Consider the following 72089-nt stretch of genomic DNA (forward strand, 5'->3'; position numbering starts at 1 on the left):
TCTGAGTCAATAGGTGTGATTAACTGTCAGCTTTCTCTTCTTTTATTTCTTTCATTTTTTGTTTTAAATATTTTTATTGCTTTTTTTAACTTGATGTTTCTTTATTTACATTTAATTTTATTTCATTTGCCATTTTCCTGCCCATAAGATACCGACCTGTATTCTTCTCCTTCTTCTCTTACACCCTGACTTCGCCTTCACATTCTCTTGTACCGGGAGACAAACCTAGAGAGGACCAATAGCTTCTGCTTCAATTCGTAATGAAAGAGGCCATCCTCTGCCACATGCAATTTGAGCCATAGCTCTGTCCGTGTACATTCATTGAATATTGGCCTAGTACCAGAAAGCTCTGGTTCATTGACATTGTTGTTCTTATGGGATTGAAAGCTCCTTCAGCTCTTGTAATCCTTTCTCAAAATCTGCCAACAAGAGGTCTGTTTCAGTTCACTGGTTTGCCACTAGTATTCACTTCTGTAGTTGACATGATCTACCTGTGTCTCTCAGGAAATATCTATATCCGGTTGCTGGGAGAATGCACTTTTTAGATACATCAATCTTATCTAGTTTTGGTGGCTGATATATATATATATATATATATATATATATATATATATATATATATATATATATATATACTTTTGGTGGCTCATACAGCTATCTGGTTAGGTGGAATGATAAGATGGATTCTGAGCAACTAGGTCAAGAATGTAGAGTTCAATAATGACAATGCCATATAGATTCCCTTCTGTTTTTATGAACCTATTAGAGTTGAGCTTTCACTTGTCTTCTTTCTGCCAATCCTCAGGAATTTTATGTTTGGCTTTCAGAGAGAATAATGGTAAAACATCCGACCCTGAAATCTAGCAATGCGAATAGAGGAAGGTAGATAGTGTAGTACTGATATCAAATAGGACTAGAGAACTGAATTCTATAGTCATTGTCATGTGCTTTGCTTAAAATGGAATTGGATACAGAATTTTTGAGAACACATACAGGATATTAATAAAGTCTCTTATCACATAATACACAATGAGAAAGTGAAGTACAATATTCATTCAATTAAGGTTTGTAGGCAAAATATTGGCCTTTGCAAATAGTGAAAACCTGGGATATTGAACTGTATGTCACAGGAATGAAACTGAGAATAAAATATAATTGAGAAGAATCTCCTCCACTCTGTTGCTAAATCTTTGCTAGCCTTGCTAAGCCCCTGACTAACTTTGTCCGTTCACAGCAAGTAACCCCTAAAGAAACAAAGAGAAGTCTCTACCTTTAGAGAGATGTACTATTTAAAGATTTCACTCTTAAACAGGAGACTCTCCTGAAAATGTCACCCTCAAATCTGGTCAATGTAAGGAAAGCAGTTTAGAGGTAGAACATGGCGGTTCTCAGTGACATCATCATTAGGCCTTCCTGAAATATCTCTCGTATCCTGGAGAGCCATAGCTTCTTCTGAGATGTCACAAGTGTTGTCCTGACTGCAACTGCCTCTCAGATATACTTTCAGAATGTCTAGGGTTTACTGATTGGCCTTTAATGCATTGTATACAGCCATTTGGGAGGGAGAATGCAGAGGATGAAGTGATCAGACATGGGGAATATAAAGCTGGCCTTCTGTCTTGGTATAAAAAAGGAAGAAATACATGGTCAATGGGAAAGCTCCGTGTGTCTTGGGTAGGGTTTGAGTGGGTTCACTGAAGAGATAGCCTTGATCTGAGATTTCCACATATGGAATTAGGAGCTCGGAGCCTCTCAGAAACATCTGGACTTCCCTTCTAGTTATTTTTCTTGTAAGTCAGATAGTTTATATAATACATTTCTTTATCCCAAAAGCCAGGTGTTGGGAAGGGCACTATAATTTTTCCTGAAAGCTCATAGGTTTTACCGTTTTACCAAGAAGGAAAAGTTCCTATGGAAGAAATGTAAGGCAAGTATTGTATTTGACATGCTCTAGCTCTGCCTCTCAGGAAATACCTATATCTCTTTCTTCTAATCATGCAATTCTAAGATTCATCAATCTTTTCTAGTGTGGTGACTGATATATCTATCTATATCTATATGTATATATCATATATATATATCTATATGTATATATCATATATATATATATATCTATATGTATATATATATTATAGCTATGAGCTTAGATGGAATTTTAACAAGGGTTCTGGGAAACAAGGTCAAGGAAGTAGATTCCAAAATTGACAGGGCCAAATAGACCCTCGGCAGTTCTTATGAACCTAATGAAGCTGAGGTTTCACTGAACCACACTCTATTCCTCATCCTGCACATCTTCCTGAATCTTATATTTGACCTGAGGAAAGAATCATGGTAAAACAGCCAAATCCGTCAGTCTCTTCCTTGGAACACAATAAGGTAGATAATGGAGAACTGATATCAAGTGGGACTAGAGAACCAGTGAATTCCATAGTCCATGTTGTCCTTCCTTTGCTGGTGTCTGGTAATTTTTGGTTGAAATCAGGATTGGGGAGTTTATCGTTTCAAGTAGGTACACCATATTTACATTGCTATACATTCTATAGCTGGGCCACATTTGTTGCCAAAATCATTGCAGAAAAAGGAATTGGAAAACAGAATTTTTGAGGACATATTCAGCAATATTTATAAAGTCCCATATCGTGGAATGCACAATAAGAAAATGAAATACAATATTCATTCAATTGAAGGTCTGTACAGAAAATACTGGCCTTTGGGAAAGAGAGAACACCTTCAAAATTGAACTGTATTTCATGAACTGTACCTGGGAATAAAAATATTATCCAGAAGAATTTCCTCCACTCCATGTTACAAGATCTTTTGTACCCATTCCAAGCCCTTCACTAATTTATTCAATTCAGAGCATGTAACCACTAATAAATCAAAGAGAAATCTCTAGTTTTAGAGTCATGGAGGATATAAAGGTTTCCACTGAATCACAGGAGACTTACCTGGAAAGGGCACCCTCAAATCTGGTCAATGTAAGGAAAGCTGCTCAGCAAGTAGGCCATGGCATTTCTCACTGACATAATCATTAGGCCCTGCCTGTAAAATCTCTTTTAACCTCGAGAGCATTATCTTCTTCTGTGATGTCACAAGTGTTGTCATGTCTGCATCTGCCTCTCAGGTATTCCTTCAATAGATCTAGGGTTCAGTAAATGGCATCTAATTCAGAGTAAACAGCCACTTGGGAGTGAGAACAAAGAGGATGAAGAGATCAGGTATGGGGAGAAGGAAGCTGCCTTTCTGTCATGGTCTAAAAAAAGGAAGAAATATGTGTGCTTGGGAAAGCTCAGTGACACCTGGTAGGGGTTGAGTGATATTGCTGAACAGATAGCATTGACCTTAACCTTCCACATATGGGAATCAGGAGCTGGGGTCCTCTCAGAATCATCTGGACATCTCTGTTCTTATGGTTCCTGGAGGTCAGAGAGTTTATATCATGCATTTCTTTATTCCAAAAGCCAAGTGATGGGAGGACACAGTTGTTTTCCTGAAAGCGCATGGCCTTTATTATTTTTGAACAGAGGAAAAGGGACCTCAGGAAGAAAGGGAGGACACATATTGTGTCCCTAGTAAACTTCTCCTTGCTTTAGAAAGCTATTGTGCAGTGTGTGTTTCACACTGATATCTGGGAGAGAAAAGTGCTCCGATTTGAGACTTCACCATCTCAGTCTTTCGATTATTATATCTCTGTTTACCATACCCTGACAGTGACCAATTAGATTTCTGAGTCAACAGTACTTTTTAGGTGGCAGTTTTCTTTTCATTTATTTCTTACATTTTTTTATATTTACATTTCTTTGTTTTTTTAAACCAATAAATTTCTATATTTACATTTAAAATATTATTTCCTTTAAGATTTTGGTCCAATAAAATCCTTAACTGTTCCATCTAAACTTCTTCTATAAATCACCTTACTGTCCCTTCATATTTCCTTTAATTGCGAATCACACCAAGGGAGGACCAAGGTCTTTTACTTCCATTGGTGCCCAAAAAGGTCATCCTCTGCTACTTATGCAGTTGTCTGCATAGGTCTGTCCAAGTACAGTCTTTGAATATTGGTTTAGTACCAGAAAGCTCTGGTTCAATGGCATTGTTGTTCTTAAGGGTTTGAAACCTCCTACAGCTCTTGTTATCCTTTCTCAGAATCTACCACCAAGAGGTCCATTTCAGGTCACAAGTTTGCACTAGCATTCACTTCTTTATTTGACATGCTCTAGCCGTGTTTCTCAGGAAAAAAAAACTATATCTGTTTCTTGGCAGATTCAACAATCATATCTAGCTTTGGTGCCTGATATATCTATATCTCTATCATCTATATCTATATCTATATCTATATCTATATCTATATCTATATCTATATCTATATCTATTACTATATCTATATCTATATATCTATATCTATATCTATATCTGTATCATCTATATCTATATCTATATCTATCTAATCTATATCTATATCTATATCTATATCTATATCTATATCTATATCTATATCTATATCTATATCTATATCTATATCTATATCTATGTCATCTATATCTATACGTATATAGATAGATAGATATAGATATAGATAGATATAGTTTTATATATATATATATATATATATATATATATATATAAATAAATAAATATATACTTTGGTGGCTCCTACAACAATGAATTTTGTTGGAATATTTACATGGATTCTGTGTACCTATGTGAAGAATATAGGATCCACAAATGAAAATGCCAAATAGACTCCCTCCTTTTATTATAACCTATTGAAGTTGAGGTTTCACTGGACCGCAAGCCATTCCTCTCACTGTCCATCACCCAGCAGCTGATGTTTGGCTGAAGAACGAATCATGGTAAAACATCCAAAATCCTCAAGTCTTTCCTTGGGAAAACAGGAAGGTAGATATTAGAGAACTGTTATCTAATAGAACTACAGAACCCCATTCTATAGTCCATGTTGTCCTTTGCATTACTGACGTCTGGTAATTTATGGATAAAATAAGGATTTGGAGTTGACCATTTTAAGTAGGTACACAATATTTCCACTCTTATATTCACTCTATACCTGGGACAAGTTTGTTGCCAAATTCATTGCATAAAATGGAATTAGAAAAATGAACTTTTTGAATACACATGCAGGAACATATATAATGTCGCCTGTCCATGAATTTACAAGCAGAAAATTTAGCATAATATTCACTCAATTAAAGGTCTATAGGCAAAATAATGTCACCTGGGAAACAGAGAAAGTCTAGGGAATTGAACTTTATATCACAGGATTGGACCTGGGAATAAAATTAATCGCCAGAAGAATCTCTTTCTCTCCGTGTCCTAGATCCTTTCGACCCATGATGAGCCCCTGACTAACTTTCTTCATTCAGAGCATGTAATCACTAATGAGGCAGAGAGAAGTCTCTTGCTTTAGAGAGATGTAGCATGTAAATGTTTCTAGTGTGTCACAGGAGACACTACTGGAAAGGGCACCTCCAAATCTCTTCAATGTAAGGAAAGCTGTTTATCAGGTAGGCTATGGCAATTCTCAGTGACATCATCATTAGGGCCTCCATGAAAAATCTTTTGTATCCTGGAGAGCCCTAGCTTCTTCTGTGAAGTAACAAGAGTTTTCTTCTCAGCAATTGCCCCTCAGATATTCCTTCCATATATCTATGATTTACTAATTGGCCTCTAATTCAGATTAAAATGCCATTTGGGAGGGAGAACAAATAGGATGAAGACATGAGAGATATGGAGAAGGAAGCTGGCTTTCTGTCTTGGTATAAAAGAACAGAAGAAATATGTGCTTTTTGGGAAAATACCCTGGTTAGATGGCTTTAGTTCTTTTGTTCTATGATTTAACCGAGCTCTTGGGGCAGTTACTGAAAATCCTAAAGTCCTTTGGGCAGATGGTAAAATTTCTAGAATCCCCTTTTTAGATATCAATGGTCCTGTGGATTGTATTGCTGATGGGAAATGTTTCCTAGGAAGAGTGCTATAGCCAGATTGATTTTTAGATGCTTTAGAAGACATTGAATTTTCTGATATACTTGGGTTAATGGCACAAGGTCTAAATGATTTTTTTTTCGATGTGGACGTTCCATCAGATCTTTGGAAATATAACAAAAAGTTTTGTATTTTTGAAGTCTAATTTTCATAGTGACAAATCACTTTGAGAATGGGCAACACTTTCTGGAGCACTAGAGAGGGATAAAGAAATTCCCTGAAACCATAGGGCAGATGGTGAACATGCCTTTTTGGTAGAAGGAGGAGTTACTTAAGCATCTTGGGACAATATGGAATGTCCAGCATGCCTTTGTAAGGATAGGCAACTTTACACAATTCCTTCATCAGTTATGGAAAATTCGAAGGCCCTTTGGACAGATGGAGAAGGTGTGGGATTCACCTGAGGAATAGCTGTAGCTTGTGGTGTCTCTTTGGCAGGGGAAGAAGTCACAAGACCTCTTTTCGCAGAAGGGGGAATGTTGAAACTGTCCTTAGAGGAGACATTTCTCAGGACTCCATCAGAAGGATCAAATATTGACACTGTGTTTCTAGAAACTGGATGCCTTTGGCCGACTTTGGTAGAGGGAGAATGTGGACCATTTCTTCGCAGAGTGGACATGTGAAATAAATCTACTTGGGGAGATGGGGATAGTTGTAAAGCATGCTGTTCAGAAGCAGTAGATCCTAAGGCATCCTTCTCAGATGAGGAAGGTCTAAATGTACTCTGTATATGTGTAGAAATCATGACAGTGATGTCAGAGTGGGGAGAAGATATTAGAGCTACCTCTGAAAATATGACCTCTCCTAGAGCATCCTGGACATATGTGAGAGGTCTGAGAGACTCGTGAGCAGATAAGGATGTTTCTCGATATCGTTGTGTAATTGTGGAAGTTCCAAGAAAAATTTCTTCTCTGGAGAAGTGGAAACAGATTTTTGTACAGAAGTTTCAGGTTCCCTTGCCTCCTTGATAGGCAAAAGATGTTCCAAGCCCCCTTCAGAAGATAAGGTAAAATCCAGATCCATTGAGGTAATTGGCAGATGTTCTGGGCTGCTTGTGAGTATAAAGAACAACGGCAACCCTTTGTGCATATTTGGAAGAGTGTGTAGCATCTTCTGTCGTTGGGGAAGATGGCTGATCTTGAGGAGATAAGGAAGTTCCTATAGCCCCCTGTGAAGTTAGCGGAGGTCATATGCATTCTTTTGCACAAATGGAATCCAAGGAATCCCTTTCCTCAGAGGTCGAGGATGCTACAGACACTGCTGTTTGCATATCATGTTCCACCACTCCAGGTTCACATATGGTTGGATCCATAACCTTCTCTACAGATGGAATAAGTCCAAGAACATCTTTTGTACATTTTTCACATCCACAAGCCATTTCTAAAGTTGTGGGTGTGGGTAGAACTCCTTTTGTAGATGTTTCTTTTCCCACAGTCTCTTTATGAGATAGAGTACTACTCAGAGAATCCTGCTCAATTTTGGGAAATTCTAGCATCTCTGATGTGTATGTGGAAAATGTTGGAGCACCTCTTTTCAGGACAGAATGATATAGAGTCCCCTGAGGAGTTAGGGGATGTTTTAACTTCTTTGCACATTGTATAAATATGGAATCTGCATAGCTCATTGACTGTGTGTTGTGATAAACTTGGCTCTTTTGGGCCTGATGACATGTCAGTAGTACTCCTTTTGGGTGGTAGAGGATACTTGAATAATTCTCTGTTGTATATGGACATTGGAAGTACTAGGGGAGATGTTGAGGGTGCTAGATCATATTTTTTATGTGCAGAAGGCACAAGAGATCCTTGGGTGGACTCAGAATATTCTACCACATCTTGCATGGGTGTTGATCTCTCAGGAGCCCCTTCTGAAACTGGCAATGGTCCTTGATCTAATGGTGTACATGCAGAATGTTTTGTCTCTGCTAGGGCTGGTATGTGTGTTATGAGGTTCACTTGGGGATTTGTGACTGTATTTTTTTCCTTCTTGGAACTTAAGTGATGATCTAAGCCCATTTTTAATAGTGGAAGACTTTTAAAGACCTCGAGGGTTTAAAAATGAATTTCTGCAATCCACTTTGTCTGCAGAATCATTTTTCAAACTCATTTTACCTGAACCAGATTGCATAAGGCACATTGGTGAAGATGGGGGACATCTTTGACTGTCTTTGTGAGTGGTCCCAGGTATCTGCCCTACTTTAGCATTTGGAGAAGGTATTAAAGTCTCATGTGGAGAGGGGGCATTACTTAATCCCTTTGTGGAATATGAGAAATCACTGAGATTACCTATAGAGAAGAAGTTTTGCAGCCCTCTTTGTCTGATGGGGCCTATTGTACCTCCCCTTTACCAGAGTAGTCTTCTGCAACATACTTTGGAGGAGAATTGGAAAGACTGGAGACCTGTAGGATAGGGTATGAACATTTGAAACTCCTTTGGAAACTCTGTGGGACAGAGAGCTGATCACCCAGAAGAGTGGGCAATGCTGAGTTCTCAGGGAAGGAGAGAATGACACTTCTGCCGACATGTGACCAGATCCCTAGCCCAAGAGGAAACTTCATAGTGCCTCTGGACATATGAATATAGCAGCAGTCAAGCTGCAGGAGCCCTGCAGTCCAAACTGCACCTGGATCTGTTCTGTTCCCAACAGCATCCTACACCCTAACCTCGTGTGGGTGGGGAAGACTTAGAACATCAGAGGGGCAGAAACCCCTGAGAACTCTGCTCACATTCCTGGCTCAAGAAAAAAAAAACCTACCTCTATATGGGACTCCTATTCATAGGGACCTAGGAGCAGTAGGGGCAGGACATTTCTGGTTGCGGCTCTTATAGAGAGCTGAAAGTCAGACTGAGGAGCATTTTCAGGCCTGACCAGAGGTGAATCCAACTTTTCTAAGTGACCTGACTGGTGGACTCAGAACAGGCAAATGCAGAACTCCTCTGGGACCATTCACTTCCAGTTTCTAGCTGGCTCCTGCACCTCATGATCCTGGCCCAGAGCTCCCTGCTCCTAGATGCTGTAGGAGAATGGGCAATACTGAGGCTACAAGGCACAGAGATTGCCATTTCTGGCCACTATTACCCACATCTCTGGCCCAAGAGAAAACAGCATAGTGCCTCTGGACCCAGGAATATAGAAGGAGTAAAACTGCAGGAGCACCATGTTCCAGACTGTGCATGGATATGAACAGAACTGGTCAAACAGCTCCCTGTACACAAGTCCTGAGTGTTGGTGAACTAGACCTTCAGAGGAGTAGACACTTCTGAGAAACCAGAGGAGACTACTCTCTGCCCAGAGAAAAACATCTTGTGCCATCTGTGACCCCTCCCCACACCGAGGGACCTAGTAGAATTATGGGAAGTTCCTTCTGGTTCCTGCCCAGGGGGACAGCTGAAAGCCAGTGGACAGGAGCAACTGCAAGCATGAGAGCAGAATACTCTCTTCCCTTAACTGAGGGAAAAAAAAAAAACAGGAAAGCAGGTCTTCAGCAGGCCAGACACATGAGCCTACAGGACGGTCAAGCCACTGTCAGAAAGAGGCAAACAAGTTAACTCCAGAGAAAACCTGATGGCTAGAGGCAAGCACAGGATCGTAAACAACAAAAGTGAAGACTACTTGGGCTCATCAGAGCCCAAAGCAAACACTGGATATCCAAACACACCAGAAAAGCAAGATCTAGATTTAAGTTCACATTTTATCATGACAATGGAGGATGTAGGAAGTTCATAAATAACTCCGTTAAGAAAATACAGGACAACAGAAAATACAGAAGTAAACAAGTAGAATCCCAGAAAGAGGGAACACAAAACTACCTTAAAGAACTACTGGAAAAAACAACAAAACAGGAGAAGGAAATGAACAAAACCATCCCGGAATTACAAATGGAAATAGAAACAATACAGCACAAAGGAAGACAACCATGGAGTTGGGAAACATTTGAAAAGAGACCAGGAGTCATAGATATGACAATCACCAACTGGATAAAATAGATAGAAAATATAATCTAATGAGCAGAAGATTCCATAGAAAACATTGACACAACTGTAAAAGATAATGTAAAACAGAAAAGCAGATAGCCCAAAACATAAGGGATATCCAGGACACAATGAGAAGATCAAACCTAAGCTTAACAGGTATAGAAGAGAGAGAAGACTGCCAACATCAAGGGACACTAATATCTTCAACAAAATTATAGAATAAAACTTCCCTAATCTAAAGAAAGAGATGCCCATAAACATACACAAATCCTATAGAACTCCAAATAGATTGGAACAGAAAAGGAAATCCACCCATCACATAATAGTCAAAACACCAATTGCACAAAACAATTAAAAATGTTAAAAGCAGTAAGGGAAAATGTTAAATAACATATAATGGCAAACCTATAATAATTATACCATAATTTTCACAAGAGACTATGAAAGCCAGAAGATCCTGTACAGATGTCATACAGACACTAAGAGAACACAAACGCCAGGCCAAGCTACTGTATCCAGGAAAACTCTCAATTAACATAGATGGAGAAACCAAGATATTCCATGAAAAAAACAAATTTACACAGTATCTTTCTACATATCCAGTCCTACATAGGACAATAATTGGCAAGCCGCAACACAAGGAGGCAAGTAAAACCATAGATAAAGCAAGAACAAAGAGAAGAGAAGCACACAAACATAAACTAACCTCCAATAATGTATATAAGAGAAAGTGACCATCAATATTCCTTAATATCTCTGAACTTCAATGGACTCAATTCCCCACTAAAAAGAGCCAGATTGACAAACTGGATATGTAATGAGGACCCAGCGTTTTGCACTACAGGAAACACACTTCAGAGACAAAGATAGACACTACCTCAGAGTAAAAGGGTGGAAAAATACATTCCTAGCAAATTTTCTGAAGAAGCAAGCTGGAGTAGCCATTCTAATGTCATATAAAATCTACTTTCAACCAAAAGTCATCAAAAAAACATAAGGAAGGACACTTCATATTCATCAAAGGAAAAATTCACCTAGATGAACTCTAAATCATAAATATTTATGCTCCAAATACAAGGGCACCTACATACATGAAAGAAACCTAAAGTTCAAAGAACATATGGCACCGCAAATAATAAGAGAACGAGATTTCAACACCCCATTCTCACACTGGACAGATCACGGAAAGAGAAATTAAACAGAGACATAGACAGACTAAGAAAAGGTATAAAGCAAACAGACTTAAAGATATTTAGAGAACATTCTATCATAAAACAAAAGGATATAACTTCTTCTCACCACCTCATGGCACTTTCCCCCACATTGATCAAATAATCAGTAAAAAATCAGGCCTGAAAGGATACAGAAAGATAGAAATAATCCACCGCATCCTATCAGACCTCCATGGGCTAAGGTTGTTCTTCAATAACAATTAGGAAAGAACACCCAAATATACACTTAAGTTGAACAATGCTCTACTCAATTATAACTTGGTCAAGGAAGAAATGAACAAAGAAATTGAAGACTTCTTAGAATGTAATGAAAATTAAGGTACAATACACAAAAAGTTTTGAATCACAATGAAAGCTGTGCTAAAAGGAAAACTCATAGCTCTGAGTGCCTGCATAAAGAAACAGGAGAGAGCATACCTCAGCAGCTTGACAGCACACCTAAAAACTCTAGAACAAAAAGAAGCAAATATGCACAGGAGTAGTAGAAGTCAGGGAATAATCAAACTCAGGGCTGAAATCAACAAGAATAAAAAAGGGTACCATACAAAGAATGAACAGAACCAAAAGCTGGTTCTTTGAGAAAATCAACAGGATACATTAACCCATAGACAGACTATCCAGAGGGCACACAGAGTGTGTCCAAATTTATAAAATAAGAAATGAAAAGGGAGATATAACAGCAGAATCAGAGCAAATTAAAAAAGTCATCAGATCATCCTACAAAAGCCTATATTCAACAAAACTTATAATTTGGAGAATTAGGAGAATTTCCTAGACATATGCCAAGTACCAAAGCTAAATCAGGACACAAAAACCATTTAAACAACCAATAACTAATAAAGGAACACAAAAATCATTAAAAACCACCCAACCAAAAAGTGACCAGGATCAGATGGGTTTAGTGCAGAAATGTATCCAAAATTCATAGAAAATTTCATACCAATACTCTCCATACTATTCCACAAAATTGAAACAGATGGATCACTACTGAATTCCTTTTATGAAGCCACAGTTTCTCTTATACCTAAACCACACAAAGACCCAACAAAAACAGAACTTCAGACCAATTTCCCTTATGAATATCCATGCAAAATTAATCGGTAAAAGCCTTGCAAACCGAGTCCAAGAACACATCACAGCAATCATCCGTCATGATCAAGTAGGTTTTATCCCAGGCATGCAGGGATGGTTTTGTGTATGGAAACCGTCAACATAATCCATTATATAATCACACTCAAAGTAAAAAAACCAATGATCCTTTCATTAGATGCTGAGAGAGCTTTTGACAAAATTCAACATCACTTCATGATAAAAGTCCTGAATAGTACAGGAATTTAAGGCCCATACCTAAACATATACAGCAAATCCGTAGCTAACATTAAACTAAGTGGAGAGAAACTTAAAGCAATCACACTGAAATCAGGGCCTAGACCAATCTGCCCACTCTCTCACAACTTATTCAATATAATTCTAGACATCTTAGCCAGAGCAAGCAGACACTGAAAGAGGTCAAAGGGATGTAGATTGGAAAGGAAGAAGTCAAAATAGCACTGTTTTTAGTTGATATGATAGTATAATTAGTGACCTCAAAAGTACCACCAGAGAATTACTAAGCCTGATAAACCATTTCAGCAAAGTGGCTGGGTATAAAAATAACTCTGCACAAAAGCTAAACAAGGGGAGAAAGAAACTAGGGTTATGACACCTTCACAATAGCACCAAATAATATAAAATATCTCGTGGTGACATTATCCAAGCAAGTAAAATATCTGTAATAGAAGAACCTCAAGTCTCTGAAGAAACTGAAGGAGATTCCAGAAGATGTAAAGTTCTCCCAAGCTCATGGACTGGCCAGAAAGTAATAATATAGTAATTATAGTAATTAGTATTGTAAAAATGACCATTAAACCAAAAGCGATCTATAGATTCGTTTCTATCTCCATCAAAATTCCAATCCAATTCTTCATAGAGTTAGACAGAAAAATTCATAAATTCATCTGAAAAAACAAAAAAACACAGAATAGCTAAAACTGTCCTCAACAATAAAAGGACATCCTTGGGAATCACTATCCCTGAACTCAAGCAGTATTACAGAGCAACAGTGATAAAAACTGTACGACATTGAGACAGAGGCAGGCAAATAAACCTGTGGAATAGAATTGAAGACCCAGAAATGAACCCACGCACCCATGGTCACTTAATTTTTGAGAAAGGAGCCAAAACCATCAAATGGGATAAAAGATAACATTTTCAGCAAGTGGTGCTGGTTCAACTGGGGGTCTTTGTGTAGAAGAATGCAGATAGTTCCAGTGTTACGGCCCTGTAGAAAGATTAAGTCCAACTGGATCAAGGACCTCCACTTCAAACCAGATACACTGAAACTAATAGAAGAAAAAGTGGGGAAACATTTCAAACACATTGGCACTGGAGAAAATTTCCTGAACAAAACACCAATGGCTCATGCTCTAAGATCAAGAATTGACAAATGCGATATAAAACTGCAAAGCTTCTGAAAGGCAGAGTGTATTGTTGTTAGGACAAAATGCAAACCAACAGATTGGAAAAAGATCTTTACCAATCCTACGATTGATAGAGGGCTTCTATCCAAAATATACAAAGAACACATGAAGTTAGCCTGCAGGAAGGAAAATAACCCTATTGAAAAACGGGGTTCAGAACAAAACAAAGAATTCATAGCTAAAGAATATCGAATGGCAGAGAAATACCTAAAGAAATGTTCAACACCTTTAGTCATGAGGGAAATGCAAATCAAAACAACCCTGAGATTTCACCTCACTCAAGTATAAAAGGCTAAGATCAAAAACTCAGGTGACAGTTGATGCTGGCTAGGATCTGGAGAAAGAGGAACACCCCTCCATTCTTGGTGGGATTGTAGACTGGTACAACCATTCTGGAAATCAGTCTGGAGATTCCTCAGAAAACTGGACATTGAACAACCTGAGGACCCAGCTATACCTCTTTTGGGCATATACCCAAAAGATGCCCCAACATATGAAAAAGACACATGCTCCACTATGCTCATAGCAGCCTCATTTATAATAGTGAGAAGCTGTAAAGAACCCAGATGCTCTTCAACAGAGGAATGGTTACAGGATATATGGTACATCTACACAATGGAGTTTCAATAAATATACCAAGTTAATAACAATGGAAGGAAAGAAAACTTTACTGGCTCTGTATCTGACATATGGATCATAGCTATAAGACACAAAATACCCTATTCTTCATAAATAATGTAATGCAATTAAATATGCTATATATTTGAATAAATGCTTAAAATAATGGCACAGTAATTATCAAAAATTACATGAAAAATACTAAACCCTCAAATCGTTGATGAAATACAAATACCAATGACAGTGTTTGTATAGTGTTGCTGGAACAAAGAACCCTGGTATATGTTTGTTAGGTCTAACATTTAATATACGTACTAAAGAAATTAATATAAAACTGAAAACAAATTATTTGTGATTCAATATTACCACTGAAGGAATATGTACCTGAAGGAATCTGTCTATTCCAGTTATAACTCCATGAATGTAATTACCTTCTCGCTGTTCACAATATCCATGTTACAAAATAGTAAAAATGAATTATATAGACACTAGACCTTTACTTAACCATGAAAAGAGCAACATTTTATCATTGGCATGGATATTGATGAAACTAGATATCATTGGTTCAGCTGAAAATTCAGAAGTATAAATTCAATTATCTAAATCTTATGAAAGTGGGCAACTGCTCTTTGTTTTACTTTGAAGCCTATTTTATGGAAGGAAACTCAGATTATATTATAATCACGTTATAAACACGGTCACAGTTTTCCCATGGTTCACATGGCCATAGAGAGGATCCTACTATTCCTGGTTTGCTAAATGGCCATGTCAAACAGCCTTCCAATTCTTATTGTTTTTGTCCATACATTACTGCTTTATGAACTGTGGTCAGAGAAATGTATAGGTTTACTGTGCAGCAATCACTGTAGATCTATGTAACTGGTATAAGTGCTAAGACCATGAGAGGAAGAAAGCAGAGCATAAGGCTGGGTAACATTGCAGAAAAGGAGTAGACAGAACTTGAGGAGCGAGAGGATGCAATCGTGACATCTAGACATGACACAGTTATTGGACGTATGGACTCACTGCATTTATAGTCGTATGAACAAGTCCTGTACACAATTAAGACAATGAACTAGGGAAGATCGCAGCAGTCAGTACACAATGAACCAATGGATTATAAAGAAAATAAAGCAGGAAAATATAAAAAACATGAAGCTGGAAAGGGAATGTGTCCAGAGAGAGTAGAACCAAGTTAAGGATTGGTGTGATCAAGGTACATTGTATACGTGTGTGAAGAATAAATAAAAATTCTAAAATAACAAAAAAGTTCTGAAAATATATTAAGGATTTTTATATCCTATGGAAGTCATTTTTTTCCCTAAAAGTAGAATAGAGTATCCTAACTTTTGTTAAGTTGCAGAAAAGTCAGTGAAAAAACGTAGTTACATTGGTTCAGTGCATGCTTTCTGCATTATGGAAATATCAAACTGAGGCTCGTTAATCTGTACAGTTAACTTATATCACCTGTTCAAATAAAATGAAACACTCTGTAATGATCCACCAAAACCAAATTGCACACTAGAGATTTAAATGCAAACGGAAAAATCCCCTGTTCTTATCCTCAACCATTTTAATTTTGAAACTCTGAATACATATGAATATAAAAATTCTAACCTGATACACAGCATATATTATGCTGTCTTTGTGACTTATATGGTAATACTTTTAGGGTTGCACATTGCCATTAATTATGTCATTCATTTTTAAAATCCTAAGACAACAATTTCTAAAATCCATGGGCTTTGGTCCTGACAGCCAGGGGTTTCACTCTGTACATGATCACTTTATATTAATTAGCCAAACTCTTAAAGGAAATTTGCTGCCTCACAAAATTAAATTGATTCATTGCTATGGTTATGATAAGGGTTTCTTGTAAGAATAGATATAAATTTCTCATGACAAAATTTGCTTTCTCTTCTGGTGTTTTGTGGGCTATTGAGGAGCTTAAACCTCTTCCTTTCCAACCTAGCAGTTACAATAGACTATTTTTCACTGTCGGTCCTATACACACTAAAGATAGGAAAAACATTGAAAATAGTATGGGCTTTGATCACTGTCACAAAAGATAGTTTTTGACTTCTTCTTCATCTTCTTCTTCACCACCACCACCACCACCAAGACCACCACCAACACCACCACCACACTCACCACCACCACAACCATTACCACCACGAAAACCATCATCAACATCATCATCACCATCATCATCTAATTTACATGAAATTGAATTTGGAAATTTTTACAACAAAGAATGAAATGAAAAGTATTCTGCTTGAATCAGAGATATTGTTGAACACTAAGTCTTTTACAGACATTTTAATGTTATAAAGACATTGCCAAAATTGCTTCAGATGATTGATTGAAATGCTAGCGCTCTGTACAACAGGGTTCGAGAGTCCCTTAGTGAGAGAATGGTCTTTTACAGCAAGGCCTTCATTATCAGACTTTGATTTAACCCATGTACCAACTAAGTGAAGTTGTCCCAGAAATAAAATAGTGCCTCTCCAGAAACAGGTTTTATCCACTAATACACATCTACTTCTATTTCTTAATTGTCATGTTGATATGGGCTTAGGATACAATATGCTCTGATTTATTAATGATATTTTCATATTATTTGGATGAATTTTGAAAATTTCAAAGGATCATACCTATTCCATGATTATTTCCCATACAACTTTTAATTCGATCTTGAAGAATTGCATGAAAACGGAAGTATCGAAAATGTATATCTTCCCATTGAAAATTTGTAACGTCCATCATGTGAAACTCCCACTGTACTTCAGTGGATTAATATATCTGAAAGCATTTAAAGACTTTCCTACTGCATTATTGCAACTCTACAGAGCCTCACTCCCATAGTGGCAGTTCCAGATCGGCTGTAAACAAATCATTTTCTATGCCTTCAAAAGGGTTTAAAATATTTTCATTAACTTTTAATATGAAACTAGTTAGGACTTTGAGAAAGGGGGCAGACAAGCCCTAGAAAGTATGTTTTTAAAATACTTTTCTTAAAAATAGACTTTTTCATGCAATATATTTGAATTATGATTTCCCTTCCCTCTATTCCCTGCCTTCTTCTATCTCCTGTCATCTGTATCTACATTCTTCTGACTCTCATTAGAAAAGAAACAGTCATTTAAGGAATAAAAATAAAATGAAAGTTAATGAACTAGAGTAGAACAAAACAAACAGATAGAAAAGAGCCAATACAAATTACAAGAATCAGGTACAGACATAGAGACCCATATTTCCATTCGCACAACCAGGAATTCCATGGAAAAATAAAACCAGGAAAAATATATACACAAAACATACAGAGTAAAAATTAATAGATAAATAAGCAAATAAAAAAGGAAAAATACATTCTGAATAAAAAGTCCTGACCCATTATGAGACAAGGATCCTCCAAAGATAATATTCAGTTCCCTTAGTGCTTTATATGCAGTCTACCCTTATTTTTTAAGATAAATATCTATATCTATCTATCTATATCTATCTATCTATCTATATCTATATCTATATCTATATCTATATCTATATCTATATCTATATCTATATCTATATCTATATCTATATCTATATCTATATCTATATCTATATCTAAATCTATCTATTTCTCTATCTATCTATCTCTCTATATATATTAATATATATATACACATACATACATACATATATATATACATACATACATACATACTTACATACATACATACATATATATATATATATATATATATATATATATATATATATATATATATAGAGAGAGAGAGAGAGAGAGAGAGAGGGAGTTTTTCTTCTTTTTTTTTGTTTTTTGTTTTTTGTTTTTTGTTTTTTTTTTTTTTCGGAGCTGGGGACCGAACCAGGGCCTTGCGCTTGCTAGGCAAGCGCTCTACCACTGAGCCAAATCCCCAACTCTTGAGTATTTCTTATTTACATTCGAGTGTAATTCCCTTTCCGGTTTCCTGGCCAATACCCCCCTAAACCCTCCCCCTCCCCTTCTTTATGGGTGTTCCCCTCCCCATCCTCCCCCATTGCCACCCACCCCAACATTCATGTTCATTGGGGGTTCAGTGTTAGCAGGAAAAAGGGCTTCCTCTTCCACCTATGATCATACTAGGATATTCACTGCTACATATTAAGTCAGTCCAGGGTCAGACCATGTATAATCTTTAGGTAGAGGCTTAGTCACTGGAAGCTCTGGGGTCTCAAGCCCCTTCAGGCTCTTCCAGTTCTTTCTCTGATTACTTCAATGGGGGTCCTATTGTCAGTTCAGTGTTTTGCTGCTGGCATTCGCTTCTGTGTTTGCTGTAATGTGGCTGTGTCTCTCAGGAACGATCTACATCCGGCTCCTGTTGGCCTGCACTTCTTGCTTAATCCATCTTGTCTTATTGGATGGCTGTACATGTATGGGCCACATGTGGGGCAGGCTCTGAATGGGTGTTCCTTCTGTGTCTGTTTTAATCTTTCCCTCTCTATTCCCTGCTAAGGGAATTCTTGTTACCCTTTAAAAGAAGGAGTGAAGCATTCACATTTTGATCATCCGTCTTGAGTTTCATTTGTTCTAGGCATCTGGGGTAATGCAAGCATTTGGGCTAATAGCCACTTATCAATGAGTGCATACCAGGAATGTTTTTCTGTGATTGGGTTACCTCACTCAGGATGATATTTTCCAGTCCCAACACTTTAGCTACAAATTTCATAAAGTCATTGTTTTTGATAGCTGGGTAATATTCCATTGTGTAGATGTACCACATTTTCTGTATCCATTTCTCTGTTGAAGGGCATCTGGGTTCTTCCAAGCTTCTGGCTAACATAAAAAAGGCTGCGATGAACATAGTGGAGCACGTTTGTTTTTTATATGTTGGGGCATATTTGGGTATATGCCAGAGAGAGGTGTAGCTGGATCCTTAGGCAGTTCAATGTCCAATTTAATGAGGAACCTCCAGACTGATTTGCAGAATGGTTGTAGCAGTCTGCAATCACACCAACAATGGAGGAGTGTTCCTCTTTCTCTGCATCCTCGCCAGAATCTGCTGTAACTGACTTTTTGATCTTAGCCATTCTCACTGGTGTGAGGTTATGTCTCAGGGTTGTTTTGATTTGCATTCCCCTTATGACTAAAGATGTTGAACATTTCTTTAGGTGTTTCTCAGCCATTTGGCATTCCTCAACTGTGAATTCTTTGTTTACTTCTGAACTCCATTTTTAATAGGATTATTTGTCTCCCTGCGGTCTAACTTCTTGAGTTCTTTGTATATTTTGGATATAAGGCCTCTATCTGTTGTAGGATTGGTAAAGACCTTTTCCCAATCTGTTGGTGCCTGTTTTTTTCCTAATCATAGTGTCTTTGCCTTACAGAGGCTTTGTAGTTTTATGAGATGCCATTTGTCAATCCTTGATTTTAGAGTATCCACCATTGGTGTTTAGTTCAGGAACTTTTTTCAGTGCCCATGTGTTTGAGATGCTGCCTTAGTTTTTCTTCTATTATTTTGAGTTTGTCTGGTTTGATGTGGAGGTCCTTGATCGACTTGGACATAAGCTTTATACAGGGTGATAAGCATGGATAGATTTGCGTTCTTCTATATGTTGACCTCCAGTTGAACCAACATCATTTGCTGAAAATGCTATCATTTTCCATTGAATGATTTTGGCACCTTTGCCAAAATTCAAGTGCCCATAGGTGTAAGGGTTCATTTCTGGGTCTTCAATTCTGTTCCATTGGTCTACCTGTCTGTCTCTGTACCAATACCATGAGGTTTTTATCACTACTGCTCTGTAATACTGCTTGAGTTCAGGGATAGTGATTTCCCCTGAAGTCCTTTTATTGTTGAGGATAGGTTTACTCTCCTGGGTTTTTTGTTATTCCAGATGAATTTGCAAATTGTTCTGTCTTACTCTTTGAAGAATTGGATTGGTATTTTGATGGGGATTGCATTGAATCTGTAGATTGCTTTTGAGAAATTGGCCATTTTTACTATATTATTCCTGCCTTTCCATGAGCATGGGAGATCTTTCCATCTTCTGAGGTCTTCTTCAATTTCTTTCTTCAGAGTCTTGATGTTCTTATTGAACATATCTTTTACATGCCTGGTTAAATAACACCGAGCTACTTTATATTGTTTGGGTCTATTCTGAATGGTGTTGTTACCATAATTTCTTTCGCGGCTTGTTTCTCTTTTGTGTAGGGGAAGGCTATTGATTTATTTGACTTAATTTTATACCCAGCCACTTTGCTGAAGTTGTTTATTAGCTTTAGTAGTTCTCTAGTGGAATATTTGGGATCACTTAAATATACTATCATATTATCTGCAAATAGTGATATTTTGACTTCTTCTTTACGAATCTGTATCCCCTTGATTTCCTTTTGTTGTCTGATTGCTCTGGCTAGAACTTCAAGAACAATATTGAATAAGTAGGGAGAGAGGGGGCAGCCTTGTTTAGTCACTAATTTTAGTGGGGTTGCTCTAAGTTTCTCTCCATTTTGTTTAATGTTAGCAACTGGTTTGTTGTATATAACTTTTACTATGTTAGGTATGCGCCTTGAGTTCCTATTCTTTCCAGGATTTTTATCATGAAGGGGTGTTGAATTTTGTCAAATGCTTTCTCAGCGTCTAATGAAATGATAATGTTTTTTTTTCTTTCAGTTTGTTTACATAATGGATCACGTTGATGGTTTATTAAACCATCCCTTCATGCCTGGAATGAAGCCTTCTTGATCATGGTAGATGATTGTTTTTATTGTTGTATCCGTTTTGCCAGAATTTTATTGAGTATTTTTGCGTCGATTTTCGTAAGGGAAATTGGTCTGAAGTTCTCTTTCGTTGTTGGGTCTTTATGTGTTTTAGGTATAAGAATAATTGTGGCTTCATAGAAGAAATCGGTAGTGCTACATCTGTTTCAATTTTGTAGAATAGTTTGGAAAGTATTGGTATGAGGTTTTCTATCAAGGTCTGATAGAATTCTGCACTAAAGCTGTCTGGACCTGGGCTCTTTTTGGTTGGGAGACCTTTAATGACTTCTTGTATTTCCTTAGGAGTTATGGGGCTGTTTAACTGGTTTATCTGTTCCTTATTTAAATTTGGTACCTGGTACCTTTCTAGGAAATTGTCCATTTCCTGCAGTTTTCAAGTTTTGTTGAATATAGGCTTTTATATTTAGATCTGATGATTTTTGAATTTCCTCTGAATTTGTAGTTATGTCTCTCTTTTCATTTCTGATTTTGTTAATTTGGAAACACTCTCTGTGTCCTCTCATTAGTCTGGCTAAGGGTTTATCTATCTTGTTGATTTTCTCAAAGAATCAACTTTTGTTTCTGTTGATACTTTCTATGGTCCTTTTTGTTTCGACCTGGCTGATTTCAGCTCTGAGTTTGATTATTTCCTGCCTTCTACTCCTCCTGGGTGTATTTGCTTCTTTTTGTTCTAGAGCTTTTAGGTGTGCTGTCACGCTGGCTATATATGCTATCTCCTGTTTTTTTCTGCAGGCACTGAGCGCTATGAGTTTTCCTCTTAACACAGCTTTCATTGTGTCCCATATGTTTGGGTATGTTTTACGTTAATTTTCATTAAATTCTAAGAAGTCCTTAATTTCATTCTTTATGAATAACGATAAGCAGGTTATCATTGAGTAGAGCATTGTCCAACTTCCATGTATATGTGGGCATTCTTCCCTTACTGTTATTGAAGACCATCTTTAGGTCGTGGTGTTCTGATAGCATGCAGGGGATTATTTCTATCTTTCTGTACCTGTTGAGGTCCGTTTTTTGAACAATTATATGGTCAATTTTGGAGAAAGTACCATGAGGAGCTGAGAAGAAGGTATATCCTTTTGTTTTAGGATAGAATGCTCTATAAATATCAGTTAAGTCCATTTGGTTCATGACTTCTCTTAGTCTGTCTATGTCTCTGTTTAATTTCTGTTTCCATGATCTGTCCATTGATAAGAGTGGGGTGATGAAATCTCCTACTATTATTGTGTGAGGTACAATGTGTGTTTTGAGCTTTAGTAAGATTTCTTTTACCTATGTAGGTGCCCTTGTACTTGGGGTATGGATATTTAGTATTGAGAATTCATCATGGGGTTTTTTTCTTTGATGAATATGAAGTGTCCTTCCTTATCTTTTTTGATGAATTTTAGTTGAAAATTGATTTTATTTGATATTAGAATGGCTCTTCCAGCTTGTTTCTTCAGATCATTTGCTTGGAAAGTATATTTCCAGCCTTTCACACTGAGGTAGTGTCTGTCTTTGTCTCTGAGGTGTGTTTCCTGAAGACAGCAGAATGCAGGGTCCTCACTGCATACCCAGTTTGTTTATCTTTGTCTTTTTATTGGGGAGTTGAGACCATTGATGCTGAGAGATATTAAGGAATAGTGATTATTGCTTCCTGTTATATTCATATTTGGATGTGATGTTATGTTTATGTACTTTTCTTTTCTTTGTTTTGTTTCCCAGATGATTATTTCTTGTTTTTTCTAGGGTGCAGCTTGCATCCTTATGTTGGTCTTTAACATTTTTTATCCTTTTTAGTGCTGGATTTGTAGAAAGATATTGTGTAAATTTGGTTTTGTCATGGAATATCTTGGTTTTGCCATCTATGTTAATTGAGAGTTTTGCAGGATACAGTTACCTGGGCTGGCATTTGTGTTCTCTTACGTCTGTCTGACATCTGTCCAGGATCTTCTGGCTTTCATAGTCTCTGGCAAAAAGTCTGGTGTGATTCTGATAGGTCTGCCTTTATATGTTACTTGACCTTTTTCCCTTACTGCTTTTAATATTCTTTCTTTATTTTGTGGATTTGGTGTTTTGAATATTATGTGTTGGGAGGTCTCTGTTTTCTGGTCCAATCTATTTGGAGTTCTGTAGGATTCTTGTATGCCTATGGGTATCTCTTTTTTTTAGGTTAGGGAAGTTTTCTTCTATGATTTTGTTGAAGATATTTACTGGTCCTTTGAGCTGGGAGTCTTCACTCTCTTCTATACCTATTATCCTTAGGTTTGATCTTCTCATTGAGTCCTGGATTTCCAGTATGTTTTGGACCAGTAGCTTTTTCTGCTTTACATTATCTTTGACTGTTGAGTCGATGATTTCTATGGAAACTTCTCCTCCTGAGATTCTCTCTTCTATCTCTTGTATTCTGTTGGTGATGCTTGTATCTGCCGCTCCTTTTCTCTTCCTTTGGTTTTCTATATCCAGGGTTGTTTCCCTGTCTTCTTTCTTGATTGTTTCTATTTTCACATTTAATTCATTCAATTGTTTGAATCTATATTGCCGGAATTATTTCAGGGATTTGTGTGATTTCTCTCTGTAGGCTTCTACTTGTTTATTAATGTTTTCCTGTGTTTCTCTATGGGAGTTCTTCACATCTTTCTTGAAGTCCTCCAGCATCATGAACAAATATGATTTTGAAACTCGATCTTGCTTTTCTAGTGTGTTTGGATATACTGTGTCTGATTTGGTGGGAAAATTGGGCTCCGATGATGCCATGTAGTCTTGGTTTCTGTTGCTCTGGTTCCTGCGCTTGCCTCTCGCCATCAGATTATCTCTATTGTTACTTTGTTCTGCTATTTCTCACAGTGGCTAGATTGTCCTATAAGCCTATGTGTTAGGGGTGATGTAGACCTGTTTTCATGTTTTCTGTCAGCCAGTTATGGGGACAGAGTGTTCTGCTTTCGGATGTGTAGTTTTTCCTCTCTACAGGTCTTCAGCTGTTCCTGTGGCCATGTGTCTGAATTCACCAGGCAGGTCGCTTGGAGCTGGAAGGTTTGTCTTACCTGAGGTCCCAAGGCTCATGTTTGCTCGTGGGGTGTTGCTTATGAGCTCTCCACAGCGGCAGCAATCAGGAAGATCTGTGCCACAATTTCTGGGACCTTTCGTGCACCAGGGTTCCAGATGGCATTTGGTGTTTTCCTCTGGATTCAGAGATGTGGGGTGAGTGTAGACTCTTCTGGTTTCCCAGGCTGTCTGCCTCTCTGAATGTTTAGCTCTCCCTCCCATAGGATTTGGAGGCAGTGAAGTGTTTATCCAGTCGGTCCCTTCAGGATCCGGCTGTGTCTCACATGCAGCAGAATTCCTGCTCCTGTGTCCTTATCCAAGGGAACCCATAGGCCATATACAGTTTCCTCTTGGGCCAGGGATGTTGGCAGGGGTGGGCAGTGTTAGTGGTCTCTTCTGCTCTGCAGTTTCTGGAGTGCCCACCAGTCTCAGTGGTGAGCTCTCTTTTCCGCAGGGTTTGGGGCAGTGAGCTGGAGGCAGGGAGCCCGAGATTAGGTCTCCCGCTCTCATTTCCCATTTCTGATATTGGCACAAATATTAGAGTTAGGCATTTATTTCCTTTGTTCTCTTTTGCTGTCTGTAGCCAATATGTCCCATTTTTATGACTTATTTAAACAAAACTGTATTTAATAATTTAAAGGAATATATAATGAAAAAAATACTGACATGATTTGTGATTCAAAGATACTAACAATTTAAATATATCTCCCTTTACTAAAAGTTATACAACTCCTTGAAGAATCTCTGAGAGATAATATAAAAAATATGTTTATAGGAATGGTATATCAAATACTTTTTATTAATAGCGTCAATCAGAAAATGGTTTTAATATTTATGCATTATGGTAGTTGATTATGGAAGAAACTGACTGTTCTTAGATTTCTTAATAATGTATATAAATCATTAATTCTTAATGTTTGTTGAAAGGAGGAAGTTATCAACTAATAGATATATACATTGTGGCACACGTTTCTAATATAAATAGAGCATATTAAATATATAATTTATGACCTAAAGGTGAGCAGAAGAAAGATATATCATAGATTTTACCTAAGATATGATTGGAGTTAAGATATGATTCATGAATCCATGTAATTCTTTCTAGACATCTAATAAGATAAAATTAGTGCTAAAAAAGCTAAAACAGCAATTAGCAGGTTCGATCTAGTATACCTATTTAAAAATTGCTTTTGAAAAAATACACAGAAAATATTTTCAAGGTTATATATACAGCATATACAAAAATTCACTGCGTCCATATACTATCAATATGATACAAGCAACTTTCTCTGGTCTTATTAGGTTTGAATTATTAAATATACATATATATGTATGTATACACACACAGGCACACTCAAACACACACACAAACACACACAATACTTCTAAAATTTAAAACAAATTAGGAAATAATAGTCATTCAGAGAAAACTAAAGAAAAAAGATAAACTAAATTTCCAGTATAATGTACTCCCAAAAGTGTACTTTCTAGCATATAAAACTTTGCCTTATAATTTTTCAAAAAATACATATGGGGCCAGTACATGTAATCAGATATCATTGTGACTTATTACTCAGAATTAAAGTAGAAATTGAAATGGAGTGGGAAAAATATTAAATATTATTTAGCTACACTTTTTCAATTATACAAAAAATCTGAAAAACAGTGAAATGACACAACATGGAAAATTGCTTTCTATTAAGCATTGATATCTAAGTTTAGTCTTCATAGACTATATAATAGAGAGAACTAAATCTCACATGTTATTTCCTGGCTTAAATACAATTTTCCTGGCTCGTAAATATACACAGAATCAATCAATACAATGAAAATGGATAGATGTTGTGTTACAAAAAGTAAAAGACATTTTGTATACATATTCGGTATAAATTTATTTTTGTAGCATTTCTTCCCATGTTTCTGTTGGATATTTTATAAATCCTCACTTTGGTGTAGTCGGTGCTTAAATTTAACTGAACATGGCTTAATATGTCAATATAGTAGAAATGGATTCTTGGGGCAGAGAATACCTTTGGGTTAAACCTGGTTATAATGAAATGGTGGTCACAATGTGCACAACCAAATAGAAGGTAAGAAACTGTGGCTTTGGGTACAGGAGTCATGATAAGATTTCACTTTGTAGTGTTGGAAGAATTGTTCTGTGATATCATGAGATTGTGCAGTGAACCGGTCTTTTCTTTATTCCTGTAATAAAAGCAAAAATTTGTTGTTTTTAGTTCTGGAAAAGAGCTTGCTAGGTGACTAGATCAATCAGGACCTCGGGAAGAGGGAATTAGATATGCAAATATATTTTTGGTATTGGATTTCTTCTAGGTACTTTAGGTAACTAACTTCATAAGACTTGGAATATAATCAGACAAGAGCTTGTTAAAGATGTAGAAAAGCACGGGGTGTGGTGGCACAGGCCTTTAATCTTAGCACTGGGGAGCAGAAGCAGGCAGAACTCTAAGTTCGAGGCCAGCTTGGTGTACAGAGAAAGAGAAAAAGAGAGGGAGAGAGAGAGAGAGAGAGAGAGAGAGAGAGAGAGAGAGAGAGAGAGAGAGAGAGAGAGAGAGTTCTGGTTCTGCCAGGGATATAAAAGAAACACTGTCTCAAAAATGTACAAGAATAAGTTGTGTATTATACAAAGAAAAAAATTCTCATTTTATTTTAGTAAGATGTTAATAATTTTATCTTGATTCTAATGCAATGTATTAGCTATAAAATAATGTGAAGGCACCAAAAATGTATGAAAAGATGTTTTCCATCACTATTCCCCTTAAACTATAAGCAGAATTTTATTAAATAAACCTATGTAAATACACTTGGAAGGCTTTTCTGTGATTAGCTAAAGGGTTTTTACATTGTGAATTAAGAATGGTGGTTTTCAGGCCAATCTTGAATGGTCATCACTAAGATGTAAGAGAATATTAAGCACATAAAATAAAATATAAAATTTTGCACAATAAATAATGATAACCTTTATTGGTTTTCCTCTAATGTAAACAGCTTCTTATTGTTGGAGTGAAGATCAGATGATTTGAACTAAATTTGTGAGAAATACCACCTGCACTCAGAAGATAAGAAACAGAGAAAGATAAGCAATAATGTATGCTATGGAACAATGAACTGGGAGATAGTATTCTATGGAATATATAGAACAATAAATTTGACCTGTCTGTTACTGGTAAGGTGGGGACTTCATTACAAATAACTATGTACTTAAAAATGTTTTATTTTATTTCTTAAGTTTGTATTGTTGCTCTGAAATCTCTGGGTTTTGTATTAAGATCTTGACATATTTAATGATAGTTTTGAAATATTAGTTTTATAATCAAAAGCCATGCTTTGTACATACTTTTTAAGCAACAAAAAAGAGAAGTGTCTGCTTGGGTTTTATGAAGAAAGTTACTATGTTAAACATGAATTTATTTTTCTGATATATAACTTCTCTTCATATACCATGCTTGTTGATGAAACCTTAGCACATAGGAATGCGTATTAAACATCTTAGTATAGTTTCAGGATTTTATTGTATCTTGTTTGACATGTGCATTTCTATTAAAATGCTATCTTTTTCTAAGTCTCTTAATTTAACTGGAGAGGTTTTCAATAACTCCTAGTCCGTTGTTAATTCATATAACCAGTATTTGGTGTTGTTATTAAACTTTTTGACAGTAACTTCTTAATGGTCTTTATTTTGAAGGTATATTTAATATATATATATTATATTTTAAATATTTTATAAAAAGATTAAATTTTTAAAGGAAATATCACTTAGTGATGGACAGTTTTATAGGCATTCTCTAAAATACTGAATATTCTACATTTTTAAATAATATAAAAATTTTATAAATAGCAAATCTTTTATTAACTTTAACATACACTACTCTAGTTAATATAACGACAAATATGTTACTTATTTTTATCTTAGAAATTTTTTCTTAGTTTTTCAGTAATTAATCTTGACTTCGCTATCTGAGCTTCCTCATCGTTATTCACAAAGAAATCTATTGATGTTTTACTGAGAATAGTAAGGGATGTTCATTAATACATAGATACATAATAATGTGACAATATACACAATGATATTTCATTCACCCCTACGAAAACTAAACTATGATGGTTTCAGGAAAATAGATGTAACTAGAAAATATACCGTGTAATGTAACAAAGACTCAGAAAGGCAAATACCATGTGTTCTTTCTCATATAGATCAAAGAATCTCCTTTTAATATACTTGTATATAGGTGAAGCTGTGGGTGGTTTGATTTCATTTAACTGGTATAGGTCTCAGAGATTAGAAACTAGGGTTTTAAACAGTGTGGTATGTAAGATATTGAACATGTGGGATATGAATGTAGAAGTAAGAATAATGAAGAGAGACTAGTATAAGTGGTAAGGGACATAGGGCAGGTGGGAACAAAGAACTGAGGAAGCGAGGATGAATCTGAATGTCTACAAACATAACATAAGGCAACATTTTACTTTATAGGTTAGGTTAAAATATACTAAAATTTAAAAATAATACCATAATGTTTAATGCTATATACATCATGTTTGAGGAAAAATGCCAACAATATATTTATCTTATGTGATCTTAGTCATATTATCCATAATTATTTGGTAAAACCATCATTTGTCTGCCAAATGTATAGTACAACTTAAAAAATTGCCTGTGATATAAAAATTCCTTATGATAGGAGAGAATTTTTATTATTAGATCAAATTTTAAAATCTGTGATTTGATCTATGTTTAAACTTTCTTTTCCTGAAGTTTGCTCCTCCTGACATTCACTCATACTAAATTATAATTTTCAATGTTAACTTACTACTATAAAAATTCAACAGGGTTGTTGAAATTGCACAATTATAAGTAATATTATGCATAAACTACAGGACATCCTCTACAAAGCCCATAGATACAAAGAATGTAAACAAGAAGAAAGACTCAAGTGCGTATGATTGACTCTCATGTAGAATGGGGAATAAAATAGTCTAGGAGGCAGATTGAGGGAAGGAACTAGATGGGAGAAGGAAGGAAGAAGAGAATGGATTCTGTGTGGGAAGGGACAGGAGATATGACCCGATAGTCATGAGAAAGAAAGGAAATCTTGAACTTTGAGATATGAGGAGGTGGGAGAAACCTCCAGGAAGAGAAAGAGACCTGGGATAATGTAGGTACCCATGAATCATTGGGGTGACCTAAGCTGTGACTTACATTGCTGATATGGATCATTAAGAGGCCAACTCCTGTAACCCGTAAGGACCACCAGTGGAGGACTAAACACACAAGTACTCCCACAAAACTTTGTAGGCAAAATTTTTCAAGTCTAAAAGAAATTGAGAACCGCATTCTAGGGTCAATGTTGTCCTTTGCTTTACTGATGGCTGGTAATTTTTGTATAAAATAAGGATTTGGGAGATTATCATTAGAAGTAGGTATACAATATTTATACTGTTATATTCATGCTTTAGCTGTGCCCACTTTGTTGCCAATATCATTGCAAAAATAAAATTAAAAAACAGATTTTTCGAGTACACTTTCAGGAACATATATAAAGTTCCCTTTCAAAGATTGTACAATAAGTAAATGTAATACAATATTCAATCAACTAAACGTCTGGAGGGAAAATATTGGACTTTTGGGAAACAGAGAAAACCTAGGAACTTGAACTGTATATCACAGGAATGGACCTGGGAGTGGAATTATTATCCAGAAGAATCTCCTCCACCCCATGTTCCTAGATCTTTTTTATCATGGACAAGGCCCTGACCAACATTCTCTATTCCGATCATGTAAGTAATTATGAAGCAAAGAGAAGTCTCTAGCTTTAGAGATATATAGTATGTAAAGGTTTCCACTGTGTCACAGGAGACACTCTTGGTAAGGGAACCCTCAAATCTGGACAATATAAGGAAAGCTGTTCAGCAGGTAGGACATGGCAGTTCTCAGTGACATCATCATTAGGCCCTCCCTGAAAATCTCCTGTATCCTAGAGAGCCCTAGCTATTCTGTGATGTCACAAGTGTTGTGGTGACAGCAACTGCCTCTTGGATATGCTTTGAGGACCTCTAGGGTTAACTCATTGACCTCCTATTCTGGCTAAACAGGCATTAGGGAGGGAGATAAAAAAGAAGGAAGCTGCCCTTCTGTCATTGTATAAAAAAGGAAGAAATAAATGGTCCCTGGGAAAGTTCAGTGAATATTGGGTAGGGGTTGAGTGTGTTTGCTGAAGAGATAACCTTGATCTGAACCTTCCACACATGGGAATCAGGAGCTGAGATCCTCTCAGAATCATCTGGACTTCCCTGCTTGATACGGTTCCTAGAAGTCAGAGAGTTTATATAATCAGTTTCTTCATTCAAAAAGCTGTTGTTGGGAAGGGCACAGTTGTTCTCCTCAGAGCTCATGCCTTTTACTCTTTTTGCCCTGGAGAAAAAGGTTAAAAGAAACAAAGGAAAGACAAGTATTGTGTCATCAGCTCAGTGTAAACGCCTCCATGCTTTGTATACCTATAGTGCAGTTTGTGTCTGACACTGATATCTAGGAGAGAAGAGCTTTTAGTTGAGACTTCACCATCTCAGTATTTCCACTAGTATTACTCTGACTACTGCTTCAGATTTACAAGTCAATATGTGTCATTACTTGGCAGCTTTTTCGTTCTTTTATAACTTTCATTTTTTTATTTTTTAGCAAATTTCATTGCTTTTTTTAACTAGATGTTTCTATATTTACATTTCAAATATTATTTCCTTTCCCAGTTTCCTGCCCATACGATCCTTACCCATTCCGATTTACCTCTTCTCTAACCAGACTTTCTCCAGCATGACATTTCCTTGAACTGAAACATGTACAAGGGAGGACAAGGGCTTCTCTTTCCAATGTTGCCCAAAAAGGCCATTATCTGCCATATATGCATTTGGAGCCATAGTTCAGTCCATCTCCTTTCTTTGCATATTGGTATAGTATGAGATAGCTCTGGTTCATTGGCATTGTTGTTCTTAAGGGGTTGAAAGTACCTTCACCTCTTGTAATACTTTTTCAAAGTTTACCAATACAGGTTCGTTTTCAGTTCACAGGTTTGCTAGTAGCATTCACTTCTGTATTTGACATGCTGTATCTGTGTCTCTCAGGAAGTATCTTTTCCTGGTTCCTGGCAGAATGCACTTCTTACCTTCATCAATCTTTTCTAGTTATGTTGGCTGATGTATATATATATATATATATATATATATATATATATATATATATATATACATATATATATATATATATATATATATATATGATTTTGGTGGCTCATACACCTATGTGGTTAAGTGGAATGTTAACATGGGTTCTGCCCAACTATGTCAAGAATGAAGAATTCACAAATGACAATTTCAAAGAGACTCCCTCCTGTTTTTATACATCTATTGAAGTAGACGTTTAACTGCTCCTCAAGCCATGTTTCTCCCTCCCCATCGTCCAGTATCTTAGGTTTGGCCTGAAGAAAGTATCATGGTAAAACATGCTAAACCCTCAAGTCTGGCCATGGGAACACTGGAAGCTATGTAGTGTAGTCCGGATATCAAATGGGACAGGAAAACAAATTCAATAGTCCATGTTGTTCTTTGCTTTCCTGATGCCTGGTAATTTTTTAATAAGGATTTGGGAGTTTATCATTAGAAAAAGGTACACAGTATTTACACTGTAATACTCACTCTATAGCTAGACTCACTTGTGACCAAAATCATTGCAGAAAATGGAATTGGAAAACAAAATTTATGAGTACAAATTGAGGAATATTTACAAAGTCCCTTATCAAGGAATTTACAATAAGATATTGAAATACAATATTCATTCTACTCAAGGTCTGTAGGGAAAATACTGACCTTTGGGAAACGGAGAAACCCTAGAAAATTGAACTGTAGGTTACAAAAATGAATCTGTGACATATAGACTAAAAATATTATCTAGAAGAATCTCCTACTTTCCATGGTCCTAAATCCTTTTTACTCATGCCAAGTCCCTTAATAACTTTCTGCATTCAGAGAATGTAACCACTAGTGAAGCAGAGAGAAGTCTCTAACTTTACGGAGGTGGAGTACATAAAGATTTCCACTGTGTTACAGGAAACATACCTGGAAAGTGCAAATTCGAATCTGGTCAATATGAGGAAAGTTGTTCAGCAGGTCGTCCATGGCAGTTCTCAGTGACATCATCATTAGGCCCTCCCTGGAAATACTCTCTCCTGACCTGGAGAGCCCTAGCTTCTTCTGTGATGTCACAACTATTGTCGTGACTGCAACTGGCTCCCAGACATTCTTTCCATACCTCTAGGTTTTACTAATTGGCCTCTAATTCAGAGAAATTTCGGGAGTGATAACGAAGAGGATGAAGAGATAAGAAATAGGGAGAAAGAAGCTGGCCCTCTGTCATGGTATACAAAAGAAGGAATAAATATGTGGTCCTATGGAAATCTCAGTGAGTCCTTTACAGGGATTTAGTGCTATCGCTGAAGATATAGCCATGATCTAAGTTTTCCATATAAGGGAATCAGGAGTGGGGAGACCCTCAGAAGCATCTGGACTTCCCTGTAGTTATGGTTCCTGGAGAGTTTATATCATTCATTTCTTACTTCCAAAAGCCAAGTGTTGTGAATGGCACAGTTGTTTTCCTGAGAACTCATGACCTTTACTCTTTTTTTCAAGAAGAAAAAGTCCTAAGGAAGAAGTGAAAAACAAGTATTGTGTCCCTGACTCCAAGTAAACTCCTCCATGCTTTGGATACCTATAGTGCAGTTTGTGTTTTGTTCTGTTTTTTGTTTTTTTTTTTTTTGTTTTTTTTTTTTTTTGTTTTTTGTTTGTTTTTTGTTTTTTGTTTTTTTTTTTTTTTTGTAGAGAGAAGTGCTTCTAGTTGAGACATCATCATCTCAGACATTCCAGTAATACTACTCTGACTACCACTTCAGATTTCCGAGTCAATATGTGTGATTACTTGGCAGCTTTCTTTTCCTTTATATCCCTTTTTTCATTTTTAGTGAAATTTATTGATTTTTTTTAACAGAATGTTTCTATATTTACTTTAAAAATATTATTTCCTTTCCCAGTTTCCTGCGGAAAAGATTCCTAACCATTCCATTTCTTTCTTCTCTATCCAGCCTTTCTGCTGCACGACATTCCCTTGAACTGGGAGACAAATTAGGGAGGACAAGGGCTTCTCTTTACAATGTTGCCCTAAAAGGCCAACTTCTGCCACATATGCATTTGGAGCCATTGGTCCCTTGTAGGTTCTTTGTATATTGGTCTAGTATGAGAAAGCAGTGGTTCATTGTCATTGTTTTTCCTATGGGGTTGAAAGCACCTTCAGCTCTTCTAATCCTTTTTCAAAATTTACCAAAAAGAGATCCGTTTTCAGTTCACTAGTTTGCTACTAGCATTCACTTCTGTACTTGACATGTGGTATCTGTGTCTCTCAGGAAATATCTCTATCCAGTTTCAGGTAGAATGCACTTCTTACCTGCAAACTTACCTAGTTTTGTTGGCTGATGCATACATATATACTTTTGGTGGATCCTAAAACTATGTAGTTAAGAGGAATGTTAACATGGATTCTGCCCAACTATTTCAAGAATGTAGACTTCAAAAATGACAATTTCTAAAAGACTTCCTCCTGTTCTTATACATCTATTGAAGTAGACTTTAATTGGACCTCAAGACATTCTTCTCCCTGCACATCATCTGGTATCTTAATTTTGGCTTTAAGAAAAAATCATGGTAAAACATCCTAAACCCTCATATCTGGCCTTTGCAACACTGGAAGCTAGATATTGTAGTACTGATATCAAATGGGATAAAAACCGAACTCAATAGTACATGTTGTACTTTGCTTTCCTGATGTCTGGTAATTTTTCAATAAAATAAGGATTTGGGAGTTTGCCATTTGTAGTAGGTACCCAGTATTAACACTTTTATACTCACTTTTTAGCTGTGCCCCCTTGTTGACCAAAATCATTGCAGAAAACGGAATTGGAAAACAGAATTTTTGTGTACACATTGATGAATATTTACAATGTCCCCAATCAAGGAATTTTCAATAAGAAATTGAAATACAATATTCATTCAATTAAACATTTGTAGGGAAAATATTAGACTTTGGGAAACAGACAAAACCTAGAATATTGAACAGTGTCTCAGGAATGAACCTGGGAATAAAAATCTTGTCTGGAAGAATCTCCTACACTCCATGTTCCTTAATCTTTCTACCCATGCCAAGACCCTGACTAACTTTCTCCATTCAGAGCATGTAAACACTATTGAAGCAGACAGAAGTCTGTAGCTTATGGAGATGGTGTAAGTAAAAGTTTCCTCTATGTCAAAGGAGACAGACCTGGAAAGGACACCCTCGAATCTTGTCAATGTAAGGAAAGCTGTTCAGGATGTAGGACATGGCAGTCCTCAGTGACATCACCATTAGGCATGCCCTGAAAACTCTCTTGTAACCTGGAGAGCCTTAATTTCTTCTGTGGTGTCACAACTGGATCGTGACTGCAACTTCCTCTCAGATATCCTTCAGTAACTGTAAGGTTTACTAATTGACCTCTAATTCAGAGGAAAAACAAGTATTGTGTCCCTAACTCAAGTTAAACTCCTCAATGCTTTGGAAACCTATAGTGCACTTTGTGTCTGACACTGATATCTGGGAGAGAAAAGTTCTTCTAGTTGAGAACTTATTATCTCAGTCCATTAGTATTACCCTGAATACCACTTCAAATTTCTGAGTCAATATTTTTTTCTTTTTTAACTCGATATTTCTATATAAACATTTAAAATATTATTACCTTTCCCAGTTTCCTGCCCATAAGATCCCTACCTGTTCCATTTCCTTCTTCTCTAACCAGTCTTTCTGCCGCATGACATTCCCCTGAACTGGCAGACAAACTGTGGAGGACAAGGCCTCTCTTTCCACTGTTGCCAAAAAGGCCATCCTCTGCCACATATGCATTTCCAGCCGTAGGTCAGTCCATGTACTTTTTTTGTATGTTGGTCTAGTACAAGAAAGCTCTGGTTCATTGGCATTGTTTTTCATATGGGTTTGAAAAAACCCTCAGCTCCCCTAACGTTTATCAAATTTTACCAACAAGTGCTCAAATGGGACAAGAAACTGAAATCAATAGTCCATGTTGTCCTTTGCTTTCCTGATGTCTGGTAATTTTTCGATAAAATAAGGCTTTGGGAGTTTATCATTTGAAGTAGGTACACAGTATTTACACTTATATACTCACTCTATATCTGGCCCCCCTTTGTGACCAAAATCATTGCAGAGATTGGAGTTGGAAAACAAAATTTTTGAGTACACTTTGAGGAATATATACAAAGTCCCTTGTCATGCCCACCCATGACCAGCAAGGAAGACACGACCAACAAAGATCTTCTTCAAGCAGTTTTATTCAGGAATCTTGTTACAATCTTCTGACCCCTGGGAACCCCTGAAGAACACTTAAATAGCTAGTGCTGGCCAATGCCAGCAAGCTACATGGGTCATGAAGAAAGGTTGTCACTATGCAGAAGCTAGCAGTCCAGGCAGGCATAGCCAAATAAAGACTTGCTTACTACAAGAAGTGTGCACCATTGGGAGAGTGGAAGGCGGAAACCAACACCATCTTTGAGGGTCGCCACATCGCAGCTGCCTACAGTTCCCCCTTTTTGTTTAATTAATCAAGCAGGCAAAGGCAGCATTGAGTGTGGCGGCCCCCCAACCCCCTGTGTTTGGATCATCTATTCATTAAACCAGTCTAGGACACCTGGTCTCCCACAAGGTTCCATTCCTTAGATAGAAGGGAGGTTGCCCATCACTGGGAAGGGTCACTCACACATACTCAGGCATGAGGTACAACAACGTCTTCTGAATGACTGTAACACAGGTTTGAAGGGACTATCCTGTTTCAATGGCTGCAAATACCTGTACCACCATAACTGCATGCCGTCTCTGAGCAAACCTCATTCTACAGACACAACACGGGTGCACTAGGGAGACAAGCAGCAAGAATCCAGCTAGGGTTCCCATACCCGCCCACTCCCTCAGATGATTCATAGCAGCCTCAATCCAAGATGACAATACCGTAGCCAGGCTTGCATCTGCACATGTGCTGTTTACGGTCACGATGGCTACACATAGCTGATCCATTAAGAAATCAAATTCCCCTGTAAATTACCTAGAAGATAACATGACAACTTTTTAGACAAATTAGAGGAGTGGATTTAAAAGTCATGATGTATCGGCATGAGTCTCGGGAAAACCGATAGTATCCCCCACAGGTGTTCCATTTGGACCAACATTTGGGTCACACCAACAAGTGTCAGCAACAGTGGGATCTTCATTCTTGTTGCACCTCCTGGTCCATCTTTCAAGGACCCACAATGGATCTTGCAGGTCCTGAGGAAACACACAAACAGACCCTCTTGCCCATGCCAACACAGGATCTGTCCCATGCCATAAGCCAGTAATCACATCTTTCCGTGTCACATAACCTTTCAACATGCCCGCCCGACACTGATGTCTGTAAGTGGCAGAAAGGCAATCATCATCCAAAATTAAAGAAAATTAAGAGTAAAAAAGGCTAAGGATATCTGTTCCCTGGTGGTTCTACCATGGCATATTCTCCCTTTTTGTTTAATTACGCATTCCTTCACGGTATGATATGCTTGCTCAACAATACCTTGACGTTGGGGATTATAAGGCAGGCCATGGCTCAACTGCACATCCATCTGTTTACGGAAGGATTTGAAAGATTTGGAAGTTTATGCTGGGTCATTATCAGTTTTCAAGTGTTGAGGCTTTCCCCAAGCAGCACAGTCTTATAGGCGGTGTCCAATAACATTGCGTGCATTTTCTCCACTCATAGGGGTATCATGAATGACACCTGAACAAGTATCCACAGTAACATGAATGTATTTTAGAGACCCAAATCCAGATATGTGAGTTACATCCATTTACCAAAACTTTAGAGGCAGTGCACCCCTGGGATTAACCCCTACTCTAGGGGAATGGTGAAAGGTGATACACTGCTGACATCCTAAAACTGTCTGTCGAGCATCTGCTCGAGACAGATTAAACTTCTGGTCTAAGATCTTAGTAGGCACATTAAATTGTTTATGAAACTGTTGGGCTTGATCCAATGATGAACTTAAGAAGATGAACTCCATTCGGGTACATCTATCCACAAGATAATTTTACTCACAGAGAGGAACAGTCAAACCTTTATGAGCTCTAATATGTTGGACAAAAATCTTGTGACCTCTTTTTCAGATCAATTCCTGAAGTTTCCTCAGCTGCTGCATTCTGTGCTGCTAATTTTAATAGGGCAAGCCACTTCTAATATCTTAACAGTATTAACAACATATGATGAATCAGAGAGCAAATTAAAGGCAAAGGAACAATTTTTATACACTTCCTGCACAATCATGAGTTCATTTATTTGTGGAGAGCCATGTTGATATTGATACAAAATTTGCTCTTAATGGTTAATCACATAAGCTCCACAGCCATTTTTGGATCCATCAATAAAAATGTTTGGACCCCCTGTATAGGAACACTGGAGGTAATCTTAGAAAGACCACGGGATGTTCTTTAAAGAAGGATAGCAAAGAGTGTTTTGGATAATGATTATCTATCTCTCCATTGAATCCACAGATTAATATAGCCCAATCATCCACAATGCCACACAAGATCTATATATGCTGACCTGTATAGGGCACTATGATCGAGGTTGGGCAAACACCAAAAAATTGTATGCACTGTTGGATCCCATTCAGGGCTAATCGTGCAACTGCTGTAGGATAATATTCTACTGATCTAACTGGAAAAGTCTTGGGATATACCCAAAGCAGAGGGACATCTTGCCACAACAATCCTGTGGGCTGCCTGTAGGTGGCTAGAATGCATAGCACAATGTATGCACCCTCCTTCCATCGATGTAAGATTGTGCCTTGTAATCCTTTTTCGACCTTCTTTAAACCTTGCCTTGCTTCATCAGTGAATTGTCTAGGAGCTTCCAAGGCCGAATTTCCAACTAAAGTATTATACAATGGTTTTAATTCATAATTTGGAAATTTTAAATGACATCTGACCCAATTAATGTCTCCTAGTAATTTTTCAAAATTATTAAGAGTCTTTAGATTATCTTTCCTCAATTCAACCTTCTGGGGGACTTAGTTTTGCTCTTAAATAATTTACAAGATTGCCCTTTTGTACCTTTTAGGGGCCAATAATCAACCCCCTACCTTCCAGCAATTTAACTACATTTACATATGCTAAATATAAAATCTCTTTATTCTTTGCAGTTAAAAGTATATCATCCATAAAATGGATCTCAGCACATGAAATTACTGTCTTATTGGGGCTATGGTGTTGCCCACAAAAAGTTGACACATAGAAGGTCTATTGGCCATACCCTGTGGTAAAACTACCCAATCATATCGTTGATCAGGTTCTTCATGATTGCATGATGGAACAAGAAAAGCAAATTTTTCATTATCCCTTGGACAAAGAGGTATGGAGAAAAAGCAATCTTTTATATCAATCACTACAACAGGCCAAGAGGCTGGCAGAGAGGATAAAAGAGGAAGCCTGCATTGCACTGCGCCCATGATTTGTATCTGTTGATTAATAACTTGTAAATCATGCAATTGTCTCCATTTCCCTGACTTATTTTTAATCACAAATATTGGGGTACTCCAAGGTGATACTGATGGTTTTATATGCTTTGTAGCCAGCTTTACCTGTGGCAAGCTTCTCAGAAGAAAGCAGCCACTGAGGAATCCACACTGGCTCCTCTGTTTTCCAGGTAATGGGAACCCTTACTCAGCAGCCCCTAAGGAAAACCCAGGTCCTGATTCCTTTCTCTCTGATGGGCAGTTATATGGCTAGTCCTACCCTGCAGGTGTTTCCCTATTCCTTTAACAGGAAAATAGCCCATATATTTCATATTCTTTAGTGAAGTTTCAGAATACTCAGTGGTCAATATGAAACCCATATCTTTCAGCAAATCTTTCCCCCAAAGGCTAATGGGCAAATCCAACACACAGGGTAGCATTACTCCTGAATGCCCTTCCTGATCTCTCCAACTCAATTGTCTTGCACTGATATCAGGAGCTCTTGCATAACCAAGACATTGTAATGTTTGAAATGAGGCCTCTACTGGCCATCCAGAGGGCCAATATTTCTTAGCTATTATGCTTCTATCGGCGCCTGTATCCAACAGTCCTAGGATCCTTTTACCATCTACCCTTAGCTCCATTACTGGGCATTGGTTTAAACCCAAGGCTAAAAATGTAAAGTCATAACCTGTGGAAATGAAATCATTCTCTCCCCTCTCTCTAGAATGGGCTACAACTCTTTCATGAAGGCTAGGCAAAAGTAAAAGTTGGGCTACTCTGTCCACATGGGAAATGGCATTAATCCCTTTTGGTGATTCTTCATTGATCTTGTCTACTCCGGTATAATCTGGGTCAATAACTCCTGAATGGACATGTAGTCCTCTTAAAGCTGTAGATGATCTGCCTATAAGTAACCCAACTGTGCCAGGTTCAAGGGTTCCTTTAAAATCCGTTTCTAAAAACTGTAACCCCATCCAAGGAGTTAGTATGAGTCTAGGAGTGGAGCAGGGGTACAGTCCTGTGGAGCCCTTAGTGGCTCTCTTTGGCCCCTCGGATGGCGAAGGAATGGCCATCTCTTGTGACTCTGTTCTACATCCTGATTCTCGACTGGCCCATATATTTGTGGGCCCTGGGGTCATGGACCCTGCTGTCCATTTTTTGGACATGCTCCAGCAAAATCTGAGCTAAGAGGCTGCCCATTGATGTCTATTATTGAGTGGCACTCATGAGCCCAATGGTTCCCCTTTGTGCACTTGGGGCACAGCCCTTATGCCTTGGGCATTGGCCACTTCCTGTACTGAATAGACTTCCTCCTTTCTGGACATTACCTTTTTAGGCGCCCCTGTTGACCACACTTAACACACTCTCCTGAGCTTTCTCTACTACCTCAAACTTTACCTTCGGTTTGCTACTACAGCAAACTTTTTGATCACTATGCTGAAACTTTATAGCCGCTAATTTCCCACTGTCCTCATTGTCCAACCTTACCTTGGGAACCTTTCCAGCACTGACCTGACTTTGAGAAGTTCTGATCTCCGTCCCTGTATGGATCACCACTTGTCACGCCCAACCATGATCAGCAAGGAAGACAGGAATAGGGAAGATTGTGTTCAAGCAGTTTTATTCAGGAACCTTGATACAATCTTCCTACCCGGGGAAATCCCTGCACCACACTTAAATAGCTAGTATGAGCCAATCCTAGGAAGCCGTGTGGGGACAGCAGGTAGGATGTACTAAGCAGAAGTGACCAGGCCAAGCAGGAACAGCAAAATAAGGACTTGTTTTTCTCAAGGACTTGTTTTTCTCAATGATTGGAAGACGGAAACTGGATTGTTTTTCACAAGGAGCAGAAGGCGCAAACCGGCGTGATCCCCGTGCGCAGGACTTACAGGTTCCTACATGAAAGAACTGCTTACCTTGGAGGAACTGGAAAAGCAAGAGTTTGATGTTGGTCTACCACCTGATCCTTGCTGAGAACAAAATCTCCACTTCACAGCCTGAAAACTGGGTAAGCTGGGTAAGTAGGCATAGCTAACAAGCCAATCCAGTTGTATAAAATTTGTCCATATATAGGGTATAAAGGGAGAGCATTTCATTTCATTGACTAGGTTGAATATAAACCCTGTCCACTATGTTTTTATATCATGCAGGGAAACTTTGGTGGATTTTGTCTATCCTGGGGTCCACAAAGATCACTTCTCACTCTCATTGCCATTTCATCCCTGATATGACCCTTAAGGGAACTGAGGGAATCAGAGAAAGAGACAGACAAGAATATTCTACATTGTAGAGATCAAGGCCTTCTCATAAGAAGCACTTCCTTGTAGCTGTGAATTCAGCAGAGAGGCAAATTGCAACCAATGCTTGATAAGGCAGCTGATATCTGGTATACAGGCTCGTTGACTAACTATTCTATTGGAGAAAGGAAGCATCAAAAGTTAATATGAGATCAAAAAGATATTTAAACTGAGTCAGAACTCTGATTAGTAGCAGTAAGTGTTCCCAGTGAGGGTCACAAATAACATGAAGTGTATTTGTTTGAGCAAGAGTTACTCTGCTGGATTCCTCAGATTTCATATTTACTTGAAAATCTGTCACAGCAAACTATATTGATATCATACACTAGTCCAGAGAGACCATAACCAAAAGTATATAATTCCTTCTGAAATACACTGTTGAAAGTACTGCACGTCACACATTTGTATGTGAGGCTAAAATTAATGTTCTACATGGAAGAAAGCATTCCCTCAATCCTTATCTAAGTAACTTGTTTTTTTCTTTTTTTTTCTTTTTCATTTTGAAATTGGCTGAGTATTCTTCAGTTCCACACCTGAACTGAAGTTACTCTTCCTCAGACTGTATACACAGTGGACATCTGAGTAATAATTGACATTTTTATCCAGGTGGGTCTCCCCATGGATTTTTGGGCATGGATAAGCTTGCATAGACATATTTTAGCTAAGGGATTCATGTAGTAGCCTAAATATTACAGGATTCCACTATTCTAAACAATTTTATTTTACACAGGTGAAGGAAGGTGTATCAAAGGCTGTGTATCAAATGTAGATATTACACCATCTGTAGATGATAATATATCAAGAAGAATCCCTTAGGATTACACAGATTGATCTAGAAACTCCCACACGATTCTAATGTAGGACAAGTAATCACTTGGCTTGGAAATTTACAATAATTTAATGCTGTGGAGCTATGTAGAGTGTTAATAGATAATGGGAAATCACCTAAATAGCACATGCATATGAACAAGATGCTATTCAAAAATTATCCAGAGGCAGTTTGGCAACCTATATTCAGCACAAAGAGATTGACTCTTCACTTCATAGATTCTGATCAGATCAAATGAGTATTGAGAAAACTATATGAGAACTCACTTGTGTATCACATGATTGTACAACTAGGTAGTCACAGCAAACATGACATTCTGAAGCATAGCGGAAGTTGCCAACAATGGACAGAGTCATTTAGCTGACGAGGTCTGACACTGAAACTCAAATTTCCAAAATACCAGGTAGGTTTGAATTATATAACAGTAAATACTTAATGAGTTTTGGGGCAAAATTCTAAACTAAAGACTCCAAAAATTATTTATCTATCAGCTCTTTTTTCCTATGGAGAGATTAATGGTAGATATAATGAATTTAATCTACCCCAGAGGTATAAATAATTGCTGCAATTTGAAGTGGTTTGTTATGTTAAAGAGACATGTAAAACAAAGGAGGTCATGCTATCTTTGAACAGATTTGCTTCTCAAACATGTAGCACGAGTTACTGTGGAATGACCTAGACACACACATGCACATATCCTACAATTTATTGACTTGCTTTGTGCTGTGTGTGGTATGCTGAATTTATCCAAAGTAGGAAGTATATATATTACACAAATAATTTGAACCCAATATCAATGAAAAGAATTCAGAATTCCTCTTGTGAATGCCATCATAGATGAGTTAATCCAGATCAAAAAGGAAAAATGAGTTACATATTCACTTTGATCTGAATGTTAATTCTCTAAACTGTGTATCTGTATGATCAGTTTTGTGTAAGAGTCTAGTATGAACCAGACTGTCCATATTTTGAGAAGTTCAAGTGTACATATGTATTGCTGAAGGACACAGTCAGGAAAAGGAATATGAAATGTGAATAGACAGTGAAAAGAGCAACAATGAAGGGATTGTAGTAAAAATGAGAGACATTTGAGGCATTGAATGAAAACCTAATAGAGTAGAAAGACAAAATATTTTTTTAATTTTTTCTCAAGTATCTAAATATTTACTATAGTTACAAGGACAGAAGATAAAATATTGAATGGGTTTATCAATGTGAAATTCAAATAATAAGGAAGTTACAACAATTATGGATTTCACCTTTCAGTAAGCATATGTTACAAATAATGACTATATAGTCATTAAGGAGAGAGATGTGAACATCTCTGTTGGAAACATACATATCTTATATTATAGACAATAGAAGTTTAAAATAATCTATGTATTTCTTTACTTTTCCCAAACTGGTCTTTCTTTCTTGAATCCCCCAAGCCTTTCTGGTGCTCATTGTTTCTATGATGGTGCTCCTCCATCTACATGCCCACTTCCACTTTATCCATCTAACATCCCCCTTCTCTGGGATATGACGTTTCCACTAGGCCAATTGCCTTCCTTTCCAGAGATGGCAGATGAGGCAGTTTTCTTCTCTATATGCTTTACTATCTATATAGCAGTATCCATGCACTGGCCACGTGTACTCTCGTTGGTAAATTTCCTGTGACTCTGAAAGGTAAACTTAATTGATACTGTTCTTTTTCATATTGGTTTCCAATCCCCTTAAGATCCTTTAGTCATTCGACTATCTCATCTTATGTGGCTGTCAGTTTCTGTCAAATGTTTAGCTGTATCAGCATCTGTCTCAGTCAGGTGATGGCAGAGCCCCTCAGAGGACAGACATATTAGGGTCTTATCTACATGCACATCTTGACATCAGGAATAGTGCGAGGATTTAAGGTGTGTGGGTGAAATGATTCTTATGATGGGGTAGTCTCTGAAGGGCCTTTCTTCATTTTCTCCTCCTTTTTTAAAAATGTTTAGTCCTTGGATAATTATAGGTTAAAAATTTTGAGCTGCATGGGCAGCACCATCCCTTCACTACGGCCATGTCTAGCTACCAGAGGGTGTCTCTAGTGGTTCTCTCTCTTTGCTCCTTGGTATTTCATCTACCATCATCCCAGTAGGTGTATGGGAGCTTTTGCATTCCTTAAATCTAGGACTTTCATGGGGATACCCAAGTTCACCACCCACCATTGATGATTATTCTTATTTATTCCACTTTTCCACTGGATTTCTCTCTTCTCTCTTTTCATTGTTGCTACTCCCCCTTCTTTGTCCATAATTCTCTACCTGTAGCTAGGTCCCTCTTTCCATCTGCCTTCTAAGTTTGTTGCAAGCATCCACAATTGGATTTCTTTCATGTTACCCTCCATGTGACAAAGGATTCTAATAGTGGGTATTCTGAACTTTGTGGCTAATATCCAATTTTCCCTAAGTACATCCCATGATATGACCTTTTCAATCTCCGTTACTTCACTATTTTCGAGTTCCAGCCCTTTGCCTACAGTGTTCTTGGTGTCCTCATTTTTAATACCTGAGTAGTGTTCCTTTGTTTTTTTTATAGCACACATTCTCTATTTATTCCTCAGTGGAGATGACATATATCATGATTGGTTCCAGCATTTGACTAATCTGAGTTCACTGCTTTGAACATGTTCAAGCACATGTCCTTGTTATATGTGGATCAAGTTTTGGTATATGTGTTGAAGTGAGTGGTAAAGCTGGGTCTTCAGGTAAAGCCATTTGCAATTTTCTCTGAACCTCCACCTTGATATCCAAAGTGGCAATAAGGCTACTAATCCCACCAGCAATGAAGGAGTTTTCCACTTTGCCTACATCTTAGTAAACTCTGCTAATGCACTACTTGCCTCATCTTAGTCATTCTGATTGGAGTAATGTAGAATCTCTGGTTCATTTTGATTTGCTTTTTTCTAATATCTATGGATGGTGAACATTTCTTGATATGTTTCTCATGTATTGAGATACATCAGTTGAGAATTATTGGTTTAGCTCTCTAACCCAATTTAAAACTTTGGATATTTGGTTGTCTGGGGAAGTAAGGAAAGGGGTGTCAATGTGGAGGGGACAACCACTATAAAACATGAATGTTAGAGTTTAGGGATTATGGACAAGAACCCAGGAAAGATAAAAACATATGAAATGCAAAGAGTAATACCCTATTTAATGAAAATGGAAAAAAGAATAAACTTACACTTCTAAAATCTTACTGTTGTATAAATATAGCTTTTGAGATTTTAAAACATTTATTTCCTACAGAAATTAAAATTGTATGTGCACATGGAATACAAGTCCTCCTCACAATATTAGCTAGTTATGGAACCTGAGAATTAAACTTCAGTGTTCTATAACTATCGTTAAGAATATTTTTAGGAACTTATTTTAATTATTTCTACACCTAATCTGAGCCTGACACTTTTTTATTGACTATGTCCAATAATTTTTACAAAGATACAGAAAAGTTACTTATTCTTTTCACAAACATTGTCAAATAAATTTCAGCACTGACTCAATATGAATTATGGTGGATATTATAAGTTATTATTAACCTACTGTTTTCATATAAAAGCAAATTCTGTACATATTTATTTATTGGATCTTTTTACTTGTTTTACTGTAGCAAATATCAAAATATACATTTGCATCCATTATCATTTACTTGAAAATATTAATTTCATTGATTGTAATATGGCCCAGATGGAGTGAAAAATGGGAGAAATGTGAGGACTGCTGAGAAGAGTAGGGTCTCGTTTTTGTTAAGCTTGGCATATTCCAAAATCAGAGAGGTTGAGTGACTGATACTGATATGTAAAAATGAAGTAATTACAAATGGTGTATGTATTGTGAAAAATGATAAGCTTTCTTCATATTTAATATTTTTAATATTATAAGGAAAAAGTTATTTTAGATTCCTTTTAATGGATGTCCTTCTGAGGAGATTATTGGGTCATGACAGCAACTGACTCTCAGATATGCCTTCATTACCTATAGTGTTTACTAATTGACCTTTAATTCAGAGTAAACAGCCATTTGGGAGGGAGAACAAAGAGGATGAAAAGATCAGATATGGGGAGAATGAAGGAAGCTGGCATTCTGTCTTGGTATAAAAAATGGAAGAAATAAGTGGTCCTTGGTACAGCTCAGTGAGTACTTGGTAGGGATTAAGTGGGAATGCTAAAGAGATAGCCTTGATCTGAGCCTCCCACCTTCAGGAATCAGGAGCTGAGAGCATCTCAGAAGCATCTGGACTTCCCTGATCTTATGGTTCCTGGAAATCAGAGATTTAATATCATTAATTTCTTTATTCCAAAGCCAAGTGTTGGGAAGGGCACAGTTGTTTTCCAGAATACTCATGGCCTTTACTCTTTTTGATAAGAAGAAAAAAGTCCTAAGGAAAAAGGCAGAGACAGGTATTGTGTCCCTACCACAGAGTAAACTCCTCCATGTTTTGGATATCTGTAGTGCAGTCTGGGAAGCAGCAGTGCTATTAGTTGAGACTTCATCATCTCAGTCTTTCCACTAATATTGCCACTGACTACCACTTTACTTCTCTGAGTCAATAGGTATGATTACTGTCAGTTCTCTCTTCTTTTATTTCTTTCATTTTTTATGTTTTAGCAATTTTTTGCTTTTTTTAACTTGATGTTTCTATATTTACATTTAATGTTATTTTGTTTCCCATTTTCCTGCCCATAAGATTCCTACCCATATCCTTCCCCTTCATCTCTAGCCCCCTGACTGCGCCATCACATTCCCTTGAACTGGGAGAAAAACCTAGAGTGGACCAATAGCTTCTGCTTCCATTCATGATGAGAAAGGCCATTCTCTGCCACATGCAGTTTGAGCCATAACTCTGTCCATTTACATTCATTGAATATTGGTCTACTAGCAGAAAGCTGCGTTTAATTGACATTGTTGTTCTTATGGGATTGAAAGCTCCTTCAGTTCTTGTAATCCTTTCTCAAAGTCTGCGAACAAGAGGTCTGTTTCAGTTCACTGGTTTACCACTAGCATTCACTTCTGTAGTTGACATGATCTACCTGTTTCTCTCAGGAAATATCTATATCTGGATGGTGGCAGGATGAACTTTTTAGCTATATCAATCTTATCTAGTTTTGGTGGCTGGTATATATATATATATATATATATATATATATATATATATATATATATATATATATATATATATATAAACACTTTTGGTGGCTCCTAAAACGATGTGGTTAGGTGAAATGGTAACATGGATTCTGAACAACTAGGTCAAGAATGTAGAGTTCAGAAATGACAAGGCCAAATACACTCCCTCCTGTTCTTATGAACCTATTGAAGTTGAGGTTTCACTGGTCCTCAAGCCATTCTTCTCTCTGCCCATCCTCTGGTATTTTATGTTTGGCCTTCAGAGAGAATCATGGTAAAACATACGACCCTCAAGTCTATCAATGGGAACACAGGAAGGTAGACAGTGTAGTAATGATATCAAAAAGTACTAGGGAACTGAATTTTACAGTCATTTTGACCTTTGCTTTGGTGAAAATGGAATTGGAAACAGAATTTTTCAGTACACGTACAGGAATATTAATAAAGTCTCTTATAAAGGAATTTACAATGAGAAAGTGAAATACAATATTCATTCAATTAAGGTCTGTAGTCAAAATAATTGCCTTTGGGAAATAGAGAAAACCTGGGATATTGAACTGTATGTCACAGGAATGAACCTGAGAATAAAATATTATCAAGAAGAATCTCCTCCACTCTGTTCCTAAATCTTTTCTAGACATGATAAGCACCTGACTAACTTTGTCCAATCAGAGCATGTAACCACTAATGAATCTAAGAGAAGTCTCTACCTTTAGAGAGATGTAATATGTAAAGGTTTCCACTCTTAAACAGGAGACTCTCCTGGAAAGGGAACCCTCAAATCTAGTCAATTTAAGGAAAGCTGTTTATCAGGTAGGACATGGCAATTCTCAGTGACATCATCATTAGGCCTCTCTGAAAAATCTCTTGTATCCTGGAGAGCCTTAGCTTCTTCTGTGATGGCACAAGTGTTGTCATGATTGCAACTGCCTCTCAGATATTTCTTCAGTAACTCTAGGGTTTACTAATTGGCCTCTAACGAATTGTAAACAGGCAATTGGTAGGGAGAACACAGAGGATGAAGTGATCAGACATGGGGAGTAGGAAGCTGGCATTCTGTCTTGGTATAAAAAAGGAAGAAATATGTGGTCAATGGGAAAGATCCTTGAGTATTGGGTAGGTGTTGAGTAGGTTCAGTTAAGCCAGTCTTGATCTGAACTTGCCACATATGGGAATCAGGAGCTGGGAGTCTCTCAAGAGCATCTTGAATTTACTGCTTGTTATTTTTCTTGGAAGTTAGTTTATATAATTCACTTCTTTATCATATAAGCCAGGTTTTGGGAAGGGCACTATAGTTTTTCCTGAGAAGTCATAGCTTTTATCCCTTTTTCTAAGAAGGAAAAGGTCCTAAGGAAGAAAGATAAGGCATGTATTCTGTACTCAGCACAGTGGAAGCTCCTACATGCATTGGATACTAATAATGCAGTTTGTGTCTGGCACTGATATCTGGGAGGGAGAAGTGCTTCTATATGAGACTTCATTATATCAGTCTTTACACTAGTTTTACTCTGACTACTCTTCCCTGACAGTGACCCCTTAAATTTCTGAATCAATAGGTGTGATCAGCTGGCAGATTTCTTTTCTTTTATTTCTTTCATTTTTTTAATTTTTTAACAAATTTTATCGCTTTTTTAATTGGATATTTCTAAATTTACATATAAAATTTTATTTCCTTTCCCAGTTTCCTGACTATAAGATCCATTGCCAGTCCCCGTACCCTTCTCCTATAAACCCCCTTACTCACCAAGGACATTCCCTTAAACTGGGAGTAAAACCTAGGCAGGTCCAAGGGTTCTCCTTCCATTGTTGCCCAACAAGGCCATCCTCTGCAACATATGCAGTTGGAGCCATAGGTCTGTTCATGTACATTCTTTGAATATTGGTCTACTACCAGAAAGCTCTGTTTCATTGGCATTGTTGTTCTTATGGGGTTGAAAGCACCTTCACCTCTTCTAATCCTTTCTCAAAATCTACCAACAAGAAGTCCGTTTTCAGTTCACTGTTTTGCCACTAGGGTTCATGTTATGGTTTGCCCTGAAGTTATCTGTGTTTGATGCTAATTCCATTGCCCTAAGGTCAGCAGCATAGTCCTGTACTCAGAACTCAGGTTACTTCACCAGAATCACCTCCCCATTTAATTTGTAAAGTATATGATAGTGGCAGGAACAGGATAGGAGGAGGGTTATCATGGGAGGAGGAGGAAGAATGGGCAGGAGAGAAGTTTGAAAGACTAGAGGAAAAAAGAGAAAAAGGAAAATGACAGAGTGAGAAGCCATTGTAGGTGAATTTAAGATTCTGCTCTGTGTATTTACAGGTCGTTATTAATGTTCCTAAGGGATAGATGGTACCCGGCTTTCTATGTTTATGTGGGCAATTATATCTAATCAACTGGATCACAGATTTTTGTTTTTGTGTGTGTGTGTGTGTGTGTGTGTGTGTGTGTGTGTGTGTGTTTTATGTGAGGACTTGAGTGTAGGAAAGTGTTTGGCAGCACGAAACACTGCGCAGACGAGGAGTGCAAAGGTGTTTCTGCCAAGATATCTAGCAGAGGATTTCAGACACTTTGGTGCCAGAGTTAGCAGGGTAAAAGAAAATTTTACTTTTTTATTTTTATATTTTTACAAGAACACATTCACTTCTGTATATAATATTCTCTAGCTATGTCTCTCAGGAAATATTTATATCTGGTTCCTGGCAGAATCCACTTCGTAGCTTCACCAAACTTATCTAGTTTTGGTGGAGCATATATATATATATGTATGTATGTGTATATATATACATATATACACATACATACATAAACTTTTGGTTCCCCCTACACCTATTAGGTTAGGTGGAATGTTAACATAGATTCTGCACATCTAAGTCAAGAATGTAGAATTTACAAATGACAATGTCAAATAGACTTCCGCCTGAACTTATGAAGGTATTGAAGTTGAGGTTTCACTGTTCCTTAGGCCTTTCTTCTCCCTGCACATCCTTTTGTTTCTTATATTTGGCCTTAAGAAAGAATCATGGTAAACACGTCTAAAACTTTCAAGTCTGGTCATGTTAACACAGGAAGATAGTTAGTGTAGCATAGATATCAAATGCGACTAGAGATCTGAATTGTATAGTCCGTGTGGTCCTTTGCTTTATTGATGTCTGATAATCTTTGTATAAAATGAGGATTTGGGAGTTTACCATTTGAAGTAGGTACACAGTATTTTCACTTTTATACTCACTCTAAAGCTGAGCCCATTTCATTGCCAAAATCATTGCAGAAAATGGAATAGGAAAACAGAATTTTTGAGTACACATTCAGGAATATTTACAAAGTCCCCTATCAAGGAATGTACAATACGAAAGTGAAATACAATATTCATTCACCTAAAGGTCTGTAGGGAATATACTGGATTTACAAACAGAGAAAATGTAGAAAATTGAACTTTATACCACAGGAATGGACCTGGGAATAAAGATATTATCCAGAAGAATCTCCTCCACTCCAAGTTCCTAGATCATTTCTACCCACGCCAGGACCCTGAATAACTTTCTCCATTCAGAGCATGTAACCACTATTGAAGCAAAGAGAAGACTCTAGCTTTAGAGAGATGGAATACTTAAAGGTTTCCCATTTGTCACAAGAGGTGTATCTGGAAAAGTCACCCTCAAAACTGGTCAATGTAAGGAAGCTGTTTAGAGGTAGGCCTTGGCAGTTCTCAGTTACATCATCATTAATCTCTCCATGAAAAATCTCTTGTATCCTGGAGTCCCCTAGCTTCTCCTGTGATGTAACGATTGTTGTCGTGTCTGCAAATGCCTCTCAGATATTCCTTCAGTACCTATAGGTTTTACTAATTGGCCTCTAGTTCAGCGTAAACAACAATTTGGTTGTGAGAACAAAGAGGATGAAAATCTCAGAGATGGGGAGAACAAAGATGGCCTTCTGTCTTGGTGTAAAAAAAGGAAGAAATATGTCGACCCTAGGAAATCACACTGAGTCCTGGGTAGGAGTAGGGTAGGTAAGTTGAAGAGACAGAATTGATCTGAGCCTTCCACACATGTAATCAGGAGCTCGGTGCCTGTCAGAAGAATCTGGACTTCCCTGCTTCTAGTGGTTCCTGTAAGTCAGAGAGTTTATATCATTAATATCTTTATACCAAAAGCCAGGTCTTGGGAAGGACACTGTTCTTTTCCTTAGAGCCCATGGCTTTTATTTTTTTGTCCAAATGAAAAAGGTCTTAAGGAAGAAGTGAAGGACAAATATTGTGTCCTCAGCTCAGAGTAAACTCCTCGATTATTTGGATACTTATAGTGCAGTTTCTGTCTGATACTGGTATTTGGGAGAGAGACGCGTTTCTAGTCCATCATATTATCTTTCCACTAGTATTATGCTGACTCCCACGGCCTGATAGTGACCCTTTAAATTTCTCAGTCAATGTGTGTGATTAGATGGGAGTGTACTTATCTTTATATTATTTATTTATTTTTTATTTTTTAGCAAATTTTTTTTGCTTTTTTAATTTGCTTTTTCTGTATTTACATTTCAAATATTTTTGCCTTTCCCAGTCTCCTGCCCATAAGATTCCTAACCTTTCTCCCTACATTTATTATATAATCCCCTTACTGCCCTTTGACATTCCCTTGATTTGGTAATAAAATCTAGTTTAGACCAAGGGCATCTCCTTCCATTGGTGCCCAACAGGGCCATTCTCTGCTACATATGCAGTTTGAGCCAAAGGTCAATCCTTGTACAATATTTGAATATTTGCATAGTGCCAGAAAACTCTGTTTCGTTGCCATTGTTTTTCTTATCGGATTGAAAGTTCCATCAGCTCTTGTAATCCTTTCTCAAAATCTACAAGCAAAAGATGTTTTCAGTTCACTGGTTTGCCACAACCATTCACATCTCTATTTGACATGCTCTAGGTGTGTCTCTCAGGAAAGACTTATATCCGTTTCTTCTAATCATGGAATTCTAAGATTCATCAATCTTATCTTATTTTGGTGGCTGAAATGTACATCTATCTCTATCTCTATCTCTATCTCTATCTCTTTATCTATATATATCTATATATTTTATCTATATTTAATCTATATTCATATCTATATCTATATCTATATCTATATCTATATCTATATCTATATCTATATCTATATCTATATCTATATCTATATCTATATCTATATCTATATCTATATCTATCTATATCATCTATGTCTATGTCTATGTCTATGTCTATGTCTAGGTCATGTCTATCTATCTATCTATCTATATCTATATCTATCTATATATACATATATGTAACCTACAGCTATGAGGTTAGATGGAATTTTAACATGGATTCTGGGAAACAAGGTCAAGAAAGTAGAATCCACAAATGACAGTGCCAAATAGACTCTCTCCTGTTCTTATGAACCTAATGAAGCTGAGTTTTCACTGGACCTCAAGCCATTCCTCATACCGCACATCCTCATGAATCTTATGTTTGGGCTGCAGAAAGAATCATGGTAAAACACCCAAAACCCTCAAGTCTCTTCCTGGGAACACAGGAAGGTAGATATTAGAGAACTGATATCTAATGGGACTATAGAAACACATTCTATAGTCCATGCAGTCCTTTACTTTAAGGATGTCTTGTAATTTTTGGATAAAATAAGAATTTTGGAGTTTACCATTTGATGAAGGTACACAATATTTACACTGTTTTACTCACTTTATAGCTGTGCTCACTTTGTTGCCAAAATCAATGCAAAAAATTGAATTAGAAAACAGAATGTTTGAGTACACATTCAGGAATATATATAATATCCCCACCCAAGGAGTATAGAAAAAATTTAATACAATATTCATTCAATTGAAGATCTGTAGGGAAAATACTTGCCTTTGAGAAACAGAGAAAACCTAGGAAATTGAAGTGTACATCAGAGGAATGGGCCTGGAATAAATTTATTATCCAGAAGAATCTGCTCCACTCCATGTTCCTAGATCTTTTCTACCCATGCCAGGACCATGACTAACTTTCTCCATTCAGAACATGTAACCACTAATGAAACAAAGGGAAGTACTTAACTTTGGAGAAATGTATATGTAAAGGTTTCCACTGTGTCAAAGGAGACACTCATGGACAGGGCATCCTTGAAATTGGTCAATGTAAGGAAAGCTGTTCAGCAGGTAATCAATTGCAGTTCTCAGTGAGATCATCATTAGGCCCTGCCTGAAAAATTCTTGTATCCTGGAGATCCCTATCTTCTTCTGTAATGTCACTAGTGTTGTCCTGACTGCAACTGTCTCTCAGATATTCCTTCAGTAACTCTAGGGTTTACTAATTGGCCTCTAATTCAGAGTAAACAGCCATTTGGGAGGGAGAAGAAAGAGGGTAAAGAGAATAGAGATGGGGAGAAGGAAGCTGCCCTTCTGTGTTTGTATAAAAAAGGAAGAAATATTTGGTCCATTGGAAAGCTCAGTAAGCCCTAGTTAGGGGTTGAGTGATTTGGATGAACAGATAGCCTTTATCTGAGCCTTCAACATATGGGAATCAGGAGTTGAGAGCCTCTAAGAAGGATCTGGACATCCCTGCTTGTTATAGTTCTTTGAAGTCAGAGAGTTTATATCATTAATTTCGTTACTCAAAAAGCCAGGTGTTGGAAAGGGCTCAGTATTTTTCCTGAGAGCTCATGGCTTTGATTCTTTTTCCCAGAAGAGAAAGCTGCTAAGGAAGAAGGAAAATACAAGTATTCTATCATCAGCTCAGTGTAAACTCTTCCATGATTTGGATTCCTATAGTGGAGTTTGTTTCTTAGACTGATATTTGGAAAGAAAGTGCTTAAAATTTTTACTTCATCATCTTAGTCTTTCCATCAGTATTATTCTGATTACAATTCTTTGACAGAGACTCTTTAGATTTCTGAGTCAATAGGTCTGGTTAGCTGCCAATTTTCATTTCTTTATTTCCTTTTTATTTTTTCACAAATTTTATACCTTCTTTAATTGGATATTTCTATATTTACATTTCAAATGTTATTTCCTTTCCCAGTTTACTGTCCATAAGATTCCTAACTGGTCTTCTTACCCTTCTTCTATAACCCACCTTACTCTGCCTGGACATTCCCTTGAACTAGCAGTAAAAACAAGGGAGAACCAAGAGCTTCTCCTTCCACTGATGTCCAACACTGCCATCCTCTACTACATATGCAGTTGGAGCCATAGGTCTATACATACACAGTCTTAGAATATGGGTTCAGTATTAGAAAGCTCTGGTTAGTTGAAATTGTTGTTCTTATAGGGTTGAAAGCCCATTCAACTCTTGTATTCCTTTCTCAACATCTAGGAACAAGAGATCCATTTTAAGTTCTCTGGTTTGCCACTAGTATTCGCCTATATTTTGACAAGTTATAGCTGTGTCTCTCATCAAAGATCTATATCCAGTACCTGTCAGCATGCTCTTCTTAGCTTCAACAATCTTATCGAGTTTTGGTGCCTGATATATCTATATCTATATCATCTGTATCTATGTCTATATTTTTATCTCTCTCTCTCTCCATATATATATATGCTAAATATATATATACTTTTGGTGGCTCCTACAACTATGAATTTCGATGGAATACTAACATGGATTCTGGGTAACTAGGTCAAGAATATAGTATCCACAAATGACAATGCTAAATAGACTCCTGTTCTTATAACCTATTGAAGTTGAGGTTTCTCTGGACCTCAGGCCATTCCTCTCGCTACCCATCCGCCAGAAACTGATGTTTGGACTGAAGAATGAATCATGGTAAAACCTCCAAAACCCTCAAGTCTTTCTCTGGGAACACAGGAAGGTAGATATTACAGAACTGATATTTAATAGAACTACAGAACCACATTCTATAGAGCATGTTGTCCTTTGCTTTACTGATGTCTGATAATTTATGGATAAAATAAGGATTTTGGAATTGATCATTTGAAGTAGGTACACAATATTTCCACTCATATTGACTATATAGCTGGGCCAAGATTATTCCCAAATTTATTGCAAAAAATGGAATTGGAAAAATCAAATTTTTGAGTACACATGCAGGAACATATATAATGTCCCCTGTCCTTGAATTTTCAATCAGAAAATGTAGCACAATATTCACTCAATTAAAGGTCTGTAGGGAAAATACAGGCACTTGGGAAAGAGAGAAAACCTAGGGAATTGAACTTTATGTCACAGGATTGGACTTGGGAATAAAACTAATCTCCAGATGAATCTCCTTCCTTCCATGTTCCTAGATCTTTTCTACCCATGAAAAGCCCCTGAATAACTTTCTTCATTCAGAGCATGTAATCACTACTGAAGCAAAGAGAAGTCTCTAGCTTTAGAGAGATGTAGCACGTAAAGGTTTCTACTGTGCCACAGGAGACACTCCTGGAAAGGGCACCTCCAAATCTGGTCAATGTAAGGAAATCTGTTCAGCAGGTAGGCTATGGCAATTCTCAGTGACATCAACATTAGGCCCTCCATAAAAAATCTATTGTACCCTGGAGAGCCCTAGCTTCTTCTGTGACATCACAAGTGTTGTCTTGACATCAACTGCCTCTCAGATATTCCTTCCATATATCTATGGTTTACTAATTGGCCTCTAATTCAGAGTAAAGAGCCATTTGGGAGGTAGAACAAATAGGATGAAGAGATCAGAGATGGGGAGAAGGAAGATGGCCTTCTGTCTTGTTATAAAAGAAAAGAAGAAATATGTGGTTCTTGGGAAAACACCATGGGCAAATGGCTTTAGTTCTTTTGTTCTCTGAGGGAACAGAGCTCTTGGAGAAGTTTCTGAACATCCTAAAGAAGTTTTGGCAGATGGTAAAGTTTCTTGATCCCCCTTTTTAGATTTTTATGGTCCTGGGGATTGTATGGCTGATTGTCAATGTTTCCCAGGAAGAGTGCTAGAGCCAGATTGATTTTTAGATGCTTTAGAAGACATGGGATTTTTCTGATATACTTGGGCTAATGGCACAAGGTCTAAATAATTATTTATCGATGTGGACTTTCCCTCAGAACTTTGGAAATATAAAAAAAAGTCTTTGTAATTTTGAAGTTTAATTTGCACAATTATAAATCACTTTGAGCATGGAGAACACTTTCTGGAGCCCTAGAGAGGGGTGAGGACATTCCCTGAAACCCTGGGGCAGATGGTGAAAATGCCTTTTGGGTAGAATGAGAAGCTACTTGAGCATCTTTGGATGATATGAAATATCCGGCATGCACTTGTAAGGATTGGCAACTTTCGACATTTCCTTGGTCATTTTTGGGAAGTTCCAAGGCCATTAGGACAGATGGACGAATGGGATTCACCTGAGGAGTAGTTGTACCTTTTGGTGTCTCTTAGGCAACAGAAGATGGCACAAGATCTCTTTTGGAAGAAGGGGAAAGGTTGAAACTGTCTTCCTTAGAGGAGAAATTTCTCAAGACTCCATCAGAAGGATCAAACCTTAACACTTTGTTTCTAGAAACTGGATGCCTGTGGTCCATTTTGTCGACTATTTAGTCGACAATAGTCGAGAATGTCGACTATTTCTTCCCGGAGTGGACAGGTGAAATAAATCTTTTTGGGTAGATGGGGACAGTTGTAATCCATGCTGTTCAGATGCAGTAGATCCTAAGACATCATTCTCAGATGAGGAAGGTCTTAATGTACCATGGATAAGTGTAGAAATCCTGACTGTGACATCAGAATGGGGGTTAGGTATTAGAGCTACCTCTGAAGATGGGGCCTCTCCTAGAGCATCAAGGATATATGTGAGAGGTCTGAGACCCGCATGAGCAGATAAGGATGTTTCTAGATATCATTGTGTAATTGTGGAAATTCCAAGAGAAATTTCTTCTGCTGGAGAAGAGGAAACAGACTTTCGTATAGAAGTGACACATTCCCTAGCCTGCTTGATAGGCAAAACAGGTTCCAAGGCCCCTTCAGAAGACTAGGTAAAATCCAGGGCCTTTGAGGTACTTGGCAGATGTTTTGGGCCTGCTTGTGGCTATAAAGAAGGACTGACAACCTTTTGGGCACATTTGGAAGAGTGTGTACTATCTTCTTCATTTGGGGAAGATGGCTGATCTTGAGGAGATAAGGAAGTTCCCATAACCTCCTGTGAAGTTTGCAGAGGTCATATGCATTCTTTTGCACAAATGGAATCCAAGGAATCTCTTTCCTCAGATGTCGAGGATGCTACAGACACTGCTGTTTGCATATCATGTACCCATACTCCTCGTTCACATATGGTTGGCTTCATATTGTTCTCTACAGATGGAATACGTCCAAGAAAATCTTTGTATATGTGTCACATCCTCAAACCGTTTCTAAGATGTGGCTGTGGGTACATCTCCGTTTGTAGATGTTTCTTGTCCTACAGTCTCTTTATGAGATAGAATACTACTCAAAGAATACTGCTCAGTTTTGGGAAATTCTAACATCTCTGATGTATAAGTGGAAAATTTTGGAGCCTTTCCTTTCAGGACAGAATGACCTAGATCCCCTGAGGAGTTAGGGGATGTTTTATCTTCCCTGCACATTGTATAAATATGGAGTCTCCATGGCACATTGACTGTGTGTTGTGATAAACTTGGCTCTTTTGGGCCTGATGACAACTCAGTAGGGTCCTTTTGGGTGGTAAAGGATATTTGAATAATTCTCTGTTGTATAGGGAGATATGAAGCACTGGGGGAGATGATGAGGGTGCTAGAACCCATTTTTATGTGCACAAGAGCCCCTTGGGTAGACTCAGAATTTTCTACCACATCTTGTGTGGGTGTGGTACTCTCAAGAGCCTCTTCTGAACTGGCAATGGTCCGTGATCTAATGGTGTACATGCAGAAAGGTTTGCCTCTTCTTGGGCTGGTATGTGTGTTATGAGATTCATTGGGGATTTGTGACTGCATTTTCTCCCCCTTTGGACCATAAGTGATGATTTAAGCCCATTTTTGAATTGCGGAGGACTTTGAAGGTCCTCTTGGTTAAATAAGGAAGGTCTGAAATCCCCATTGTCAGGAGAATCAGGTTTCAAACTCACTTTACCTGAAGCAGATTGCATAACGCACTTTGGTGGAGATGGGGGACATCTTTGACTGTCTTTGTGAGCGGACATTGCTCTCTGCCCTGCTTTGGCAGCTGTCGACGATATTAAAGTCTCGTGTGCAGAGAGGGCATGTCTTATTCCATTTGTAGAATAAGTGAAATCACTGAGATTACCTTTAGGAGAAGAAGTTTTGCAGCCCTCTTTATCTGATGGGGCCTGTTGTACCCCCTTTGACAAGAGAGTTCTTGTGCAACACTCTTTGGAGGAGAATTCGAAAGGCTAGAGACCTGTAGGATAGGGAATGAACATTTGAAACTCCCTTGGAAACACTGTGGGACAGAGAGATGATCACCCAGAAGAGTTTGCAATACTGAGACACCAGGGAAGGAGAGACTGCCACTTCTTCCCTACTGTGCCCACATCCCTAGCCCAAGAGGAAACTGCATAGTCCTTCTGGACACATGAATATATGAGAAGTCAAGCTGCAGGAGCCCTGCTGTCCAAACTGAACCTGGTTCTGAATTGGTCCAAAATTCATCCTATACCCAAATCTCATGTGGGGTGGGGAAGACATAGACCATCAGAGGGACAGAAAGCCGTGAGAACTCTGCTCACATTCATGACTCACGAAAAAAACACCTAGCTCCAACTGGGCCTCCTGTGCATAGGGAACTAGGAGCAGTAGGGGCAGGACATTTCTGGTTTCGGCTCTCATAGAGAGCTGAAAGTCAGCCCATGGTGTGGCTTCTGGTCTGAGACCAGAGGTGAATCCAACTTTTCTGTTCTAAGTGACCTGACTGGTGGACTCAGGACACGCAAATGCAGAATTCCTCTGGGACCAGGCACTTCCAGTTTCTAGCTGGTTCCTGAACCTCATGATCCCGGCCCAGAGCTCCCTGCTCTTAGACGCTCTGGGAGAGAGTGCTGATCACCCAGGAGTGTGGGCAATACCGAGTGTACACGGCACAGAAACAGCCACTTCTGCCCACCATTGCCCTCATCTCTGGCCCAAGAGGAAACTGCATAGTGCCTCTGAACCCAGGAATAAAGGAGGAGTAAAACTGCAGAAGCACCATGTTCCAGATTGTGCCTTTCTCTGAAATAAACTGGTCAAACAGCTCCCTGCACACAAATCCTGAGGGTGGGGGAACTAGACCTTCAGAGGACTGGACACTTCTGGGAAACCAGAAGAGACTACTCTCTGACCAGACTCCTGACTCAAGAGGAAAACATATTGTGCCTTCTGTGCCCTCTCCCCACACAGAGGAACCTAGGAGAAGTATGGGAAGTTCCTTCCTATTCCTGCCCACAGGGACAGCTGAAATCCAGTTTACAGGAGCACCTGCACACATGAGAGCAGAATACTCTGTTCCCATAACTGGGTAAAAAACAAAAAACAGGAAAACAGGTCTACAGCAGTCCTGACACATGAGCCTACAGGACAGTCAAGCCACTGTCATAAAGAGCAAGGCAAGCTAAATTCTGAGGCAACCTGATGGGTAGAGGCAAGCACAGGAACTCAAACAACAGAAATCGAGACTACTTGAGCTCATCAGACCCCAAAACTCCCACCAAAGCAAACACTGAATATCCAAACACACCAGAAAAGCAAGATCTAGATTTAAGTTCACATTTTATCATAACGATGGAGGATGATAAGAAGGCCATAAATTAGTCCCTTAAGAAAATGCAGAATGACAGAAAATACAGAAGTAAAGAAGTAGAATCCCATAAAGATGGAACACAAAACTACTTTAAAAACTACTGGAAAACAGCAAAACAGGAGAAGGAAATGAACAAAACCATCCAGGAGTGAAATAAATAAAGAAAGAACGGAGGAAGACAACTCGGGAGTTGGAAAACCTAGGAAAGAGGTCAGGGGTCATAGATGTGAAAATCACCTACAGGATAAAAGAGATAGAAGACATAATCTAAGAACAGAAGATTCCATAGAAATCATTTACACAACTATCAAACATAATGTAAAATGGAAAAGCTTATAGCTCAAAACATAAAGGATATCCAGGACAATATGAGACGATCAAACCTAAGGACACTTGGTATAGAAAGGGTGAAGACTGTCAACATCAAGAGACAGTAATATCTTCAACAAAATTATAGAAAAAAACTTCCCTAATCTAAAGAAAAAGATGCCTGTAAACATACACAAAGCCTACAGAACTCCAAATAAATTGGATCAGAAAAGGAAATCCTCCCATCACATAAGAGTCAAAACACCAAAATTGAAAAAAAAAATAAAAAAATTAAGAGTAGTAAGGGAAATGGTCAGGTAACATATAAATGCAAACATATCAGAATTAAACCAGAATTCTCACCAGAGACTATGAAAGCCAGAAGATTCTGTACAGAAGTCACACAGACCCTAAGAGAACAAAAATGTCAGCCCAGGCTACTGTATCCAGCAAAACTGTCTATTAACATAGATGGAGAAACCAAGGTATTCTATGACAAAACCAAATTTACACAATATCTATCTACAAATTCAGTCCTACAAAGGACACTAACTGGCAAACCCCAAAACAAGGAGGCAAGTAAGATCATAAAGAAAGAATTTAATCTTTTCACAATAAAACAAAGAGAAGAGAAGCACACAAACATTAACTAACCTCTAAGTATGAAAATAACAGAAAGTGACCATCACTATTCCTTAATATCTCTGAACATCAATGGACTCAATTCCCCACTAAAAATACACAGATTGAAACACTGGATATATAATGAGGACCCAGCGTTTTGCACTACAGGAATCTCACTTCAGAGTCAAAGACAGACACTCCCTCAGAGTAAAAGGCTGGAAAAAAATTTTCCAAGCAAATGGTCTGAAGAAGCAAGGTGGAGTAGCCATTCTAACATCATCTAATATTGACTTTCAAGCAAAAGTCATAAAAAGAATAAGGAAGGACACTTCATATTCATCAAAGAAGGATCCACCAAGATGAACTCGAAATCATAAATATCTATGCTCCAAGTGCAAGGGGACGCACACACATAAAAGAAACCTTACTAAAGCTCAAAGAACACATGGCACCGCAAATAATAAGAGTACATGATTCCAACACCCCATTCTCACCACTGGACAGATCATGGAAAGAGAAATTAAACAGAGACATAGACAGACTAACAGAAGGTATAAATCAAACAGACTTAACAAATATTTAGAGAATATTCTATCCAAAATAAAAGGAAATACCTTCTTCTCACCACCTCAGGGCACTTTCTCCAAAATTGATCATATAATCAGTCAAAAAGCAGGCCTCAAAGTATACACAAAGATAGAAATAATTCCATGTACTCTACCAGACTACCATGGGCTAAGGCTGTTCTTCGATAAAAATTAAGAAAGAACGCCCAAATATACATGGAAGTTGAACAATGCTCTACTAATGGATAACTTGGTCAAGGAAGAAATGAAAAAAGAAATTAAACACTTCTTAGAAATTAATGAAAATGAAGGTACAATATACCCAAACCTTTGGGACACAATGAAAGCTGTGCTAAAAGGAAAACTCATAGATCTGAGTGCCTGCATAAAGAAACAGGAGAGAGCATACCTCAGCAGCTTGACAGCACAGCGAAAATCTGTAGAACAAAAGGAAGCAAATATTCGCAGGTGTAGGAAAAGGCAGAAAATAATCAAACTCAGAGCTGTAATCAACCAAATAGAAAAAAGGAGACCATACAAAGAATGAATAGAACAAATAGCTGGTTCTTTGAGAAAATCAAGAGGATACATTAACCCATAGCCAGACTAACCAGAGAGCACACAGTATGGGTCCAAATTATCAAAATCAGAAATGAAAAGAGAGACATAACACCAGAATTAAAGCAATTTAAAAGAGTCATCAGATTGTCTTAAAAAGCCTATATTTAACAAAACTTGAAAATCTGTAGAAAATGACAATATTCTAGCTGAATTCCAGGTACCAAAGCTAAATCAGGAACAGAAAAAAACGTTTAAACAACTAACAACTTCTAAAGAAATACACGCAATCATTAAAAGCCTCCCAAACAGAAAGAGTCTATGATCACATGGGTTTAGTGCAGAAATCTATCCAATATTCATAGAATATTTCATACCAATACTGTCCAAATTATTCCACAAATTTGAAACAGGTGGAGCACGACCGAATTCCTTTTAGGAACCCACAATTACTCTTATAGCTAAACCCCACAAAGACCCACCAAAGAAAAGAGAACTTCAGACCAATTTCCCTTATGAATATCGATGCAAAATTACTAGATAAAAGTCTTGCAAACCGAGTCCAAGAACACATCAGAACAATCATCCATCATGATCAAGTAGGTTTTTTCCCAGGCATGCAGTGATGGTTTTGTATATGGAAACCATCAACATATCCATTATATAATCACACTCAAAGATAAAAACCCAATGAACCTTTCATTAGATGCTGAGAAAGCTTTCGACAAAATTCAAAGTCCTCCAAAGTACAGGACCTTAAGGTCCATTCCTAAACATATACAGCAAACCAGTAGCTAACATTAAACTAAACGGAGAGAAACATGAAGCAATTCCACTACAATCAGGGACATGACAAAGCTGCCCACTCTCGCACAATTTATTCAATACAGTTCTAGATGTCTTAGCCAGAGGAAGCAGACAACAAAAGGAGGTCAAAGGGATATATTGGAAAGGAAGAAGTCAAAATAGCACTGTTTGTAGATGATATGATAGTATACTTAAGGACCTCAAAAGTACCACCACAGAATTACTAAGCCTGATAAACAATTTCAGCAAAGTGGCTGGGTATAAAAATAACTCTGCACAAAAACTAAACAAGCGGAGAAAGAAACTAGGGGTATGACATCCTTCACAATTGCCCCAAGTAATATAAAATATTTCAGAGTGACTTTATCCAAGCAAGTAAAATATCTGTATGAAAAGAACCCCACGTCTTTGAAAAAACTGAAGAAGATTCCAGAAGTGGGAAGAAAGATCTCCCATGTTCATGGACTGGCAGGATTAATACAGTGGCCACTATACCAAAAGTTATCTACAGATGCATTCCAATCCCCATCAAAATTCCAATCCAATTCTTCATAGGGTTAGACAGAACAATTCATAAATTCATCTAGAATAACAAAAAACACAGAATAGCTAAAACTATTCTCAACAATAAAAGGACTTCCTTGGGAATCACTATCCCTGAACTCAAGCTGTATTACAGAGCAACAGTGGTAAAAACTGTATGGCACTGAGACAGAGGCAGGCAAATAAACCAGTGGAATAGAACTGAAGACCCAGATATGAACCCACACACCCATGGTCACTTAATTTTTGAGAAAGGAGCCAAAACCATCTAATGGAAAAAAAGATAGCATTTTCAGCAATTGGTGCTGGTTCAACTGGAGGTCAGCATGTAGAAGGAGGCAAATTGATCCACTCTTACTGCCCTGTAGAAACCTTAAGTCCAATTGGATGATGGACATCCACATCAAACCAGATACACTCAAAGTAATAGAAGAAAAGTGGGGAAACACCTAGAACACCTGAGCACTGGAGAAAATTTCCTGAAGAAAACTACAATGGCTCATGCTCTAAGATGAAGAATCGACAAATGCGAACTCATAAAACTAAAAAGCTTCTGTAAGGCACAGGACACAGTTGTTAGGACAAAATGGCAACCAACAGATTGGAAAAAGATCTTTACCAATCCTATAACTGATAGAGAGCCTTTATCCTAAATATACAAAGAACTCATGAAGTTAGACTGCATGAGACAAATAACCCTATTGAAAAATGGTGTTCAGAGCAAAATAAAGAATTCATAGTTGAAGAGTATCTAATGTCAGAGAAACACCTAAAGAAATGTTCAACATCTTTAGTCAAAAGGAAATGCAAATAAAAACAACCCTGAGATTCCACTTAACACCAGTCATAATAGCTAAGATGAAAACTCGGGTGATATAAGATGTTGGTGAGGATGTGGAGAAAGAGGAACACTCTTCCATTGTTGGTGGGTTAGCAGACTGGAAAAACCATTTTTGAAATGAGTCTGGAGGTTCCTCAGAAAATTGGACTTTGAACTACCTGAGGATCCAGCTATACCTCTCTTGGGCATATACCCAAAAGATGCCCCAACATATAAAAAAGACACGTGCTCCACTATGTTCATCGCAGCCTTATTAATAATACCCAGAAGTTGGAAAGAACCCAGATACCCTTCAACAGAGGAATGGATACAGAAAATGTGGTACATCTACACAATGGAATATTACTCAGCAATCAAAAACAATGACTTTATGAAATTCTTAGGCAAATGTTTGGAACTGGAAAATATCATCCTGAGTGAGGTAACACAATCACAGAAAAACACAAATGGTATGCACTCATTGATAAGTGGCTATAAGCCCAAATGCTTGAATTACCCTAGATGCACAGAATACATGAATCTCAAGCAGAATGACCAAAATGTGAATCCTTCACTCCTTCTTTAAAAGGGGTACAAGAATCCCCTTGGGAGGGTGAGAATTGGGGGAGGATTGTTAGGGGAAGCCCATTTAAAGGGGGGGGGGGGTTGAAGCGTTAGGGGTTGTTGGCTCAGAAACTAGGAAGGGAATAAAAATCAAAATGTAAATAAGAAATACTCAAGTTATTAAAGATTAAAAAAATGATTTAATGCCAGTAGTGAAATAGACTTGCTAGCAAGACAGAGTAAGCAGGATAAGAGCAAAAATTTATTTCTTCCCTGACATTATATAGGCTTCCAATAGGAGGAATTGCCCACATTGTAGCTGGATTAAGTACCTGGATTCAAGGATTGTTTTTGTATTTCAAGAATTCAGACTAGAAGTAGATCTTCTCAGTTTGAATGAAAGTGGAAGTCCCTCAAAGGTATGCCCATTATTTTATGGTTTTAGATTATTCCAGTTGTAGTCAAGTAGGCAACCAAAAATAGCCATCACGGGTCTACTTCTTGTCAACTTGAAGCAACATCATATTTCCTTATGTTGTGAATAATTTGTAAATGAAAATAATAACCGGATTATAATGGTGCCTTGATAAAAAAGAATGATACTACATCCAAATAGAAATGCAATATATATTTAACAATATCATAGATATACTGATGTGATATAATCATCAATTCTACAATCTCAAACACGTTACATATTTAGATTCATTGAAAATGTGTTCTATGGCACATACTTTTAGTATCTCAAATTTGAAACAAATATGAAAATCATTGGTATTGTCTTAATTGGTATTATATTTCATGAGAAAGAAATTGATGAAAGAAAACACAAAAATCTATAGAAAAACTTTTTTAGCAAAATACAAAGAAATTATTGATTTCAATTATTAATCATTTTTCTACAACTGGTTATGCGTATAAAGACAACCCTGTGTAAATACCTTCTTCACTATCCTGTCCTATTTTCTTCACCCATAAAAAGCAACTCATTAGATACCAATCTCCATACCTGATGGATTTGCACCCTTTGTCATTCTGCATGGGTTTAGCTATTTTCTTTTTACATTGAGTAACATACTCAAAGATTTCTCCATCTTTTCCTACATGAAGCTCTCTATGGTTTCTATCTCTTGTCCTGAAAAGTTTTGTGGGAGAGCACACAACTCTTTTCTAGAAAATGTGAGTAAAAAGGACCTAGCTGACTGCATGTTCTTTACTCTTGTTAAACTGCATTCTTGTTTCCCCCTACATCAGTCAACCAGGATGAGTTTTTTTTTTCTTTTATACTTTGTCTTTAAAATGAAATCTGGTAATTTGCATTTAGAGTTAGACTATTGAAAATGTTTCCCTACAAGCGTTGGTCATATTGAATGGTCTTTCCATTCTTAGCCTATAATATTGTGAAGCCACAGCATCATTTATTTGAAATCCTAACCAGTTTGAACAACTTATACATTTCATCATGGACTTTGACCCTTATGTGTGGAGATTTCTTCCAAGTGTTCAACCTGAGGCATTGAACCGGGAACCAAGCAAAGAAACTCAACTCAGCGGTTGAGGCCCCTGTGATACCCTGGTCTAAATTTCTTATAGAAATTGCCAACTATTTAGTCACTTCCAGAAGCAATACTGGATATAGCACCTTCTGTTTGAACTCATAGTGATGGTCAATTTTTGCTGCTGGTAAAAGACATCAAGGTTCTAGTGAGATGTCACCAAATGACCCTTTACCCAAGTGTATGATTGTGTTGTAGCCACCATTAATTTATCTTCTATATTCATTTATTTGTTCAAGTGTTGTCTATCTCTGTCCTCCTGATTATTCTGTTATTTGTCATTGTGAATTGAGAATTATGGATTAAATATAATAAGCAGCTCACTCCTTTGCCATATTATCTTTACTATTTCCTGAAGACCGATAAATACAAGGAATTTTGTATGGATTCTATATGCTAGAATGGTCTTTTTTTTAACGTTGAATGGCTGAGTGCAGTGACATAAAACCCCTGGAAAACAGGAGAAGTATGGCGGGGTGTCATAAACATTCCTGCCATTTTAATTAGTTTCCTTACAAAAATGTGTCCTTAGGTGGATAATGACAGGTTCCTCTCTGGCTTGCACATGTTTCCTTAAAATTATATCTGTGATAACTTTAAAAATTACCTTCCCCAAGGAAATAACAGGGACCAAACCACTATCCCAAGGTTACACAGAAATTGACCCATGACTCTTCACACCTATGTAGCAGAGGATGGACATGTCAGGCATCAATGGGAGGAGAGGTCCTTTGTCCTGTCAAGGCTTAATATCTCATAGTAGTGGAAAGTCAGGGAATGGAGGTGGAAGGGAGTGGGTGGGTAGGTGTATAAGGAGCACCCTCATAGAAGCAGGGGAAGAGGGATAAGATAGTTGGTTATGGAAGGTGAAACTGGTAAAGGAAGTAACAATTAAAATGTAAATAAAAATAAATAAGTTCTGCACTTAACCAATCTGGACCTAAGCTCTTTTTTGGTTGGGAGACTTTAATGACTGCTTCTATTTCCTTAGGAGATAAGAGGTTGTTTCACTGGTTTATCTGTTCCTGATTTAACTTTGGTACTTGGTATCTGTCTAGGAAATTCTCTATTTCCTGCAGATTTTCAAATTTTGATGAATATAGGCTTTTGTAGTAGGATCTGATGATTTTTTGAATTCCCTCTGAATCTGTAGTTTTGTCTCCCTTTTCAATTCAGATTTTGTTAATTTGGACACACTCTCTGTGTCCTCTCATTAGTCTGGCTCAGGCTTTATCTATCTTGTTGATTTTCTCAAAGAACCAACTTTTGGTTCTGTTGATTCTTTCTATGGTCCTTTTTGTTTCTACTTGGTTCATTTCAACTTTGAGTTTGATTATTTACTGCCTTCTTCTCCTTCTGGGTGTATTTGCTTCTTTTTCTTCTAGAGCGTTTAGGTGTGCTGTCAAGCTGGTGATATATGGTCTGTCCTGATCCTTTCTGCAGGCACTCAGAGCTTTGAGTTTTCCTCTTAGCACAGCTTTCATTGTGTCACATAAATTTGGGTATGTTGTATCTTCATTTTCATTAAATTCTAAGAAATCTTTAACTTCTTTGTTTATTTCTTTATTGACCAGGTTATCGTTGAGTAGAGCATTGTTCAACTTCCAAGTATATGTGGGCATTCTTCCCTTATTGTTATTGAAGTCCAGATTTAGGCCGTGGTGGTCTGATACCACGCATGGGATTATTTTTATCTTTCTGTATCTGTTGAGGCCCGTTTTTTGACCAATTATATGGTCAGTTTTGGAGAAAGTACCATGAGGAGCTGAAAAGAAGGTATATCCTTTTGTTTTAGGATAGAAAGTTCTATAAATGTCTGTTAAGTCCATTTGGTTCATGACTTCTCTTAGTCTGTCTAGGTCTCTGTTTAATTTCTGTTTCAATGATCTGTCCATTGATGAGAGTGGGGTGTTGAAATCTCCTACGTTTATTGTGTGAGGTGCAATTTGTGTTTTGAGCTTTAGTAAGGTTTCTTTAACGTTTGTAGGTACCCTTGTATTTGGGGCAGAGATATTTAGGATTGAGAGTTCATCTTGGTGTATTTTCCTTTGATGAATATGAAGTGTCCTTCCTTATCTTTTCTGATGACTTTTAGTTGAAAATTGACTTTTTTGATATTAGAATGGCTACTCCAGCTTGCTTCTTCAGAAAATTTGCTTGGAAAGTTGTTTTCCAGCCCTTTACTCTGAGGTAGTGTCTGTCTTTGTCTCTGAAGTGTGTTTCCTGTAGGCAGCAGAATGCAGGGTCCTCATTGTGTATCCAGTTTGCTAGTCTATCTCTTTTTATTGGGGAGTTGAGAACATTGATGCTGAGAGATATTAATGAATAGTGATTATTGCTTCCTGTTATATTCATATTTGGATGTGAGGTTATGTTTGTGTGTTTTTCTTCTCTTTGTTTTGTTGCCAAGACAATTAGTTTCTTGCTTTTTCTAGGATGTAGCTTACCTCCTTATATTGGGCTTTACCATGTATTATCCTTTGTAGTGCTGGATTTGTAGAAAGATATTGTGTAAATTTGGTTTTGTCATGGAATATCTTGGTTTCGCCATCTATGTTAATTGAGAGTTTTGCAGGATACAGTAACCTGGGCTGGCATTTGTGTTCTCTTAGCGTCTGTATGACATCTGTCCAGGAACTTATGGCTTTCACAGTCTCTGACGAAAAGTCTGGTGTGATTCTGATAGGTCTGCCTTTATATGTTACTTGACCTTTTTCCCTTACTGCTTTTAATATTCATTCTTTATTTTGTGCATTTGGTGTTTTGACTATTATGTGTCCGGAGGTGTTTCTTTTTGCTCCAATCTATTTGGAATTTTGTAGGCTTCTTGTATGCCTATGAGTATCTCTTTTTTTTTTTTTAGGTTAGGGAAGTTTTCATCTATGATTTTGATGAAGATATTTACTGGTCCTTCGAGATGGGAGTCCTCACTCTCTTCTATACCTATTATCCTTAAGTTTGATCTTCTCATTGAGTCCTGGATTTCCTGTATGTTTTGGACCAGAAGCTTTTTCCGCTTTACATTATCTTTGACTGTTGAGTCGTTGATTTCTATGGAATCTTCTGCTCCTGAGATTTTCTCTTCTATCTCTTGTATTTTGTTGGTAAAGCTCGTATCTGCAGCTCCTTGTCTCTTCCTTTGGTTTTCTATATCCAGGGTTGTTTCTATGTTCTTTCTTGCTTGCTTCTATTTCCATTTTAAATTCCTTCAATTGTTTGATTCTCTTTTCCTGGAATTCTTTCAGGGATTTTTGTGATTCCTCTCTATAGGCTTCTACTTCTTTTTTTTTTTTTATGTTTTCCTGGAATCTTTCAGGGATTTTTGTGATTCCTCTCTGTAGACTTCTACTTGTTTATTTATGTTTTCCTGTGTTTCTCTAAGGTGGTTCTTCATGTCTCCCTTGAAGTCCTCCAGCATCCTGATCAAATATGATTTTGAAACTAGATGTTACTTTTCTGGTGTGTTTGGATATTCTGTGTTTGCTTTGGTGGGAGAATTGGGCTCCGATGATGCCATGTAGTCTTGATTTCTGTTGCTCGGGTTCCTGCGCTTGCCTCTCGCCATCAGATTATCTCTACTGTTACTTTGTTCTGCTATTTCTGACAGTGGCTAGATTGTCCTATAAGCCTGTGTGTCAGGGTTGATGTAGACCTGTTTTCCTGTTTTCTGTCAGCCAGTTATGGGGACAGAGTGTTCTGCTTTCGGGCGAGTAGTTTTTCCTCTCTACAGGTCTTCAGCTGTTCCTGTGGGCCTGTGTCTTTAGTTCACCAGGCAAGTTGCTTGGAGCTGGAAGGTTTGTCTTACCTGAGGTCCCAAGGCTCATATTTGCTCATGGGCTGTTGCTTATGAGCTCTCCACAGCGGCAGCAATCAGGAAGATCTGTGCCACAATTTCCTGGAGCTTTTGTGCACCAGGGTTCCAGATGGCATTTGTTTTTTTCCTCTGGAGTCAGAGATGTGGGCTGAGTGTAGATTCTTCTGGTTTCCCAGGCTGTCTGCCTCTCTGAAAGTTTAGCGCCCCCTCCCATGGGATTTGGGTGCAGAGAACTGTTTATTCAGTCGGTCCCTTCAGGTTCCCATGGTGTCTCAGATGCAGTGGATTTCCTGATCCTGTGCCCTTATCCAAGGGAACCCATAGGCTGTATACAGTTTCCTCTTGGGCCAGGGATGTTGGCAGAGGAGGGCAGTGTTCGTAGTGTCTTCTTGTCTGCAGTCTCAAGAGTGCCCACAAGTCTCGGCAGTGAGCTCTCTCTCCCACGGGGTTAGGGAGCAGTGAGCAGGAGGCAGGGAGCACGAGATTGGGAATCCCGCTTTCATTTACCATTTCTGAAATTGGCACAAATATTAGAGTTAGGCATTAATTTCCTTTGGTCTCTTTTGTTGTCTATAATCAATAGGTCCCTTTTTGTTATGACTTATTTAAACAAAACTGTATTTTACAATATAAAGAAATATATAATGAAAAAATTACTGACATGTTTTGTGATTCAAAGATACTAACAATTTTAATATATATCCCTTTACTAAAAGTTAGACAACTCCTTGAAGAATCTCTGAGAGATAATATCAAAATATGTTTATAGAAATGGTATATCAAATACTTTTTATTAATAGCATCAGTCAGGAAATGGTTCTAATATTTATGTAATATGGTAGTTGATTATGGAAGAAACTGAATGTTCTTAGATTTTGTAATAATGTATGTAAATCATTATTTTTTAATGTTTGTTGACAGGAGGAAGTTATCAACGAATACACACACACACACACACACACACACACACACACACACACACATATATATATATATATATATATATATATATATATATATATATATAATGAGACACACATTTCTACTATAAATAGAGCAAATTAAATATATAATTTATGAACTCAAGGTGAGTATAAGAAAGATATATCATTGATTCTACCTACAGTTGTAGTTAAGATATGATTCATGCATCCCTGTTTTTCTTTCTAGACATCTAATGAGATAAAATTAGTGTGGAAAAAGCTAAAACTGCAATTAGCCTGTTTGATCTACTATACATATTTAAAAATTGCTTTTGAAAAAATACTCAGAAAATATTTTCAAGGTTATATATACAGCATATACAAAAATTCACTGTTTCTATAAATTTTCAATATCACTCAAGCTACATTCTCTGGTCTTATTATATTTGAAATATCAAATATACATGTATATGTATGTATGTATACTAACACAGGCACACTCACACACACACACACACACACAGACAAACACACACACAATACTTCTAAAAAATTAAAACAAATTAGTAAATAATAGTCATTCAGAGGAAGCTAATGAAAAAGGATGAAATAAATTTCCAGTATAATGTAGTCCCAAAAGTGTACATTCCAGCATATAAAACTTTGCCTTATAATTTTTAGAAATATACGTATGTAGCCAATATATGTAATCAGATCCCATTTGGACTTACTACTCAGAGTTAAAGTAGAAATTGAAATGGAGTGGGGAAAATATTATATAACAAGATTTAGCTATACTTTTTCAACTATACAAAAAAATCTGAGAAACAGTGAAATGACACAACATGTAAAATTGCTTTCTATTAAGCATTGATATCTAAGTTTAGTCTTCATAGTCTATATAATAGAGAGAACTAAATTTCCTGGCTTAAATAAAATTATCTTGGCTTGTGAATATACACAGAAGCAATCAATACAATGAAAATGGATAGACATTGTGTTGCAAAAAGTAAGACATTTTGTTTACGTTTTCGGTATAAATTTATTTTTGTAGCATGTCTTCCCATGTTTCTGTTGGATATTTTATAAATCCTCACTTTGGTGTGGTCATTGCTTAAATTTAACTGTACATGGCTGAATATGTCAATATAGTAGAAATGGATTCTTGGGTCAGAGAATACCTTTGGGTTAAAACTGGTTATAATGAAATGGTGGTCACAGTGTGTACAACTAAATAGAAGGTAAGAAACTGTGGCTTAAGGTACAAGAAT

The 72089-nt window shown here is 37.4% G+C and overlaps 1 long non-coding RNA gene across 1 annotated transcript; it reads left to right on the forward strand.

Annotated features, from left to right (window-relative positions):
- The first annotated feature begins 3146 nt into the window (after nucleotides 1-3146).
- On the forward strand, nucleotides 3147-27346 carry LOC134484485 (uncharacterized). Its single transcript, XR_015647417.1, has 3 exons — nucleotides 3147-3218; nucleotides 20998-21074; nucleotides 27135-27346. It is a non-coding gene; the product is annotated as an uncharacterized LOC134484485 (long non-coding RNA).
- Nucleotides 27347-72089: the final 44743 nt, after the last annotated feature.

The sequence above is a fragment of the Rattus norvegicus genome, chromosome Y (genome assembly GCF_021556685.1).
Source record: "Rattus norvegicus strain SHRSP/BbbUtx chromosome Y, alternate assembly SHRSP_T2T, whole genome shotgun sequence".
In the NCBI taxonomy this organism is placed as follows: Eukaryota; Metazoa; Chordata; class Mammalia; order Rodentia; family Muridae; genus Rattus; species Rattus norvegicus.